At 39.4% G+C, this 72,089-nt stretch overlaps 5 protein-coding genes across 6 annotated transcripts in view; 4 read left to right on the plus strand and 1 right to left on the minus strand.

Moving 5' to 3' along the window:
- Positions 1 to 2,319: 2,319 nt before the first annotated feature.
- On the plus strand, positions 2,320 to 21,917 carry LOC108038848 (zinc finger protein 628). Its single transcript, XM_017115710.2, has 5 exons — positions 2,320 to 3,250; positions 13,043 to 13,847; positions 14,417 to 14,806; positions 15,611 to 15,792; positions 20,918 to 21,917. Exons 1-5 carry the CDS (start codon positions 2,917 to 2,919, stop codon positions 21,280 to 21,282), a joined length of 2,076 nt encoding a protein of 691 aa, XP_016971199.1. The 5' UTR covers positions 2,320 to 2,916; the 3' UTR covers positions 21,283 to 21,917.
- A 5,185-nt stretch (positions 21,918 to 27,102) lies between these two features.
- Positions 27,103 to 28,837, plus strand: LOC123037809. Its single transcript, XM_044460325.1, has 6 exons — positions 27,103 to 27,132; positions 27,608 to 27,685; positions 27,748 to 27,878; positions 27,937 to 28,035; positions 28,238 to 28,290; positions 28,543 to 28,837. The coding sequence occupies exons 2-6, from the start codon at positions 27,619 to 27,621 to the stop codon at positions 28,835 to 28,837; spliced, it is 645 nt and encodes a 214-aa protein (XP_044316260.1). The 5' UTR covers positions 27,103 to 27,132; positions 27,608 to 27,618.
- Positions 28,838 to 50,511: 21,674 nt separating this feature from the next.
- Positions 50,512 to 52,075, plus strand: LOC108050382. Its single transcript, XM_017132055.1, has one exon. The coding sequence runs from the start codon at positions 50,607 to 50,609 to the stop codon at positions 51,840 to 51,842; it is 1,236 nt and encodes a 411-aa protein (XP_016987544.1). The 5' UTR covers positions 50,512 to 50,606; the 3' UTR covers positions 51,843 to 52,075.
- Positions 52,076 to 52,566: 491 nt separating this feature from the next.
- LOC108050364 (HEAT repeat-containing protein 1 homolog) lies at positions 52,567 to 59,591 on the plus strand. Its single transcript, XM_017132033.1, has 4 exons — positions 52,567 to 53,856; positions 54,268 to 54,527; positions 54,590 to 58,288; positions 58,365 to 59,591. The coding sequence occupies exons 1-4, from the start codon at positions 52,688 to 52,690 to the stop codon at positions 59,510 to 59,512; spliced, it is 6,276 nt and encodes a 2,091-aa protein (XP_016987522.1). The 5' UTR covers positions 52,567 to 52,687; the 3' UTR covers positions 59,513 to 59,591.
- Positions 59,592 to 60,116: 525 nt separating this feature from the next.
- Positions 60,117 to 72,089, minus strand: part of LOC108050379 (sodium/hydrogen exchanger 9B2) — a 13,028-nt gene continuing 1,055 nt past the window's right edge. The window contains exons 1-6 of one of the 2 annotated variants that reach the window (XM_017132051.1): positions 64,902 to 65,034; positions 64,502 to 64,822; positions 64,193 to 64,301; positions 62,210 to 62,464; positions 61,736 to 61,908; positions 60,117 to 61,509 (exon numbers count right to left, since the gene is read on the minus strand). In XM_017132051.1, the coding sequence (XP_016987540.1) occupies positions 60,229 to 61,509; positions 61,736 to 61,908; positions 62,210 to 62,464; positions 64,193 to 64,301; positions 64,502 to 64,822; positions 64,902 to 64,910 (2,148 nt within the window). In that variant the 5' untranslated portion in view covers positions 64,911 to 65,034 and the 3' untranslated portion in view covers positions 60,117 to 60,228. Of the gene's footprint in view, positions 61,510 to 61,735; positions 61,909 to 62,209; positions 62,465 to 64,192; positions 64,302 to 64,501; positions 64,823 to 64,901; positions 65,035 to 72,089 lie in introns of those variants that run through there. The other variant, XM_017132052.1, reaches the window with a different exon arrangement.

Raw genomic sequence — 72,089 nt, forward strand, 5'->3', positions numbered from 1 at the left:
ATGCTATCATAATTTTAAAAGCATTCACAATGTGTCGTTTTGTTGTCTTTGTTATAAATAACAGATCGGATCTTCGCTCACTAAAGCCCATCGATTCCCAATCGGAAGGCAATATAAGATTTAAGATAAAATGGGATGCTCTTTTATTAATAATATATAAATACAGATCCAATATTTGCATACCCTTGAAGAAGGTATTATAAGTTCAATCAATAGTTTGCAACGCAGTGAAGGGCACATTTCTGACCCTACAAAGAACATATATTTTTCCGTCTGTCTTTAAAGGTATTTCGATGAAACTAAGCAACAAGTCTTTATTTTGTTGTAGGTAGTAAACAAGTCGGAATGGGCCAGATCGGCCTACTATAACATATAGCTCCCATAGGAAGAATCGGAAAAAAAGGGAAATAAAATTATACCTTCCTTGTGTCTTAATATATACACATATACTTTAAGATATAGAAATTTTTAACGATTTCAGAATTACGGTTTTACTCTTCACGACTTATCATATAGTCGCTTCCATAGGAGCGATAGGAAAATGTACATAGCTTAGTTGTTTTTAAGCATAAAAATCCAAAAAAAGGATATTAAATTTTTGTAACAGCTGCAAGGGTATACATATATATGTACTTTAGTTTGCCGAAGTTTGCTTCGTTTCTTGTTTTTTATTAAGGCTTAAAGGACAAAAAGATTGATTATAGCACTGATATGCTCTACATGTAACTGGTATAAAATTAAGTATATCATACATGTTATTATTATTATACATGTTATAGCTGAAGCTAAAAAATATCATTATATCACAAAATAGATCTCTTATGTAAGATCAAAAGATTTTTTTAAGCATTTCCACTTCCTTTGAGATAAAGTAATTATTTACTATATCAGAATTACGCTTTTAGTTTTCTCAAAATCGGACAAAAATATCATATAGCTGCCATAGAAACGATGGCAAAATACAGCGCAAAATCGACATAGCTTCATTGTTGTTAGTAATATAGGCATAGAAATAGAAATGTATAAGATTTCAGCTTGCCGAAGCTAGATACAAGACTTAAGGGTTTTTCTATAAATTGAACCATGCTTAGCAATTAAAAGAAATTTGTTTCGCGAAATGTTTATGATCATGTTCATGGAAACGGTTTTCAATGGTCTTCAATATTAAAATGCTTTTTTACAGCATTACAATTCATATTTGTACAGAAATCTGCCAAACCTTAGCAATTGCAGTGCCCTCAGAAAGAAGATTTTGGATTTTTCTATTCCTTTTTTCCCATTACTGTGCATTTTACAAACTTTTTCTTAGCAATTAAAAACAACAAAACTATTTTTAATATTTTGAGTTATTAAGTTCCATTTTGCTATTTGTTCTTTAAATGTTTCTTAACATGTGAAACTGTTCGCAAGGCATGGAAATAATCACTTTTTTTTAGGGAGTAGATAAGAAACCCTAGTTATGTATATTAAAAAACAGTGAAAATATTGTGAAAGTCTAATATAGAACTAAGGAGAATTATTTACATCTTCATCTATTTTTACTGCCGCAACTATATATAAATACAAGCAATAGGAAGGAAAATCCTTTTGTCTCCGCGAATTCGTTCAAAGACTGCTATCTGTAACCGACTCTTGCCCCAGGAAATCACTTAGCCGCCGTTCGCCGAAGCAGAAACCATTTGAAGTTAATGGCGCAAATACCAATCGCGAACGCCAAGTCAAAGCTGCCAAAGGGAAAAGGCAATTGGGGATAGTCAAGTGTGAAGCATGCCGCATTAGTGCTGGCGATGTGGTGCCAGGAACCACTTGAATTAAATGGCGGGGCACTTCAAACGCCAAAGACAACAGCGATTACCGATGGCGGTCCGAGCTGGGCCAGAAAACCAAAAGGAAAGGAAAGAAGAGGGAAATCCGAAGAGCCCGCCCCCAAAGCAGAGCAGGTAAACCAAAGGCCAGCAAACACGCGCCCCGCACACGCACCACCCCCTGCCCGCACCCCCACCCACATCCAACACCCTACACCACCCACTCCACCATTGTTCGCTGGCCGCATTGATTTGAACGAATCAAAGCGGTATGCGCACTAAAATACCAACAACAAGCTACCGAGAATCCAGATTAACCATGGCCAGCTGGAAGGGGGCGTGGCCAAGAGCGGGATGGCCACAGCGCAAATGGTGGTGGCTGTTCCAATTCCACTCGGTCGCCGCCGTTCCAATTGGAACCAGCTGTCGTCCCGCTCGCACTCGCTGCGGTCGCGGCCGCGGTGGTGAGAGCGCTTCCGCTGAGTTTTCCACTCAGTGCCGCTCCGCTCGTCAGTCGCCCTCAGACGCTCGCCGACAGCGGTAAAATCGGAGCAGTCCGAACGGGGAAAAATACAGAAAATACAGGAAAAACAACGAGAGCCGTTCTCTCGCTGACGTCGCTGCCTGCGTCGGCGTCGCTGCCAAATCTAGGCGAAAATCGCAACACTTGGCATATAGCCACACTCCGGATCCGGCCAAAAGTCAAGTGCAGGAGGCAGAGCACGGCACGGAACGGCAGCAGCGGAGGCAGAGTTTTCCAAGCTCGGCGGCAGAGATTCACTCTCGGCCGGGCGCCGGCGTCAGCGTTCCACGGGATCCGTGATTAGGTTTTACGGTTTCAGTCCGCTCGATGACGCCGAAGCCAGCAGTTATGCGAACAGCAGCAGCAAAAGCAGCAGCCAAAGCAGCAGCAGCATTAAAGCCCTAAATCTGTGACACTTCCTTCCGGTAACCACGTTGCGTATACGCCACCGTAACCGCATTCGCATGCCGTCGCGTAAAAACCAAACAGTTTCAGTGCCAAAGCAAAAGAACAAGAGCCAGCCGAGCAAAACTTAAGTTAACCAAAATCAAAAAAACGCGAAAAAACCAAATCAGTGCATAATCCAAAATGGACGTGGCCAAAATACAAGCCACTTCCGGCCAGCATCTGCTGCATCCGGCTGCACCGCCCGCCCACCAACACCACCTGCCCCTCGACTACAGTTTGGGCAACTTTAAGCCAGCGATTGCGGCGGACTTTCCCGGGTCCTTCCTCACCAGCCAACAGTCCTCCTCGGCCTCGAATTCCGCCTCCTCGTCCGCCTCCGCCTCGCTGCAGGTGAGGGATCTCAGTGCCCTGACGGCCATGGCCACGATACCCTCGATACCCTCCACATCGCCGCACGAGTTCGCGCCCATGTCCGCCTTCAAAGCCGTGCTGCCCAAGAAGCGAAACTCCGACGGTAGGTCGAACATACTCCCATATTAGTCGTATTCGTTAACCAAAAGCTCGAAATGTTGTCACCAATTGGGTATTTTATTCCCACCAGAAAAACCATTTACAATTAATTAATATTTTTATCGGATTCGAATCAACACTTAAACTGAAATAGAAGTTAAAAATAGCTAGCACAAGAGACATATTAATTCATGTTTTTAGTGATTTTATTCGGCTTAAAAATCTTATAAGTAAATGATATTTTAAGTCACACGTTGTTTCTTCATGTATAAATATCCAGCTCAGATCAAAATATAAATGGAAATAACAATTTAAGTAACTCAGCATAGGAGGTATATTAATAAGAGAGTGGATTGTGCCTCACGTTTTCTTTTAACATATATAGATATTTCTTAATTATTTATTTTGATTCAACTTTTTGTTTTAAATTTCAAATGTCCTTTAATTCATTATTAACTTTGTTTTGTAATATATTTATATTTTATATATTACATATTTATATTTTATATATTTTTTTAAATGGAAAAATATATTTTTGATAAACAATTTTTGGTAAATAACTTTTGCAATTTCTTTTAATTAGGCAGCCTATATATGCTTTGTTTTAATTTTCTCAAAACACTACTAATTAAGAAAAAAATACCTTTGAAAGAAAAGACGGGAGCTCATTTTATTTAATCAATTAAAGAAAACAAGTATTTGTTGCCTAAACGATAGGTTTATTCAAAGTAATCATTGACTTAGTAAATTTCAATTATCAGAGCTTCAAATTAAAAACAAACATATTTTTTTTTATATACCAAAATTGTGCCAAAAAAAAATTATTTAAAAATGTACCTTTACAAAAATCAATTAAAATTATTTATTAAATATATTTCCAAAACGTGGTATAATCTCCACAAATGATTGAATTTAAAACTATTAAAACGATATAACAAATTTCTTAAGCAAGTTCACTCATTTTTATATTTTTAAATCAATTGTCACCAATTTCGTTGAAGCTCACTTCTTCAACCAATGATATTTCAGAACATTCCTCAAAAGCAACGTTTGTAAAATTAAATTTGTATGCAGCCTGCGAACAGATTGGCATAACCCCTTACACCCCACTACATTTCATATTCCCGGGTTAATTAAAAAAAGAAAACAAAAAGAGAATGAAATCAACAACACAGAAACCGTGAAACACGAATCCGCAACGAGCAGCGACAAATCCCCCAAAGGCAGGTCAGGAGGCAATGTAGGAATTTTTAAAAATTTATTTGAATAATGTGTGATTTTAAAATATCACCACGGCCATGTCCAAGTGGGAGCCCAAAAGGATGCACGGTGTCAGTTTAATTGGAAAAAAGCCCAAGTTCGGTTCGGTGGAAGCGTGGAAAACAAAAATTGTTCAGGGGCAGCAGGAGCAGATATTCATTATTCCGTTTGTGTGTGTGTGCGCGGCGCTTAATGGGCAAATCTTCTGTGCGGACATGGGGCGGAAAAATGGATATCGGGGATTGAAAAATCCATAGCTGGACCACAGATACACAGATACTCAGATACGGATACGGGTGCGAACGGCAAACAAGCGGACAAACTTGTAGATACGTACGTACACAGTCCACTTCAGTCCAGTCCAGATACACACACATGAATGGATGGCCGTGGGTTTGTGTATCTTGTATCTGTGTGCAGACGCCGTTGTCATCGCCATCGCTGTTGAATTTCAAATATGAGCATTGAATGAATGAATGAGTGTTTACATGAGAGCCTGTGGAAGTAGTGCTGCCACATAATAGACCTTTATAGGGATTTAAGATAATAATTTTTAAAATATACGCCTATAAATGTATGCCTATTTATTAAAAATATAGACAAAAGTGGTTCCTTTATATTTTATTTTAAAAATTCTAAAACTCTTTAAATTCGTACTTCTACAACTGATAACTTAAGCTGATTCTTAAGGTTTTTCTATGTAACAAATTTTTAAAAGCGAGTGTTTAAAATTATGTATCTAAAATTACATTAAAATTGCACTTTACTTTCATTATTATCTAATATTTTTGGCTTGTACTATAACTTTAAAGTTTTTTTAAAATCTCAGTCTATTTTAAATTTGTCTGTCTTTGCACTATTAATAAACACAAACTTTTTCAGAAAAAAGCTAGGCTCACAACACAGCCCGTCCCATGTGTGAGTGTACCTCTCTCTCAGTCTCTCTCTTTCATCCCACATTTCCCCACTCACTCACACTCAGGGAGCACGGCAGCGACAAGCGGATTTCATTTACCGGCATTACATGTATCCAACGGATATGTTTTTAGCTCTCCATCGCTGCCAACACAGACATGGATATGCGGAAAAAGCACTCACACACACACACGCAGATACATTCGCACACTGAATTTTCAATTCTGTTTGCCGCGACAAGCGCCCCTCCCCCTCCCCCTCTGCCCTTCCCTTTTCCTTTCTCGGGAGAAAATGAATTTCGCTTTGTTTGTTGGAATATTTTCTCGGTTTTTGGTGGGACAATATATTGGTCGATGTGGCCGCAGTTCGCAGGGCGCTTTGGTGACTGATTGGCCCCTCCTGCTGACAGGACAGGCACTTTCTTTAAATCTGTAGTGCATTACAGTTTAATACCATAACTTTAAGGGGAAATTTAATTGTATCGTAAGTAAAGGCTTCATAATTTGTGTTATCATATAATGCAATGCCAATGTGGGAAAGCGTTCACTCTCATTTTCGCCCAATTAAATTGTCTGTTAAGTAAAAAGTTTTTGCTTATTAAGTCACAACCTTGCCCCGAAAGATCAGTCTAAAGTATCGTCTCGACTTCCCATCAACCCACCCACCCATGAGTGGATGATCTTAGTTTTTGTCATACGCCACCGCCGTATGACTCAATTAATGATGCCTACTCCCGTTTCTCGTTCTAATTTGTGGACGGCGAAAAGAGAACTTTGACACCGCCACTTGTGAGTCACGAATTAAGTTAAATTATGAAAATTTCTCAGACCAGACTAAAAGCCGACTAATAGTCTAGAAAGGTTTCGTAGGTTAAATAGCAGCCAGTACTCAAATTACTTACAGAGGGACCCCAGAGCGGCATTGATTCATTTTCACTTACTGAAAGACGTGTGCCCCCGCAGAGACATACTTTTCCAGTGATATCAGCTCAAAATCAGAGCGCTTGCCAGCGCACCACATATAAATTTCAATTTCTGATTTATGTCCAGAGCCTATCGCGTTGTAGAGGCTTTCGTTGTATATGATTCTTCGAGGACGTCGATATAAATTTAATAACAAATTTGTTAAGTCGTTTTCAATCACACCTAACAATTGAACAATTAAAAAAGCAATCGACATATCACATCGAATAAATAATCCGCTGACAATCGTTAGAAGGTTCAGTCAAGAGTTTGGCTTATCTTAAAGATTTATACAAAATCTTGTGTTTGTCAACCAAAAACTGATTGTTTTAATAAATTTGAAAACTATGTTAGTGGAACAGTTTTCGGAATACAAAAGTGGGTAACTGTGGAAACATTTCCTACAAACATTGCAAGTAAGGAAGGAAATTAACAGAGTTATCAAATATATATCACATTGTCTTATCTATTTTGTTTCTTAGTAAAATACTTATTCAAGTTATTTTCAGTGCGTTCACAATTCGACGCCATACCCCTCTCACGATCGCAAAGTACATTATTGATCAATAACAAATTGTCGCAAGGAAAATCAGAGCAATATTTATGAAATGTTTACGACACACGTCGTAATCATTGGCAACTCATCGCCTGTCATATATTTTTCAACTTCTCACAAGTAGACGAAAATTGGGCATTGTAAATCTATAAAGATATCCAAGCCAGCCGAGCCAGCCAGTTAGCCAGTCAGCCAAATAAAGGAAAGCCAAATCCTCACCCTGTGTATCTGCAAGATACAAAACAGACAGCCAGAGGGTGAGAGATAGTTAGCTACGCACACACACCGCACACGCGTTATGATTTACGATCCGAGGTAAATACATAACGACATCTAAACATGTCAATATCCTCTGTGGCCAGTTGTAAAATCGAAAGAGTAAAAGTATCATAAAATAAGCGAGCGACCGATAAGTAAACAAAGACCAACCAGCCACAGACCGCAGACATAGTTCGTGCAACATTAAGAAAGTACGGGGCAGTTCCCTTCCACAATTCGATCCCTTTTTCGCTCTTATTTATGCCCTCGATTGCAGTCCAGTTCGGTTTATCATCGGCCGAATGTTTGACAAAGAAAAATCAATTTCCAGGGCAAAGGAGTAGAACCCTACCTCGTGTTGCATTTGTCACGTCCGTTGTTTGAATATTGAAATTAGAAATGCCCCGATCGATTCCCGCAGCTGATAGTATGAAGAGCTGCGATTTTCGATATCGAATTTGTACCGCCATAAAAGCTACCAGAGTAGATATCAGCTTATAACAATAATAAACCGCCTCGCAGTCTGCATAAATGATATCAGCTCGCTAAATTTGTGCTACGGACAATGGGAGTCGAATGAACCTCTGAAACTGAAAATCAAAACGAATCGATTCGGTCAATTTGACGCACAACATTTTTATAGGTACAAGGTACAAGAGTTTAAAAACCCTACACCGAAAAAAAAGACTTTGAATCAACATTGCTATGTTAGATACAAGGTGCGTATTAACTTAATAATTTAATCTCGACAGCTTACAAAATTAGTTACAAACCATAGAGTCTATTATTATTTGGTATTGAATTGATCCGATAACTTTTATACCCTCTAAAGTTTAATTTAATTCCTTGTGTCATACTAAAGAAGTTTGATCATCTATTACTTTTTATTGGGAAAGTGAAAGCCGTCGGCTGACGGGACCACCAATTAAATGAAATATATCAGCGAAAGAAAAAGGTACAAAATTGAAGTCTAAAGTTTAGATAGCCTTCTGATTTATTGCCCAGCGATAAGCAGCTGGGAAAAGGGTGCAATACACGGAGAAGGGGTATGCGATCGGTTGGGGCACAGTCATTGCAGGGCCGTTGGAATTCTGCGGGGAATGCGAGGGTGGGGTGCAGACCTGATTGATTTGCAGTGTAAAAATAAATAATGTAATTGCAATTGGCGACATTTGCGAGACGCTTCAAAGACCCGCTGCCGACGGGTTGGGACCAACTGCTGATAGCTGATACCCGATAGCCATGTATTTGGCCAACTGCCGAGTGTTTGGATACGCAATCCCCATTTAATGCCACTCAACGAGTTGAGCTTATGCGGGCTAAAGAGCTCTGCTCTCTCTCCAACTGATATGCTATCGGTGAAGTAGGAAATCCAAATCCAAATCCGAATCGAAATCCAATCCAATCGCAATCCGAATCGAAATCCAAACCGAAGTTAAAATTCAAATCTCAACGAATCCGTAAATCATGCACACACATTCGCAGGCATGCCAACAGACCAAATCATGGCCTAATCTATCTAACCGTTCACAGTTTATGGCCCTCTTCTGGCCATATCGCCCGGGCACTTTATTATTTATACTGTGCTGTTTTTATTTTTTGCCATTTCCACTTTCATATTTGCCGAAAGCGGAATTTGTTTTTATAATATTACGACCAGTCGGCCCCCGACTACTGTTGCCCAGTACCTCGCCGCTTTAATCGAGTCGATACCTGCAAAATAAAAATACTTTGCACCTCCCCTCTCCACCGTCGGTTGACGGACTTACGATTAACTGATTTTGCACCCACAAGAGGAGTTATAAATTACGGGGAAAATGTGAATATGTTAAGAGGCTAAATGAACACGGCCCATGAGTTGGCGTCGGCAAGTGTAAGCATACACTTAGAATAAAGCTCGACATGAAACAGGATGTGTTGATGATATTTACAAATAATTATTGTTTGTAAAAAATATATTTTTTTTTATTTGTATTAATTTTTTAGATTTTCCTAAGGAAGTTAAATGATTTAAATGCCCGATTTTATTTTAATTAAAACTGATATTCCATAGTATTTATCTATTACCAAATCCCAAAGAATAACCAAAAAAAATTAACAAAAAACAAAGTTATACTATTTTTCTATTGTTCCTATGGGATATAGTAAACCGATCCGGCTCGTTCCGACTTAAGTACTATATATACTTCACTGCGTTGCAAACTTTTGACTGAAAATATAATACCCTCTGCAAGGGTGTAAAAAAACCAACTTTTTGCACCCAACGCAATTATAAATATTTGTAGAATGTTTACAAAACAATTTTTCAAATAATACCTCGCCAAAATTCACAAACTCCCGAGTAATTATTAATGAAATTCCGAAAATTAACACCTCCTTTAAGAGAACCAGCAGCCCCGGCAAAACCGTTAACCCAAACCAAATTGTAATGGCTGCAAATCGCCCCAAAACAATGATAATCCTGGCAAAAGCCCGACAATGGGTTCACGTGGGCGGGGGGATACAAAACAGGGCGCAGGATAACAATGATTTCAATTACCATGCAGTGTCGAATAATTATTTTACCTTCTTCCTTTTTATGTGAACAAGTGCGTGGAGTGCGTGAATATTGCTCCCGGGCGGATAAAAACAGATGAACGTCGAACCCGGAGGGCTGGGTGCGGGTGTGGATTGGGGTGTGGGGTGTGGATGGGGGTGTGGGTGCTTGGGGTGGACGAGGGCTATGTCTAATGTGCACAAATTTATGACTTTACTGCCGACCGTCGAGGGGTCGTTGATGCTACTTTGCCAGCCTCCAGCAGCCCAAGGACTCGCCCCCTGGAGCGACATCGGGCACATGCTTAGGCTCATTATTATCGTTTAAACAAGTCGCTCTACGTGCGCCACCAAGAGGCACTTGTCCTGTTCCTCGTCCTTTTCCTGGTCCTTGGGGTTGCTTTTTGAATGCGAACGTTAAACGTTTCCAATTTTATTTCTTATATATTGTGTGGGCCTGAACTGCCGCTGCCTCCTTTATCCCGGTGGTTGCGCGATTGTCTCGTCCTCCATTCGATTCGAATTTGTTTTTGGCTGGTTCGACGGGGAAATGCTCTCGGGACGACTGCGTACATAATTAGAAAGGAAGGGTTGGGTTTGGTTGGGCAGGGCCACATTTGCAATAATGTCAATGATTAAATTTTAGATTTCTAGAGGAAGCGTAGGATGAAGTTGGCCTGGCATAAGGCGGCTTTTATGAGGATAACCCTATATTCAAATTATATGCAGCCATTAACAAGAGGAACAGATTAAAATTTACCATAGTGAAAAAAGCGTATTAAAAACGTATTTTGTTTTAGTTTTCTTTGTTAAGTTTTAAGTTTTTTTGAAAATCAAACTTGACATAATAAACATTTACAGTTTGGAATTTGTTCTCTTAATTTAGTAATTTTATACATCGTTTTAAACTTAATTTATTCGATTCTGTATTTAAAAAAAATTATTTTCAACATTTAATTAAAAAATTATAAATGAACGGAAAAGAAATTTTATTAGATATTGAGCTATCCTTTTGTTTTATTTAAATTATGACTTAGCTGGTAGAAGTTGAAGATGCCTTCTGCATTTTAAAAAGTTAAGATAAACCGAAACATTGTCAGGGTTAAGTGTTAAATAGATTTTGAAAATTCTTTTGTCATGAGCAGATTTACGAGTAGGATAAAAATAAAAATGAATAAAAACAATCAAACGAAAGCCAAAGATCTGGGCTAGGGCCAATTCCCGTACTTAAAAGCACTCAGAAGCAAAAACCAAAATCCAAAGACCTAAGTTCGAGCAAAAATAACAACAGCAACGATTGCAACAACAGCAGAAGGGCAGTAAAAACACTTGACACTCTGGCAGGAAAGAGCTGGCGGGCAGCCACCCCCGTTTGTATCTGTGTATCTGATGGATACGCATTTCCCTGCCTGCGCCTAGTGCGTGGGCTTTGTTTATATTTGCTTGGCTTTGCGTTTTGCCGCCTGACTGACGGCGAATCAAGGTCCCGCCCCTGTCTTCACCGCCTGCATCTATCTGCCTGCCTCCTCGGCAGTTACTTTTATCTGCGTGGCGAATTAGAATGTTGTCAAATTGTTATTCTTTTGTTGCGATGCGGATTCATTCATTCATTCGATTCGCCTCAGGCCGTCGCGGTTTTCACTTGCCGTACCCCTTTCCCTGCAACCCCTGCGTTCTGCGTTCTGCGCCTGCGTCAATTTGCACACGCGGAATGTCGCCGGAGTTCCCCCGATTCCGATTCTGAATCCGAATCCGAGTCCGCTGTGTGTTTTCTGTTTTGTCATGCTCCATTTAGCCGAGTGTGGACCGAACAGATGTTCTATTTAAACGCACATTATTATTATTTCATTTCGACAGGCGATAGACTCCGAGGATGTGTATTTTGCGTGGTGCACCAGGCGAAAGTTTCGATTTCAATTTTCTGGTGGTTAAAGCTAAGGATTACGGAATCGGGAGAACTCTGAGAGGGGTTTTATGTGGGTATGAACCCTATTTATTGGACCCTTTTAATATCACTCACTAGGAAAAATCGGTGATGGCATATTCATAAAGCCTTTATTTAAAATGAGCAAAATGTTAATCAGAAAAACGATTGATTTTTTTTAAAGAAATTATATATATTTTTTTAAAAAAGCATAGTATATATGATCACTATGTTAGGCTTGATTTGTTAATCGAATAACATTATTTTGTTCTAAAATTCTCAAATTTCTTATTCGAGGATTTAAGATCAATAACAGTTTGATGGTAATAACCAAGCCCCTTTTTTTTACGTAAAAATTAGGCAAAAATGATAAATAATAAATATAAACACAAAAGAAAAAAATCTGTATTTGCCTAGGATCGCCTTTGAAAATTCAAATAATAGTTTTAAAATTTGAAAATAATGTGATACGGTAAAACAATATTGAAAACCTTCAAATCGCACTTTAAGATTGCCAATTTTGTAGGGTGGGTGCTTCTGTCCAGGGGCGTGCCGTCGACAACCCTGAGCGCCGGCGCCGTATCCGCACACGGATTAGTATCTGTGTCCGTGGCCATCATCGCTGGCCAAAGATTTCGGGGTGACGACGCCGAATGATGACGCGTTGATGTCAAATGCGGAACGCGGTTCATGAGAGGGGAAGGATTCGTTGATTAGGGTGAATTAATGGTCATGTAAGGTGGATTATGCGATTGAATACGAAAATAATTACATTTGAAATTCGATATGCTGCCAACTGGCACACATACGAGGTCATTCCTGTGTGTGAGGCTGTACAGGTGGATTCCCATTCCCTTTTTTTTTGTGAGTGATTGATGATATGCCCAACGCTTTGCTCAGATTTTGTTAAACGATCTTGCAAATAAAGGGAAGATTTTGCTCTACAAAATTTAAGTTATTTACAAAACCCTTGTTATTGTTTTAAATAAAAGGGTAACGATTTATAGTTTTTTGTTCGTCTGTTTTTATTTTAAAGCTGTTTGGCTTTCATTTTTTACATAGTCGAATTCGATTTATTCGATTAAAAAAAAAGTTTGGATAAGATAAGGCTTACAGCAAAACTGTATATGTCTTCAATTTTAGAACGGAAAATTGACCCTACATTTGTGTCATTTAAATACGAATTAGTATATATTTCACAATCTTATTAAATCAAACTTGACACATTGAAGTCGATTTAGTTGCATATTTGTGTAATCATTTATAGCTGCACCAGAGCTAATAAAGAAAACACCATTTAAATTATCCTTTCATTCTATTTATTACCTTCAGTTGCAATGTATTTTATTTGTCAACTAAAACCACTGCTTCATTTTCATTTTGCAGATGCCTCGCTAGCGTTTAGCATAAGCAGACTGGTAAAGACTGAACAACTGACGGCGATGGCGGCGGCGGCCGTTGCCCTGAAACCGCCGACTCCACTGGAGGACAACAACAACTCAATCTCGATGCTGAGCAAAAACCAGCAGATGCACCACCAGCAGCACCACCATCAGCAGCATCCTCCCCAGCGCTCCAAGCCGGCCTTCATCAGCGCCAGCGAGAAACTGCGCCGCCAGTCGCGATCCCGATCCAGGTCGAGATCCCGCAGTCCCTGCTCCTCGCAAATCGACATGGAGGATGCGGAGTCGCACCTCTCGCACCGCTCCCTGCACTCTCGCTCGCGATCCCGGTCCCGATCCCGCTCCCATTCCCGCTCCCGGTCGCACTCGAGCAGCTCGTCCGTGGAACTGGAGGTGGACTCCCCGCCCGGCAGTCCGCGGATCAGCTCGCCCAGTGGCACCTCCGCATCCGCCTCCGAGCTTTTGATCACCGCCAATGGCGGTGGTCGTAGCATAGGGTCCAAGAAGTCGGACCTCTTCTCCGTTTCCGCGCTGCTCCGTCGGGATGAGCCCCCGCAGAGACGCACCCCCCGCAGCCCGCCACTCGGCCACCTGACGCCCAGTGGACTGGCCATGCCCTTCAATCCTCTGGAGGCGATGCGCCAGGGCTATCAGCCCAACTACGACGCGGCCATGTTCCAGCGACCGCTCTTCTCGCCCGCCCTCCCCTTCTTCGCCGCCGTCGCCTTCCACCAAGGTCAGCAGCAGCAACAGCAACAGCAACAACAGCAGTCCGGCCTGGGAGCAAGGTTAGTTGGTTTTTAAGGACCTCTATGGGTGATAGGCATACCATTAAAGGGAAATCATTATGTTAACAGAAAAATCCAAATTTAAATATACCTTGGTAGTCACATTTTCAGTGATGCGAAATTGCTTTCGAAAATATGTAACTCCGTTCATATGGGTTCCATAATTCAGCCATCGAGACTTAAATCTTAATTATTAACAGCAAATTTTTAATAATTTTGAATAGTATGCACAAGTTTTTTATTCAGATCTACAATAAGTAAATAATTCACTTTAGGATATAACAATGAATGTACAATAAAGGGAACCCATTTGACCCAGGGATTATTGAAAATTGTTTTTAAATTATCATATCACAGCAATTAATTAGGCCTTAACTTATTAAAAGTTTAATACATAAGCCCGCTAAAGTAATGTTTTGAATCTTATAATTTGGGAGTTAACTCTTTTTGAAGCACACTTTTATTACCACACTAGCCCTATTTTCCCCTTAAGCCCTTTGTAAGACCTAGGGACTTGCAGCTCTGGACCCATCTTAATTAACTCGCCTCAATTAAATGTGTTTCCACAGCTACCATCCGGATTCGCAGGAAAATCTCTTCCGTCTGCGGAGTCTGATGGTGCCACTCCAATCCGCCGGCCAGAACAACTCCTCGGCGGGAGTCGGCGTGGGCGTTGGCGTGGGAGTGGGAGTGGGAGTGGGCGTGGGCGTACCACCCAGCAGCGGCCATTTGGGACTTCCCCACTCGCCGCATCTGCACCACTTCCACCACATGGCCGCCAAGTGGCCGGGACTGCACCAATTCAGCGACCTGTACTCGTGCATGAAGTGCGAGAAGATGTTCTCCACGCCCCACGGCCTCGAGGTCCACTCCCGTCGGACGCACCACGGCAAGAAGCCCTACGCCTGCGAGCTGTGCAACAAGACCTTCGGCCACGAGGTCAGCCTCAGCCAGCACAGGTATGTGTAGAACGCCACCGCAGGCGAAGTGGGGGATCTGGGTGGGCGGTTGCACGCCTGCACTCAGAACTTATTTGGAAGTTTCGAGGAAATAGGCAATCAAGCGATTTTTGAAATTATCAATAGCCTCCTCTAGGGCTATACATCTATAATTATTTAATTTATTTAGTAAATTATGTTCTACGCATTCATTTGTTTTTTGCCTGTCCAAATTAGTATGAAATTTTTAAGGTTCATATCAGAAGACTTTTTTATGCGTTTTAGGTTCTGCACATTGGAAAGTTTACCTTTGATTACAAAATTGTTATCTAACTACCATTATGGGTCATTTAAGGGATTTGATGGGGAACTTTGAGATCATTGCGCAATGCCTTAAACTTAAAATAATTTATTTTGTTTTTCACAATGTATGTATGACAAAAACGCTTAAGAACTATATATTTTACAAAGATAATTCTAAGTAATAAGGACTCGAAAAAAAAAAATTCGCTTAGATACATTTTCATTTATTTTAAATTTTGTATTTTTGGGTTTAAAGGATAAAGTTGTTTTGAGTCTTAACTTTGTAAATATTTTTTTTGAGTGTAATGAGTGGTCTTCCTGGCTGGGACAAAAGCGGACACTTTGCATTACTTAATTTAGCCAAAATGGCTGGATTTCAGCCTGACCAAATGTTTGCCTTTGTGGCTGTAGTTAAAACACGTCCACTTCCGCCTTTGGGGACATACCGGACCTTAATTACGGCGAACGCTTGTTGCTGGGACCCCACTAATCCCCTCCTCATCTCCACCCTCCCTATTCCAGGGCGGTGCACAACGTGGAGAAGGTGTTCGAGTGCAAGCAGTGCGGAAAGCGCTTCAAGCGCTCCAGCACTCTGTCCACCCACCTGCTCATCCACAGCGACACGCGGCCTTATCCCTGCAACTACTGCGGCAAGCGGTTCCACCAGAAGAGCGACATGAAGAAGCACACCTACATCCACACAGGTAAGCAGCAGTTAGCTTGTGCATGTACAAGGGGTCATCCTTTCCTTTACTTATTTTTTTGTTGTCTACTACTGAAGTGAAAAGTGATAAGAAAAGCCAACAAAATATGAAAATATGGATTGTGTACTTTGTATTTCATCTTAAAGGGTAACATGAATCACAGCCTTTCTGGGGCAGCCAAGCCGAATTCTAACCCAAAGCAAGCAGAACTTTAAAGAATTTCGCCATCACACAAACGCAATTTATGGGATCATTGGTGTGAGGTGTGGGTTCTGGGAGGGGGCTCAAGGGGGGCAGGAAGCGTCGCCATTAAATCGCTGAGCGAACCACCCCGAAAGCCGCAGTCGCCAGTGCAATTACAGTTGCCATCAGCAGAACCAGATATGGCCAAATCTCGGGTGGGTCGGCGAAAGGGGGGTTCGAAAAAAATGGAGCAGACGACAGCTGAAAGAGCACCCAGCTTGCTCTCTGAAAATCGCAAGGGAGAAAAACAGACTGAGAGCGAGAGAGAACGGATAATGATAAGAATCAGAAAGAATCTATATACTGGAAGGCCCGCAGGCAGCTCTCAGATACTACTCCCCAGCACACACACATTGGCAGGCGGGGTGCGAGAGAGTGAGAGCAGCCACGAGAGATAGAGAGAGAGAGGCGGGCTGAGAAATCACAGCCGACCAATGAAAAATTTAGTCAAGAGATTTTGATTTTCTGTTTTATACGCGCGCACTCACACGAATATCAAATACGAGGCACACACATTGACACCGTGCAGTGGTATAGGTGCACTGCATACACACCCCCGGAAAGCCGAAAACGAAACGGAACTGAAACGCCATTGCGAAACAGGGCGAAAGAAACGGCGAAAGGGGAGAAGGTCGTTGGGTGGGGCCAGTCCATTTGCATCGATTTCAAGTTCTTGACGGCTACGTGAAAATTTCGAATCTCAAATGCGATTTGTTCTAGTTTAAAACCTCACACAAACTGTACCGAAGCGTTCTTGCCTTTGCAGTACAGTAAAAGCTCTTATGAAATAACTTGCGTAAGATTTTAGCAATTGCACAGTTAACATAGTTTAAATTTGGGTTCATTTAGTTTCAAAACACCAAAAATTATTTTAATATAATAAGAATTCGGGCTTACGAATTTTGTTTATATATATCTTAATCAGTATAGGACTAGAATTGTTAGTGTACAAATGTTAATAAAGTGAAGTTTTTCGTAATCTTCTCCTTACATTATTTATGTTGAAACACATTTGTGAAGGACATTTAAAAATATATGCAAATATAGTGTGTTAGTACATAATTACATCGAATGTGTTTAATTAACTTCACTTTTATTATAATAAAACGAATATTTCTACTTCAACAAGTTCTTGATTAAATAAAAGTTGTTTAGAAATCAAGTGAAGTTAAAAATCTAAGCTGAACCAGCCAAATTATATTCTAAATACATCAAAAAAAACAGCTGCTTTACTTTAAAACTTAACTTCGCAAAATAAATCAATATATTGAAGAAACATGACTTTAAATTCGATTCCTTTGCTGCATCTGAGTTCATTCCTTTATACGCACATTGGATCATTAAGCTTAAAACGCAAAATTCTTTTCCGGCTAAAAATCAGTTTACAAATGGCAAGGATAATAACCTCTAATAAGCAGACTTTCCCCGCTGATGCGTCTGGTGAAATCAGTGAAAGAGAAATCAGCACCCCTACAAACACACACAGACAAGGGGAGCGGGAAAGAGAAATATTCCAGACATTTTTATCGTTTGCCGTCTTCGATTTAGGACGTGTGCCTCCCTCCGTGGCCCCAAAAAACATCTTCTACTCCCTATTGCAAGGGCACATGTGGCTATGTTAGCCCCAACATTTCCAGATTTCCCATTCAAGTTTCTTCGTTTTTTTCTTGCGTTCTGCCTGGTTTCTTTTGCTTTCCTTACGACTTATCCTTAATTTTCTTCCTTGCGCCGAGACGTGTTTCCATCCCAGACAGCAGATTTTTCCTCCTTTCATCTGATGTGATTTTTCGGAACAATTTCTTCGGTTTTTTCCATTCGGGTTTTTTCTGCATTTCCGTATTTACTTTATGGCCAAATGTTTTATATGCTTTGTCCGTGCTTTGTTTTTTTGTTTCGCTTTTATTTCCTTGCCTCAGATTTTCGTTTTCGTCAATTTATGCGCTATAAAAAGAGGAAACAAAATTTTTTGTCGAACTTCTTTATTTATTCATGACTTTTGTTTTTCATTCCAAAGTTAAATATTGGTGAGTCTGAGGTACAAAGGTTTTTTGGGTTAAAAGAAATCAATAATTTTAACTGAAAGAATTATAAAAAAGCTTCTTTAAAATTTGGTTAATACCTACACTCAAAAACTTGAAGCTAAATAATAAAATTAATTTTAATCACAACAATTAAACTATATTATATAATTTGTATACCAAAATATATAATTGAAAGCCAATTGTATTTGTTGTACAGTGCACTTATGACATTTATATATGCCTTAGACAGAGAAAACCCTTTGTAACCTTCTCTTGGTCCTCTGTTAGTTTTATCAAATCATTTCCCAAATCAAACCCAAGCATATTCCTCTCTGTTTCGCCGTCGCTCCACAGGGCGTATGCGTGATTTAATTCCCACCGCTTAGCGCAAATGGCCCAGCCACCAAATATGTTGCAAACGTGTTAAATTAGGCAAGAAATTCAAAGTGCAAAGATGGAAGGAAACTAAAGCTTAAAATATTAGAACACTAAAAGAAAGCCATTCAGAAGGCAGCCAAGATTTAAAAGTATTTCCACAATGTGCTGCAATAAAAATCCTTGCAAAAAGCAAGCAAGGAAACCTGGCCATGATACATATCTTTCGTATACGAGGCTGTAGTCCGAGTCCACCTACCCCACTTTTCATTCCAAATTGCCGACGGCCGACGGGATTTTTCTATTTCCTTATTTTTACTTATTTTTTTTTTGGTCTCGTTAGTGTTCGTGGGTCGTTTTGGCCGTGATAAATAATAAAAGCTGCTCTATAATCTCTGCGACTACGTGACGTTATTTGTGCCGATAGTGCACGAACGTGCCCCGAGCCGTGGACCCAAGAGAAGAAACCCTCCAGATTCTGCATCCAGGCATGCTCGGTGAGGCCATCTGAGAGCCTGCTCTGGCCTGACTGCTCAATTTTACTGTTGCTCGACCTTCCACTTTACCAGTTTGCCAGCCACCCACTCAGCCACCCAACCACCCAGTCCTCCTGCTCAAGGAAAAGGAATCTTCGTGCCCCGGGAGCTGAAAGTTGAATCAGAGCACATCCCTACGGTCGAATGTTTCACAATCACGTCGCTGCAATTCCATTATATACAACGAAGCTGTCTTCCGTTTCGTTTCGTTTCGCTGGATTCACATTCACGCCGTCCCTTTCACTCCTCCTCTATATACCCGTGCCTCTGCTTATTTTATATACACTTTCCCAATTCTCGGTAGGGAGCTGCAGAGTCAGGTCCTCTCAAGTTAGCATGTTGTCGTCGTTATTTTGTTGCCGTCGCCCCAAGCTCTAACTATATATGTAAGTGTTTCGGGTGGAGTGTACGTGTGGAGTACATAAAGTGTAACCCAACAAGTCTATGCCACTATCTCCAAACAATAGAGGACTACAGATAAGAGGCAACTATTCGCGTGCTTATGTATGTGTTTGCTGCCACTATAAGCACCAGAAAAATGTAGCAAGGGGAAATAAATATAATTAAAGTTTTTGTAAAACTGGGGAAAAGTAAAAGATATAGACAGTAGTTCTTTTATTTAAAATATAATTGATAATTGTTGTATTATTTGATATATTAATTATTAATTGATAATAACAATATCGGTTTTCCAAAATTCTAGTTACAAATTAGTTTATTAAATAAGGCAAATGCCCTTTTAAAGTAGTCAAATTAATTTTTTAATTCAAAATCCAATACAAAACTTAATTTATTAAGGACATCTTTCCGCCATTAAACTTAATCCAACTAGTGACTTACTACTGTCTAATGTAAGCTTTCAAAGTTTAATTGCATTTTCTTTCATTTCCATCGACAATTCCTGAGATTTCATTATATCATCCGAAATTTTCATGACATTGCTGGCTCCAGAAAAATCGTTTATTTCGAACGCAGCGTACCAAATCTCTAATGAAAAATTCAACAGCATGAAAATGAGCAATAAATGGGGTATAAAGCGCAGAACTGGGGGAAGCCCTGAAACAAGAACAGAAAAAAACCCCACAAAATGACTTTAAAAATGTTATCAGAGCAAAGCAAGATTCCGACTTTAAGTGCGAGGACAACCACAGAACATCACACTGATGAACCAAAAAGTTTAAATTTAAAAACTCCACTTCTCCCCTCCTCCGATGGTAAGTCGAATAAGGGCGGTGAATGGAGCTCTGCCTGCGGTCTGCGGAGATGACTTACATGGAGTCTTGGGGTCGAGGTTGGATGGGTGAGAATGCTTCTGTCTGGCGACGGTACTATTTTTTTGGGGGTTGACGCTCGAGATGCGATGTGTGCACCAAGGGGAGGAATAGGTTGGGCTCATGAAAGCAGAAAGCTGCTAAAATGGCGCACACTGGTTGCAAATCCTGATAGACAGCAGTAAACTTAAGTTCAGTTCAGGGGACAACCTAAAGACGTAAGAAAAGAGGATTAGAAACTAATGCATAATTCGGATCATACCTTGTTTCTTTAAAAATGAACGAACAAGAATATATTAATAGAATTACAAAATGGTTATTACTATCATTGTTTTATTATCAACATTATTTTAACTCCAAAATATTACATGTTTGTTATTCTTATTTTGCATACAATTAAAAATTATCCTTGGCATACATTATGTAATCTAAGTTAATAATAAATATAGTACTTAAAATTTGTTTTTTTTTTAGCAAAACTAGGTGTGGAAATTGTAAATTACTTTGAGGCCGTTATACCAGATATTTCAGGAAGTAGATAGTATTTGAAATGTATCCTAATTGGAGTTCAGGGCGTTAAATGCGGTTAAATGTTATAAGCTTCTTTCTTTAAAATCTAAATAACTCATTCCATGCACCTAAATTGTAACTAACTTACTGTTTCCATCTATTGTTGCAGGTGAGAAACCGCACAAGTGCCAGGTGTGCGGCAAGGCCTTCAGCCAGAGCTCCAACTTGATAACGCACTCCCGCAAGCACACCGGCTACAAGCCCTTCTCCTGCAAGCTGTGCCACAAGGCCTTCCAGCGGAAGGTGGACCTGCGGCGCCACAAGGAGACGCAGCACACGGACCTGCGCGTCCACCTGGGCAAGGTGGACTTCATGTCGGCGGCGGCGGCGGCGGTGGCCTCTGCGGAACTGACTGCCCCAGTGGCGACCGGAGTCTCTGGCGGGAATCAGGGAGCCAGTGCGGTCAACTCGGCATCGAATGGGGGTCCTCAGATGGGCACACTCAACTGCCAGAAGGTCTCGCTGCTGGCATAACATCAGAACCTAGCCGAAATCCAAATCAACCGCAACCATTGTGCAATAGATGAAAGTGAGAAGCTTCGCCAAGCATTTCCCATTGCTTGAAACCGAACTCCAAAGAGAAAAGATTAAAACAATTTAAATAATTTTAAGCCAGCCAGATAAAAAAAAACGATTCCAATGTTGCCAAAAATAAAAATAGCAAAGAAGAATTAAAATCAATTAAAGCAAGCACTATAGTCAGTCTCAAGTTCTCATTAAAATGTAATCATATTGCCATCTTAAAAACATACCAAAGCTATTCCAGAAAAAGGAGGAGTTTCCACGTTTCCCTTTGTATTGCTGTGGCATGAAAGCCAGTAAAAAATCAAAATCAAATTAAGAAATTCCAACAATATGAATTGTGCGTGTCGTACTTTGTAAAATGTGACAAATTAAATCCAAATGCAAGGAATACAACAAAATATAAAACAAAACAAAGCGTGAAAACAAAAAAAAAATGTTCCAAGTTTTCGCTTCTAGATAGTTGTGAAATTTTAACTAAATCGCTGTATTATGCAAACTATTTTGATATTATATCATTCCAATGAATTTAGTCTAATTAATAAATTTTTTAACTTATTTATACATATTATGTGTATGTATGTAAAAACCGCTAAACAAATATATAAATTTTCATTTTAATGTTTAACAATGTAATGTATGTATAATTAAAATAACAATTATAAAGACAAAAACTAAAATACATTCTAAGTATTTTTATGTTTCCAAAATAAATTGAATTTATTAAGCAAATATGAAATGTGAAATATTTCTTGGGGTTAAAATGCATAGTTAATTACACTATATAATCTTAATTTTGGTTATCAAGCAATTAATATAATTTGAAAGCCAATGAGGTGTCAATTTTAAGTTGGACCACCTTTTTTTGAAACTCAGGTCGAACAGTAAAGGAAATGGCATAAAGGAAAACCAGTCAATACACATGCAGAAATATTAAAAAATCATAACTTCATCCCTGAGAATTATAAACAGGAATATTCAAACACATACATATGATTAAATCATGAGTGGGTGAAGCCCACTTGAATTTGTTTCTATTCCCCAACGTGTCCAGCCGCAAATATAAAATATCACGTACGAGACAAGGGTAAACCATCGAGCCACCTTCCCAACTTTTCAAGCCATTTTCCATCTTCATCTTGGAGCTGTGTCGCTATCAAATTTGACAATAAAAATATATAAATTTCAACGGTGAGCTCTCCTCCCTCTAGAAATGGACTATTCCCAAGTCTGCAATTTGCACAGCGTCAAATTGTCTACTTTGCAAATGGAGTTGAGCTGTAGCCAAACCAATTTCATCAATAAGAAATATTTCTGTCTACCTCACATAAAGAAGTACGTTATTTTTTCGCTACTCCGTTTTTTTGTTTGCATATGACAATTTCTATTGAGATAAATAAAAAGGTCGGGTACGTGCTGTTTGTGGTAGCTACGAAAAGTAACATGAAATGGTTTGGAAAATATGAAAAACAAGAAGCTATGTCGATTTTGCGCTGCATTTTGCCATCGTTTCTATGTCAGCTATATGATATTGCTGTCCGATTTTGACAAAACTAAAAGCGTAATTCTGACATAGTAAATAATTAATGAAATATTTTGATAACTAGAAAAACAGCAAAATAAAAATTATTTTTTCTTTCTTTTCTTTTTTTTAAATTTTTTTATTTTTCTATGGGAGCTATATAATATAGATTTCCGATTTTATTTGAATAAAACCACATTCCATAATATTTAAATATTACCGAATCCCAAAGGAAAACAAAGAAAAATTAAAAACAAAAACGTTTTCATTTTTAAAATTTTTTTTACTGATTGTTCTTATGAGAGCAATGTATATGATATAGTAATCCGATCCGGCTCTTTCCGACATATATGCTACCAGCAATAGAAAGACAACTTTTGGGAAAGTTTCAAGCAGATAGCTTTAAAACTGAAGGGTTAGTTTGCGTAAAGATGGACTGACAGACGGACGGACGGACAGATCTAGCCAGGTAGATCGACTCTCCTGATGATGCTGATCAAGAATATATATACTTTATAGGGTCGAAAATGTCTCCTTCTCTGCGTTGCAAACTTTTGACTGAAATTATTAAAAAGAGATGGAGATAATAGAATTTATGTTAGCCGTATTTGTACACCATATCGCTAAAAAGCTAAATGTTTTATTAAAAATTGTCGGTTTATCGCTTGTTATTAAAAAAAAATGTGGGTGCCATAGAATTAGTTGGCTAATTTTTTTAATATTCTCTATCGACGGTCATACGAACTAACAGACAGAAATTTTGCTTGTAAATGATCCTGATCAAGAATTTATATAGGGTTTATTTGGGGTTGGAAATGCCCTTACCTCTACGTGTTAAAACATTTTCGACGAATACAGGAATATAAAAATTCCCACGAATGGTCAAATAAATTAGTAAATATGTTTGATGGTGTAACTTTGCACCCTTGAAGTGTTGTTAACACTATCGATCTTCAAATAAAAATGTATATAAAATTGACGGAGAGAATATTCCGAACTGAGAAGTCGTATGTTAATTTATGCAATGATCGATAACATCCTGCGATTTAATCAACAAACGCTCATGCCGCCCGCAACAAAAGCAAAGCCCCAAGATCAAACGACCCAGGGCGAGTTGTCGACCGAGGCGTTGGTGATCATAAAACATTGATCAATCAATCTTAAACGATCTGCAAAAGTCACAAAATCAGCAGCTTCCGTCCAGAGGCAATAGTTGAGGAAAGTGGAATCGAAGCGAACGCAATGGTATAAAATAGTACGGAGCTGATCTTTACGTTATTGATTGAGCGAGGGTTTTTATGATTGCATAAAACAAAAAGCAAAAGTTATGGAGTCACAATGCGGGTTCTTTGAACGAATTAAACGCAATTAGCTGAAGGTACTTTCAACCCACAATGAGCGGGAAATCGGTTCCGTCAGGATCAGCTCTTTTCGAAAGGGCTGGCTTTTGAAGACATTCCATACAAACATATGCGTGCCAATGAGTTACTCAAGGCGATCTCAATGCGAATTTATTGCCACCATCATTATTGCTCTGAGACACGAAAAACATTTGGGGCGATGACTAAAGACTTTTCAACAGTTTTGCACCCTTTTCGTGTATCTCCGAATCCGATTATGCTGGCCTTTGTTTCGTTGCGGATGAACACATGAACGTCGGATAAGACAATGGATCTTAATTGCCCTTTATTTCTGGGGAAAGTATTATAAAATTACTCAAAATTGGTTACCCAAGGTGGGAAAATTTTTTTTTATTTTCTTAAGGTATCAAAAAAATAAAATGGTGGGCAACCCTTCTGAGTCAATTAATAATCGTTGAAAAAAATACTTAAGTTTACAACTAATTCTTACGCAGAAGACGATTTGTAACTGCAATAATTATCTGGTCTTGAAATATTGTGCTTTATATGAATCCCAATAATTTAATTTTTTAATATTAAATTTTTTTTTAAGAATCTACAAGAAAATTTGAATGGGACTAATTTGATTTAAGTAAGTAAACTGTGAACAGTAATAAGTGCAAGATCTTCAAGATCTTTACCATATTACCAGGTTTTGACTACAGTGTCACTTGTTGAATAAAATCAAAATGTATTAAATGCCTCCACTTAAGGCCCCAACCTCATTGAATTGACCTCTCATCGAAGTGCCCCTGACAATCCATTTCATCTGCCCCCGAACGCCTCAGCTGGTCATCTGGGTGGCGGAACACCCCCTCCCCCAACTGGACACTTAATGGGAATTGCATTTTTATTACACAAACAGACGACGAAATGTTTATTAATGGCCCAAACACACAGGGCCATCGGAACCATCGCATTGACAATCGACATTCGACATTCGACTGGCAAATGCCAAATGCAGTTAAATTGATTCCGCCTCCGATTGCCGTAACTGCATCGCTAACTAAGTGTAACACTATAACTGCAAATGTTGTTACAAGGCACAACAGTGAGCACCTGCTGACAATTTCAAGTGCAGGCGGGCAAAAGAACAACAACACGCACAACTGGAGTGATTTTCCGGGGGCAGTTCAATGCTCAATCCTCAGCCCTAATCCTCCCCGTTGATTCCGCTCCAGCGGCAGGCGAGGAAACCGCAATTGTAATTCACGGATGCGCAACATCGGGCAGCTTCCCAAACTAATCACTCGCTCAGCGGGATCGGGTGGTGGCTGATTGCCCTGGTGGAGGCTTCTGCACTGGGAGAAAAATAAAGTATTCGGTATTATAGGAAATAGTATAAAACTTTTTTGACTTTTTGAATAATTGAAGCATTTATGAGTATAGTATCATTATGAGTATATACTCACAGCAAAACTAACCCTAAATTTTAGAAATTTGGCATAAAACTTTATTTATACTAAATCCAAGAAAAGATTTCTATTTTCAAGGAATTTTTTTCTCAAAACAAGAAAACTTTTCTTGAATCAAGAAAGTGTTTCTCAAATGTAGAAATTGTCGCCATAAACTAAACTCGCCCTAAATCCAAGAAAGAATTTCTATATTTTAGTAAAAATGGTACTTGTTTTAGAAACTTTTTTCTTAAAATGAGGAATTCCGCCCTAAAAAATAATTTACCCTAAAAAATAGAAACATTTTGGAGTGTTTTTATTTTGTTGAAAATTATCTTTAGGAAAACTTCAAAAGTGCAAGTTCAACGAGCAACTGGAATACAATATGATTATTATTCAATATTGTAACCTGGGTCATAGGTGGTAAATTTTCGCAGTGTACTGCGCTGCATGCGGCGCTTGTCGCCAATTGAATATCTCAATTGTTGCAAGCCTCCGTCCGCTCCTTCCCGCTGTGTGATTATTCAGCGAAGGGAGGCGTCTTGCCTTGACAAAAACAAAGCCAAACAAAACGCCCCGACCCGAAGCGAAATCCCACCGGGCTAATTCAAGTGTAACCCCGTTGATATCCCTCACGCCCTCCCTTCTTCCCTCTCGCACCCTCGACCTTCAGAAGAAGCGCACCGGCTGAAAATTGAGCATTTTTGGTGTCATAAGTCGGCATTAGGGCGGTTCGGCTTCGAATGGATAAACGGCAACAAAGCGCAGGAGTTACTCATGCGGAGGTTGTAAAATTTGTTTTAAAACCCACAACAACCTACGCATTGCATTGTCAATGAAAAGGATAGGGTTTCAACTTAATCGAGCACAATGGAATGAACTATGATGTGTTTACTTTACTTAGTCATAAAACAATTTAAAGACGAAAGCCAAAATAAATATTCAAAATTGCCCAAAATCACATTTTAGACAACTTACACCCAAAAAAAAAACCGAAAGTGTAATTTTAATAAACGTGTATTAAAAAGAAACTATCGACAGTATTAAAGTATACGTATTAATTCAATACCTAAGAATATAACGCCTATACTTTTTAGTGTCAATTCTATACCGAAGAGTCTACAATTCTAATATGTGGTGTAATTTTTATACCACATACAAATAAGTTTTCAGTTTAAAATTAATACTCCTGGCTTCAAGAAAAAACTACAGGCAGTATACAGGAAGTCAGTATTAATTTATTACCAAATAATATGAAACCTATACTCAGTAGTAGTAATTCAACACCACATATTATAAGGCCAATACTCTGTAGTTTAAAATTTAAACCGGAGTTTCGATTTTTGTCTTTGGTGTGAGACCAGGTCGAATGCGACAGTTCGATCTCAAAACGGGTTACCACATCTTAGTGGTTTTTGTCGCGTTAGTGCCTAATTGCCGTCATCGGGTTCCTGCATTCTGGTGAAATTCGTGAAGAGAAAAAGACGTAAGTAAAGTGAAATTATTAAAAAATAAAGGCAACCATATTTTATCCTTATTGGTTCATTGTGCGGAAATATGTAAGAGTAATCGAGTGGCCAGATTGATCTCGTATAATAATCATAGTCGGAATTAAAGTATCGTACATTTACTTTAAAATGCTCTATTTTCCGTTTTCATCCCCCAGTTTCCATGGTAACAAGTGATTTGCGCAGTCGCATTTCCATATTTACATACATAAATATATGTGTATGTACATATTTACATATTCGCATGCGCAAATCACTTGTTACCATGGAAACTGGGGGATGAAAACGGAAAAGTGCGCAGTTGTTTTGTTTTTTTGTTGTGCTTTGCGATAGATACATACATACATACATATGTATGTACATTTGTACGAGTGGCCCAAAACTTGTAAACATATTGTCTTGTTTTTTAAATTTCAATGTAATGCAATAACAAACAAATTTAGTTTATTTCAGCTTTTCAAATAATGGACGCACTACAAAAATTTGTAACTGAAAATGATTTGGACCTAGTTTGCCTTATAAATTTGATTGGTAAGTTACTTTAAATATACTAGTAAATATTAATTTATTTTAATTATAAAATGAATTTATAGACTGTGGCTATACCTATGAAAAACTGCAATATATAGAAAATGATGATCTAAATTTTATTTTTCCAAATCGGGAAGACACCGCTTTGCGTTCCGAATTTAGGGCAAAGCTTTTTGAGTGGAAAGCCAAAAATGTGAGCATCATTTTAAAAATGTTTAATGTTAAAGATTACATTTTTAATTACGTTTCAGAAAAAACACCTGCCGACTTTGGCTCAGCCCATATCCTTGCCAGAAAACAACTTAGGGCATCAGGAAATAAATTTGCAAAGTGGTTCACGTGTTTGTAAGGTAACTATATCGAGTGCTTCGCAAAGGACACAATTTTGTAACTTGGCCCTTACCGAGTGGCTTTGATAAGCCCAAAAATTAATACAAAAATAATATTATGTTTTCATTATGTGTATTAATTTATGAATTTTTAAGAGCACAATTTTATTATTTTATTTTTTTTTAAATAATATTTTTATTTATTAATTCATTATTAATCAAGAGTGCAATGGATATACTCCTGTCGTCAAATACCGGAAAAAAAATTATGGAACAGTACAGTTTAATCAATGTTTTATCGCAGCAAAATAGGCGAAAAATAGTTCATTTAATTTCTGACCATTTTTATAACCCTCTTAACAATACATATGCAACTGTTAAGTTGGCTGAAATAGAAAGGCTCGCCAACGAAATAGTCGATATATTTCCGTCAGAAAAAAAAGAAATATACTATATTGGACGCAGAGAGACTAGGAGGAGTAGCCCTGGTGGAATCCTATTTAATAGGCTTCACAACCATTTCAAAAGAAAGACGGCAGCCACAGAAATCATTTGCCCAGAACCAGCTCATAATACAATCTTCATAGCAAGCAGTGATATGTTAGATTGCGTCCAAAAATTAAAGTTTTACGTTGGCAGCGAGGAGGATTCCATGGAGCTGTGGGCCGCTACCTATGAATTACGAAAAAACATCATCTGTAGTTCAGATAATAGTTTGGATGCAATTGTTAAGGAGTTTCCTTTGTTTAAGCAGGCCATGGGACATAAATTTGTAAGCACGATGCCCAGTTTTGGGGTTTTAACTGTTTGTGATGTTTCGTAATGTTATTATATGTTTAAACCCATTTATATTCTTCTTTATTTATTAACGTTTTACTTTTACTTTTAGTTGGAACACGATTTTAATATTCTGTACCCCAACCGAAAATACTGTTTAACAACAAAGTGGGAGGAAACAGTCCCGAAGCTTATATCGTACTACTCTATTAACGTCAAGGACAAATTTTACAAAAATCTCTTTACCTCATTAAGTCTTTCTGTTTCTCCAAGTAAGTAGTTTTTATAATATTTTTCTGTTTGAAATTTAATAACTTAATGTTTGTATTGTAGGCTCAAAAGACTGCATAATATTTATGCTTTTGCACGCTGTTGTAAAGCCCTCTTACCGATATACGGTAACACAAGGCAGCGAGAAGTTTTGTCGTAAGGCAACAATTCAAGACAGCGTGAGCAGCACTATTTTGCATGTTGAAGCCATAAATGACATAAATGACAAAATAAACTGGAAGAGGTTAACAGGAAATACGTGGAGAAAAATACGCCTATTCAACCATTTATAATTGTTGTGGGTATAGATATCCAAAACTTGACAGAGTTTTATGTAAGCTTTGGGGAAAGCCTGTACAAATTTAGTTCGTTTATAGTAGCTTTAGATATTTGTTTTAAAGTCTATCAGGTATTCGGCCTTAACTACCCAAAGGAGTCCAACAAGATATGGACTTTCTTACAGGATTTTGTTTTTAATATAAAAACTCCATTCGATGTTAAATATTCTTGTGTGTCTAGTTTAATTGAAGCTCTAAACTTGTAAATAACTTTTTTTTTTATTATTTAAAATAAATAAATATTTTTAAGGGACCCCCCACTACCATTTATAAAAAATCGACTGTTAGTTATGTAAGAATTAAATAATTCTAATTTTAATTATAAAAATATTAGTATAATATATAATATTAAAAACATATAATAAAATAATAAGTAAAAAAAAAATTCAGCGCATTTTTACTGGGAGAAATATGTATACTACAAGGAAACCAAATAGTATAATTTTTATACTGCAACTCTTAGAAATTAGTATAACTATTATACGAAGTAGTACGAAATGTATACTACATGCCGTATACTATGTATACTACTTGGTATTTTTGTTATACTAAATAGTATAAAAAATAAACCAGGAGATTCTGTATGAGTATACCGAGTGAGTTTAAATTTTATACTCGGCAGTATAAAATTGATAACATCGAAAGTTGTATTTTAATACTATCGAAGTTTTTATTTAATACTCATCTTATAGAGAAATTTTTTATACTGAATAGTGTAGAATTCATGTAACAATAGTTTCGTTTCTATGACTATTTTTTTTTGGGTGTAGTTAATTAATGTCTGATAGAAGTAACGAACTTATTTTAAAAGCCCTTTTCGAAGTATGGATCTTTTAAATTCAACATTATCTAAGATGTATCAGACGACTTTGATCTTAAAATAACTTTACGGAATTTAAAATAACATGTTTTCTTTTTAAAATTTCTGTGCACCTTATATTTTATACTCGCAATAAATTGCGTTGGAGGAGGCAAATATATCTATTGCATCTTAAAATCAACAAAAAACGCCTTAATTTACAGCCAGCGTTTTTGGATTATAACTTTAAATACCCCCAAGTTGTCAAGTGGCCTGGAATACATCACAGCCCACTTTCGAGGCTTTAATTAAAAAAGCTAGAAAAGAAAAGTGAATTAATTTAGTATTCCTGATTTATTTGTCTCATGATTTGCCCTGAGCAAGGAGCTTCTGCCACGGGAAGGAGCACGATGAGTTATTGCCGCAAATCACGTAGCAGGTATAAACTCCCAGACAAACTATGAATGAGCAAGCGAGGGCAGAAAGTCGAGGACAACTGCGAACCTGTTTATTAGTCCTCTAATGCACAATAATACTTAGTGCCGAGGGTAGGAAATTATTCGGATCCTCGGGGAATACTTACCGAGTTGGCTGCCAAATGCGACCTTTGAGCCCCTGACTCCCGGCCCGACTGCATCTTCCGCCGGGTGGATGTGGATGTGGATGTGACTGTAGATGTGGATATTGAATTACGGAACACGTCTCGACTTTCCGGCCGGGATAGGTCCAACTGCCCAACTCCACGCCGAAGTTAATTTGTGCTCTGCTGCCGGAATTGCTGCTGACGTTTTTACATAAAGCGAAGCATAAATCACATTTAGCCAATGCAGAGAGTACAGACAAGACCATGCCAGATGAATCTGGATCTGAATCCGAATACGAATCCCAATCACTATTCCCCCAACACGGCACTTTATTTGGCAGGGATTGTGGCAAAAGTGTTGCAGCCAACACATTGAAATTCGAAGCCCTCAATGTGAATGCGATTATGTGATGAACCTCTAACTATTAGCACAAATGGCAACAATTTGGATATACTGGGAAGTCTACGACAAAAGAAGCGTAGTATTACAAATGACATTTGACCGCAAATCTGCCAGTTGCAGCCTTAAAAAATGTTTACTCCAATTTTAAAAACCAAAAGAAGCTTTGATTGATTATTAGAAAAAAATGTTTTACTTTCATTTGTATGTGTCTTACGAAAACAAAGATAACTTTTTTAAAAAACTGTATTACACAGGAAAGTTGTTAGAATTGAACGTTCGTTCTTCAAATTAAACATTTTTTTTTACCGAATAAAATAAAAACTTACTAAAAAAAACCTTTTTTATTATCAAAAAGTGATTTTTAATTATTTGTAATAGGCTTACATTTTTATTTATTACAATTTTAGTAGTAATAATAAAAGCTTAAATAACAAAAAAGCAAATAGATAAAAAAAGTCTTAACAATAAACATAGTTTTTAGTTAAATTTAACTTATTAAACTTGACTTATTTTCAAATATAGAGCTTGGTAATAACTAGTTTGTTAAGTGGTTTTTATAAACAAATATTAAGTTATCTTCTCTTTATTTTTCGACTTTGATTTTTTTTTTAAAAAGACCTCAACTTTGAAGCAATAATTTTATGTTACAGAAAGAGATAACTTAACAGTTAAAATTTCAAATATGAAATTATGAGTGCGACACTTGTTTAAATTCGACTGTATATAATACATAAAAAATCAGTTATACAAAAACCCCGAACAGCCCTGATAATTTCCCACACTTTAGGATGACATTGCACTTGCCGTACAGATGTTATCCTCTGGCAAATATTGTTGTAGGACTCGTAGATCCAAATCCCGAGGCTGGAAATCTCGTTAGTTTCGACGGGTTGAACAAGTGCCTTCCATTAACGGCGTTATGCCGACCAGAAATCAAACAGAGTCATAAAAATTTGACACTCGCAGGGCTTCCCACAATCCGCACGCGTCAAGTGGACTGAGTCCTGGCCGAGGTCCTTTTTCAGTTTTGTGCAATCTGGAATCCGATATTGGTGGGCTTCGCAGGGCAACCTGGTGGTGGTGTGCAATGGCTGGTGGCCCTCACAGTGACAAGTGGTAATTTCCCTGTAGAGGGTTGGGCCAAATGGGGTAGATTGGGAGGATTGAGTTGGCCCTAATCAAAGTGCGTGCGCAGGCACGTGGCGTAAAAATGGAGTAGCAATCGAAAGAAATTCCCATGAAATGATTTCCAAGAATCTTTTTTTCTAACTATTATTGTGATTAGTTATTTTTTTTGAACAAGTGCATAACGAAGGGGATCTCGAACGCTAAATACCGATGAGATTTGAGACACACGCATTGGGAGTTACCTTCGAGGGAGAAAGTGTTTTATCAATAAAATGCAAGGCACTTATATCATTTTATATTATAAATCTTTTTGCTTTTAAAATGAACATTCAAACCATTTTCATTATCAACTTCTATCTGACTTTATCCAACAGATACAATTTAAACTCAAATTGGCAAAAAACATGGCCACCCCAAGAACTAATTGAATTTTCCGTCATAATTTGACAAATTTAATTAAAACTATTCTCACTTAAAATTTACGAACGGACATTTGTGGCGAAAGCACTTTGAATGCGCCTGCTGAAGTTCGAGTATAAACTTTTTACATAATTGCTTTAAATTAGTTGTTAGTTTCCATTTTCCCGTCATCTCCATTTCCCGCTTTCCCGCTCCTTCTCCTGTTCATCATTAGGCGACCACAAGCCAAACAAACGGAAAGTGCTCTCAAAAGGCTGCAGCAACCAGACGAAAAGTTGTCAACCGAAAACAAACCATTAAGTGGGTCCAAAACACTTTTTGGTTTCTCCTCAAATTAGCAACGGGGTGTGGGCCATTTAGAGTTCTCCTTTGGGCACATCCTGTTCCATTGTCATATTGTCAAGTGTTTATGTTGCTCAGCCTGTGAAGCGGCCATAAAGAAGAGTGCCATGGAGTGAGGGATTGAGCCGACAACCCCTATAGAAAGCCGAAAATTAATGAGCTTTAAAACAGAGACTAATAAGGTAAAGAATGAAATAAGGATTGGATTTTTAAATTATATTTAAATTTTCAAATACTAAGGACTTAAAAACCAGACTAATCTACAGGAACTGTTTGAACACATACTGTGTTTATGCGGTAGCCATTCCATAAAGTCTTTTCATGAAAAAAGTATCTGTGTTATCATTTCGTAAAATAGGGAAGAAGTGTGTACATAAACTTAAACATGAAAGTCGTTATAAAATTAGAGTAGTTTCTATACTAGAGTTTCCAGCATAGCTCGACACGTATGTGGCAATGCTTAGCTCAAAGATTCGATTCCTCGTTAATAGGCCAATTAAAATTATGTCTATACTCAATAACAACATAAATGAAAATCCATTTGCACCACGCAGCACATCTGACAGCTTTTCTTTAATAATTTCATTAATACTGTTTTATCGCATAAATAGGGGCTACTTTAATTACACGTATTCCAAAATTAAACAGAAAACCAATATTTTCACCTTCGTCTTAATATTTTTGCTTATAAATGAGCTTCAAATTAAAAGTTGCATCTAATTAATTGTCAAAATTCGAGTTCAATATACCAATAGAAAGTTTAAATATCTGTGGGTTAAATATAAATATAAACTTATAAATACATTTTTATACTTATTAGTCAAATATTACTTTCTCGGATTTTCCTAAAGCAGAGATATATGTTTATAAGACCAGTCTTATCAGTCTTAAATGTTGTACCCATTTTGTTTTGGAAGTCACTAACCAGGAAATAAAATCCAGGTTTTAAATCTTTAAAAAAGTATTAATTATGCAAAAATTAAAACTTATATAATTTTTTCAAAAACTCGCTCTCAATTCAAATTGGGTGGATGATATGCATAAAAATTAAAAGTCGGGATGCCACCATAGCTGTTTATTTCGGATATTATTAAGGGCTTTATCTAATTCAAATTATTAATAAATCTTAAACTTTATTTTTTGTATACTGCAAACTCCTTAGAATATAATAAAAATTAACAAATTTTTATTCTAAGTGTGGTTTAATTTTGATACCCAAATAGAGGCATATGACGGTGTTTTTCCGTGCAGACGTTTGATTATACCCAAAAACATACTTTTTATACCCTTGCAGAGGGTATTATAATTTTGGTCAAAAGTGTGCAACGCAGTGAAGGAGAAATCTCCGACCCTATAAAGTATATATATTCTTGATCAGGATCACCTCCTGAGTTGATATAGCCATGTCCGTCTGTCCGTCTGTCCGTCTGTCCGTCTGTCCGTCTGTCCGTCTGTCCGTCTGTCCGTCTGTCTGTCCGTCTGTCTGTTTCTACGCGAACTAGTCTCTCAGTTTTAAAGATATCGAATTGAAACTTTGCACACACCCTTCTTTCCTTTGCACGCAGTATATAAGTCGGAACGGCCGGGATCGGCCGACTATATCCTATAGCTGCCATATAACTGATTGATCGGAAATGCAATAACTTTGGTGTTTGTAAAGTTAGGAAGTTGGGATTTTCTATGGGTTTTATATTTGGCCAATCAATCTGACCTACCAAATTTCATAAGGATCGGCCGACTATATCATATAGCCGCCATATAACTGATTGATCGGAAATGCCATAACTTTGGTGTTTGTAAAGTTAGAAAGTTGTGATTTTCTATGGGTTTTATTTTTGGCCAATCAATCCGACCTACCAAATTTCATACGGATCGGCCGACTATATCTTATAGCTGCCATATAACTGAACGATTGGAAATGTCATAACTTTGGTGTTTTTAAAGTTAGGAAGTTGGGACTTTTTATGAGTATTAAGAATGCATCATATGAATAATTTTGGAGAATATATTTTACAGAATATTCTGCAAGGGTATATCAACTTCGGCTCCGCCCGAAGTTAGCTTTCCTTTCTTGTTTGATTCAAATTTCGTTTAAAAAATTATAGAAATAATATTATTTTTCATATTCGTATTCTACAACATATGAAACTGGCTTTAAGTAAAAAATGTTTATATGAAAAAAATGTAAATCTTCCTAACTTGCTTCGTTCTTATAGCATGAACATATCTTACAGCCAGTCTACTAACTTTAAAATTCATCAATAAGAAAACCAAGGCTGAGTACTAGGAAAACTTTGTCAGTTTCTTTAAAATCCGCTATTCTTTAAAAAAAGCTATTCTTGAATAATATATGTGTAATGAATTCGGAGGCGTCATGGCTCGTAAGAAACCGCGATCCATAGATAATTGGGTTATTATACCCTTGCAGAGGGTATTATAATTTTGGTCAAAAGTGTGCAACGCAGTGAAGGAGACATCTCCGACCCTAGAAAGTATATATATTCTTGATCAGGATCACCTCCTGAGTTGATATAGCCATGTCCGTCTGTCCGTCTGTCCGTCTGTCTGTCCGTCTGTCTGTCCGTCTGTCCGTCTGTCTGTTTCTACGCAAACTAGTCTCTCAGTTTTAAAGCTATCGAATTGAAACTTTGCACACACCCTTCTTTCCTTTGCACGCAGTATATAAGTCGGAACGGCCGGGATCGGCCGACTATATCCTATAGCTGCCATATAACTGATTGACCCCTCCTGCATCATATAGGAAGTCATATGCAAAGTGTCCTTAGTGGCTGTTTGGCATAGAAATATAGGCATACTTTGCACATTGTCCACATATTTTCAGTATTGTATAAAATAGATTTTGTTTTGGATATGTAACTTTTATTCGACTACAAATTAAATGTAGTTAAATGGGTCTTTGTCTTAACAATGAAGAATAACATATGATCTCTAAAGTCCACTATACAATTTAACATTTTTAACCATTTCCCAACTACTGCTATCTGTAATGCCAAATCAAATGTTAAGCAATTGTCCTCCATTAATGGCAAGGATATCCAAAACGCAACATTTTCGCCCACGAATTCACTGGAATCCCTCTAATACCATTAATGGCTTTTCCATAGCGGATAATTACGGGGGTTGTCTACAATTAGAGTTCTGGAGTTTCCCGTTGGCTTATTCACGCCTTTAAATTTGCATTTACCCACTCCTACTCCACCTCCCCTTCCTCTAACCATCGGTTACCACAGGCGCAGACGTATGGCCCGATTCCCACCCACCGGAAACATTTTGCAGGCAGCCATGTAAATCATGATGCCAGCCAGTTGACGGCAAACAGCATTTGCCGCCCATGTGGGCCAAGTCGAAGAGTTGCTCGCTTAGGAAGATTCGTCAGATTCGCATAATTAATTGCAAAGCTTTCGAATGGGAGCTTCCTCTGAGCTCGCAACCTCCGCCTGTGGAATTTTGATTGTGTGTCCAAAGGGGGCAGGAGGTGGCTCTGCCTCGTCGTTGTAGCGATTTGTGAACGTAATCGGGCTTGGGCCGAAAAGGGTTGGAGGGTGGATTACCCATTACCCATTACCCATCACCCATCACCCCTTCACCCCTTTCCTCTGGCCAACACAACACCTTTGCGCACAATTCCCTGGCATCTGCCTGGGCACACACAAAATTAATTGCTTTTGTCATTATACGGAATCTTGACGACGCCTCGTTTCTAATTTAATGTAGTTCATGGAACGCCGTTTGCTCCCTCATCTGCTCACCTGACAGTCGCCAGGTTGTCGTCCCTGTTGTTGATTTGTGATTTATGAAGATTAATTTATTGCTAAATAGTTGTACAAAACTTATTTAACATTGATTTGAACTGGATTACTTCAAAAGTTCTGGGAACGAGTTTTAAACTTGGTCGAGGTGAGGCATAATTGGCCCCGGGAAAAGCAATTTAGGCTAGATTCTATTAAACCTATTTAACTTGCTTGCAGGAAAACCCTATGGTTATTTGTTTAACATAGGATACATTTCTTATCGCCTAGTCAAGTAAAATAGTTTCGTAGAAGTCCATTATAAGGTGCATTTCTGGGACAAGTAATCACTAGTATACTAGACATAAACTTTAATAGGTTTATTTCTTCTTATCTTTAAAAAGTGACTATTTTCGCTGCAACGAATTGAGAAACTTTGTTTCATACTCATGATAACTTTCTTACAATTATTATTTCTTCTTATCTTTAAAAAAGCTTATTATATACCCAACAAATTTTAATAGCTTCTACTTATAAAAATTGAGAAACAAAAGACATTTGTTTCATATTCATGATAACTTTCATACAATTAAAAATGGTAATGTCTTTTTAACTACAAAGTACAAACCTTATGGTGTCTGGACAGTCTTATTTACATAAACCATAAAGTCAACTGCGAAATCCAGTTAACTAGACCCAAGAAACAAACAGAGATCCCAAAGATGGCTTAAGAACCTACTGCCAATCTAATTGACATCAGCTGCAATCCAATTGAGGTCTTCGGTAATCGATGGAAGATTGTTTCCTTGGAGCATTTGAGAGACTTGCAAATAAATGCATTTGTTTAAGTTGGTGCCCAACTTCTCCAAATACCAAATACCTGTCTGGGGCCTTGTCAACGAATATGCAAATTTGTTTGGCCACCCGAAGAGCTGCCTAAGTAGTCCCAGTAAATTGGAAGCCAAACATTAAGAATAATGCCCAGATGCAGAGGCAGACAGGGTGTTAAGTGCATCAATATCAAGGGACCATGTGCATGACACATCTTACATGGATGGCAGTTGCATTGCCTATCAACTTCGATTTTCGAATAGATTGTTGTCAGAACACAGATTTCTAATTGTAAGCACAAACATAAAATGCAGCTGGGAAGTGTGGGGAACGAATGAAAATATGATTCTCGGACAAATTGAAATCCCATTTGGGGAGAGGAACCACAATTTACTAATAAATTATCAAGCCCTTTAAACTCTAAGGAAGGGTAAGCTTCCAAAAAAGTTTACCAAACTCACTTATCTGTAAAACTTTTAATTGAAAACCAACACTCAGCCTCTTACGTTCTTTGGAGCTGTCATTTTAATTTATGTTGCACAATTAAGTGAAAGGATTCAGCATAATACAGAGCCCTTAACTTTACACCTCTGGCTCAACAATTTCAGATTGGCCTACGTAACATTCCAAGAAAAACTTGGAAAACGGTCTAATTGTCTTGTTTTATGTGCCTTCTCCCCTTGGAAGGATTTTCTTTTTTCTTGTAAAAATGTAAATATAAAAAGGAAATATAATTTTTAACAAATTCCTTTTAAGTGTAAGAGACATTTAGCAATAACTTAATGAACATTCCCGCAGAATATCATCCAGCACTACCCTCTTTAATCTCACGAAATTCTAGTAAATCCATAAACCTTAAGTACGATTGAGTACCTTTGTTAATTATTATATTAAAACTACCATTCTTGCAAGTATCGAGGGAGCCAATCCAAATATTCGGTAAATAAAAACCGAATTCCCGCATTGTTTTTTTGTGACGTGTGTCGTTAAGTGTTTTCATTAGTAAATTTATGTAGTATTTACTATTTCAATAATAAAACAGCGGCATTTCATCTTAATTAAGTGGCTAGAGGCAGAACTCAAGTAGCCCAAGTCACGGCGGTGGAGGCATACACGTGATCAGCTCAGACAAAAAACAATGGGAATGCGAATCGAAAATTGGTAGGATAGTGTGACAATCGCTCGGATGTCACAGGAAAGTCAATGAGGGAAGCGCAGGCACCCAACCACCACCATTATTGTCGGAAGTAACCGACTAGAAAAAACAACGACAATACAAATATTGTACTGATGACTTAATTGATTGAATGGATAAAAAAGAGGAGAGAAGCTAGGAGTGTAAGTGCCACCACCATGATATTATATCTATGGGAATATTGGTCTAGGAGGGGGGGTGTGACCCTAAGGAGGTGTTAAGGTGAGATCCTTTGGGGCGTTTATCGGTCGGGCAAGCAAACAATCATTCGATGGGAAACCCATCGCTGGGACAATGATGTAACCATCCTCGATTAAGTACTATGATATCGGGTTACAGGGATATGCTGGTCGAAGGACTTTCACAATTAAGTTAAAGTGTTCTGGTAATAGGTATTCCATATATGTTATATTTTATAGATGATAAATACTATTTAATTCTCAACAAAGTTTTTTCTAATGTTCTAATGGACTATCGACGTCTTTAAAATCAATCTTAAATACTTTTTAGAGAACTAAATAGCATTTTGTATTCAGAATATATTTATGAACAAAATTGTATTTCTTGTTTTAATATTTATATTAAAGAAAGTTTTTTTTTCTTTAACTACGAAAAGTCTATGCGTATAAAGGGGGTATGTAGGTGGACATTAGTTGATAAACCAGAGTATAGCTGTTAAAACTAATATTTAGCATATTAATATAATATATAAAACTAAATATTATTATTATAAAGGTCTAAAAATTTCAAATGTAATGATACATTTATTTATAGATCTAAAGATTTATTTTAGGCTTACTATACATAGAAAATGATTAGTACTTATTGATTTGTTTCAAAGAGAATATCGCTAACAATTAGATGAAAACTCTTAGGCTGAAGATTTATAGCAAACACCTGTTTAGCTATATGAAAAACTACAATTTTTCGGAAATTAAAATCGCTTGCTTAAATATTATTATTAGTGAGAATTCCACAACCATTTCTTGGTTACACCAACCAAATTTTCGGTGAAATTGCTCTAAACACAAACACCAGAAAAATTACCTCTACTCAAAATTAATTTTACTGAATGTTCGGGTGCACTTGCCTTCCAGGTAGTATGCAAAACAACAAGGGGCTATGTTTACTAGATGGGTAAGATTATGTTCCAAATGGTTTAATATCGTATTCCCTTAAAAATTCGTAGCTATGTTTATTGCCTTCAATTTAACCTCAAGAACTAGCCTTGCCATTTGATATCCTAATGAAGCGAAGTAGTAATGTCAATCATACTTTCACGCAAGACATTAACTAAAATTATATTAAAACTAAACAGTATTTTTAACGAAGAAATTATCAGGTTAGCATGTGAATTAAAGGTACAAGTAATAGAATCGTTTAATGTTTTGCCTCAATAATATAAAAATGTTACATACTGAAGGAGAGAAGGATTTCACACAGCAGTTATCGAAATAAAAAGGGCTAAGTTCCTAACAGCGTTTAATGGACCCTATTACAAAAAATGTACAGCTTATTACTAAGGCAAACTCTTGAAGATACCCGAAAATTGATTTTGGTATATGCTCAGGTGATACGTAAATATTTAGTTCAACACTACCATTTTATAAAAATAACAATTTAAGCAAAATAAAAAAGCTAAACTTTTATATAATATTAGGAAGAACGAAAACCTCATAGCTCTACATGCTTACCACCACTAAACCCGCAATTCTTAGTGGGTGCTTATCCAATTAATATTGAATTTCATCCTAAATGCAAACAGTGTTTATGGAGTCGCATTCCAAGTTCGGCCCGAGTTTTACCAGCCACCACTTCATGGTCCGCAGCTTTTGTAGCCACCATAATCAGCGGCGACAACCGAGGGCTATACATCATTGATCCGAGCAACATATGGCCAAATAGTGGCGAGTATGGGGCAGCAACTCGAGGGGAGGGATCGCATGCCGCGGGGAGGGGAGGGGTGGGCAAACAATAATGTGTGATATTTTGATCAGCCGAATGTGTAAAAGTCACGGAACAAATCGAGGCTCGTTATTAGAGAACAATTAGATTTCCCGCGCTTTTCCACAGTGTTCAAGCAGGTGGTGGCGGGGAAGGGGTGCAATGAACTATGTGAGGCACGTTCCGGCTAATATACGAAATGAAAAGTCAAGTTAGAAATCATTTATCTTGTTTTCCATCTGCTAGCGGGAAAAGATGCAAAAAAAAAAGGGAAAAACTGGCATTGGGAAAAAATGAGAAAGGCACGAGCAGAAATGATGCCGCCAAATGAAATTGGCAAAAGGGCCGCGATGTTTCGAGCATGTTGTGAATGCGAAATGAGCCGTGTGACAGTGACACCCTGAAAGTGGTTGCCCACACACAAACACCTTGCTGTCAACCCTTTTGGCTTGTCTCTTCGTCATATTATTCAAATTGAAACCTTTTTCCGTGTACTTTCCGCATTTTTTCCGCCGAAACTGAAATAGCCGCCCCATGATTAATTCAGACGATTGGGAGTGGGACACTGGGTTTCTCTGTTTGGGACCCTTAAGCGGCTGACCCTTCGCCTTTCACCCTTCTCCACCCTGGACACTTGCCTCGCCAATTGCCACTTTGACAAATTGTAGTTGCGAAGGTGACAAGGATATGAAATTAAACAAAATTCAACAAAAGAAATAAATTAAAGAAAACAGAAAAATAAATTAAGAAAGAACAATGACTTCCGAAAAAAAAGGCGGTCGAGAAAAAATTATTTAAAAATAAAGTACGTGGGCAATGCAATCTGCTAATTGAAAAGTAAATTTAAACCGATTTAAAATTTGCACATCTGAGTTCCGCCATTTGTCATGTGCAATGCACGTGTCGCACTCAAAAGGAAGTTGGATGGATGGTTTTATTTTGATCAAAAATCGCAATTGGCAAATCGATCAAATTTTGCAAATTGCCTTTGGATATTACAATGTATCAAGTTACTCAAATAGACCAAGGCTACAATTTTTTAATATCTTAATAGACTATTTCTGATTGATTGATTCTGCCAAATTTCTAATTTAAATTTGCCAAAATGCACTTATTGTTACCTATGCTAAATGAAAGCTTGTTTAATCAAACTATTTTTATGTATTGAAAACATAGGAATGTCCTTTAGCTAACCATAACAGAGCTTCTTCGCATTTAGAAATATAAAATATAGGTTATTTCCCTGCAATTCTAAGCAATTGGAACAAGAATAGCATTAAATTGTGAAATTTTATCTACCAGACTTAACTGCTCCGACTGTTGGCACGCCCACGACGCGAAATGCGAATACATTAAAATGATAAATGAGTGCGATTATTTCCTTATTACCATCAAATTAATACTGCTCCTCTGGTTCTCAACTTTGGCTTGGTAATCAGTTTGGCTTTTGTTTTCTTTTCGCCGCACCCAGGTAGAAGGGCAAAGAGTACCAACAACCAAACGATTTATTGACTAAAAATGAATTACCACGCAGTGGACCATCATAAAAACGAACAAACAGTTACCAAATTAAGTTGAGTTACGGACGTTTTGATACCTTGGACTAAAATGTGTATGTATAACTACATATATTATAAAAAATACCGTTGCATATTCAAAAACTGCAATAGATGGCAGATGGAGCTTTTAAAAATATGTTTTAAGAACCTATTATATCATATAAATATTTATAAAAACTACACAACAATATTTTAGAATCAGTTCAAATTAATCCGTTCGTGTGCAGATATTCTTGAAGTGTTATTTGCAGGAGATTTTTGGTTTTTATCTCATAAAAAAATACAAATTTTAATAAGATAGAATAGCAAGGAAAAAATGTATAATAATACAACGTGTATGCATATATAATATTATAAGGAATACCGTTGCTTACTCAAAAATAGCAATATATGGCAGATTATTATATCATATATAAATTTATAAAAACTACACAACAATATTTTTAGAATCTTTTAAAATGAATCCGTTTTTGTATTTATGCAGTGTTCTTGTAGTGTTTTTTGCAGATTTTTGGTTTTTAGCTCATAAAAAATCCGAGTTTTGATAAAAATGCATAATAATACCTAAAAAGAGCACAGCCCCATCAATATACCCCTATTACGCATAGGTAGGAAATACAAAAATATGAAAAACGTTCTGCCGAAATCAAACACAATCAAGCGAATTGGGTTCCGTTCTAGTCCCAGTTCGGGTTACCTTGCTTGCACAGCCATTTGAGGTTGTCCGTTGGTTGGTTAAAAATAATCAGACCGTCTCGTGTTGTCGCAAGGACACCCAGTTGCGTCCCACCGCGGTAAACATCGTTTGTCAAATGCTCCGACTGCCAAGGACCGGGCCTGTCCAGCTCCACCTCCACTTAAACCTCCACTTCCACATCCTGCTCCAGCTCCAGTTCCAGTTGCACTTCATCCAAAGTGGGGTGGACCTCTCCTTCAGACAAGGACTTACGTGAGTCGCGGCCGTGCGATAAAATAACCGGTTACAAAATATTTGTTGACATTCCGCGGTAAATTACCATAATTAGTTGATTCGAGCGACCGACCCATGTTTGATCGGCTGTCATGGGGCGTAGGACTGGACTGAGGGGGAGTGGGAGGGGGGGGGTGTGCGTGCAGGGACATAATGCCAAACAGAGCACTGCCCACTGCTAAAAGGATAATAATTAGAGCATATGTACGGATTGAGTGCAAATATTGACTCGGGCTGCGTTTCCCTGCTGCCCTCCATTTGTCCTTATTTCGGCTCGTTCTGGTGCGTAAACTCAAATTAATCAGCCCGATATCAATATCCGTGCAAACATTGTTCCACATAAAACATATGTACGCATATAAGCGATACATATGTCAAAACCTTTTTGACAGGGATTTGCTTCAAGGTTTCCCTCAGACGCAAGTATTGTGTACTGTGGTCAACAGTTTTGGGTCAAGAAAAGGTTACTTGGGATATGAAGTGAAGCAAAGCAAATAGGTTCACTATCAATTTACGTGGTGACAATCTTTACAAGAATTCAAAGGCAACACAATGAATGACCAATTTTTTTTTTACCACAAAGAATAGATCATCGCTTCCTAACGCTAAAATTGTCTATAATTAGGGAGATTTATGGGGGTAATGTTACAAAAAAACGACTGACTATATTGAATATATGTTAAGAAATAACAAAGCTTTCATTACGTTACTTTTTTCCCCGATTGTTCTTAAAAGACCTATATAATATGGTAAGTGGATACGGCCTGTTCCGAATAAATATCTTTTTAATACGAACCTATCATGTATCTACAATAATATAAAATATTTTAACACTAAATTTTGTTCGAATTATTTAGAAAACAAGTTTAAAAAAAGCTTACTCTTTTAACCTTGTTAAGACCTCTCAAAAACGTATTAATTTTTGCGAAAATTTGTTCAAAAAATACAAAAATATTTGTAATAAAAATTAAATGCGTGGGTCCCTGACGTGACCTGATTTTTAAGAACATTTAAAACCATATTTTTTTGTATATCCTTTCGTTATATAAAATAAAAGTGTAACTTTAAGCACTCCCTAAGAATATGGACACTTATCCTCTTAAGCATGATATATATTCAAGCCCATGAGCAATAACATCTTCAAAATGTCACAGTAAAATTCAAATCCCATAGTTCGACAATGACTAAGACATTAGTTGCCAGCGCTCCCATCCTAATGCAGACCGAAAACCCACGACACCGGGGGCTGAACCAATGGACCACAAATTAATCCCAAAGCCACAGCGTCAATTAATATGCTAACAAACCCACGCCCACGATGGATAGGGAAACGGAGAGCGGAAAAGAGATTAGGACTGCCAAATGACTTTAAATTAAGCCGATGTGCGTCTGTCGATTTAATTAAAATCAAAACAAAATCTTTGCCCTCCGCCACGCCCCTTTACGCCTCCCCTTGTGCCAGCAAATAGACAAATAATAAAACCATAAATAATGCAAAACAATAAATGAGCAAATATTCATAAATTATTAACGCAGGAGCTGCTGGCTGACAAAAGACGGCACAAGCACCCAAAATATTTTGCCAAAGCATTTAAAAGGACAATGAGGCACGAACCAGATGACAGAATCCGGGGAAGAATAGCAAATCCCCGCAGCAAATAATTGAGCCTCATAAAGGAAATATCATTCATTGATTTTCCCCCGGCAACCACAACAAAAAACCCTCGACCCCTCACTCCCCCAGCAAGTGGATGAAGTCGTCGGCGTTTGGACACGGGAATGGGGTGGCAAACGGTGGATAGGTGGTGGGTCATGGGGCTCCTGTCGGCAGACAATATGGGCAGCTGACGAAACTATCCACGGGGTGGCGAAGGAAGACCTTCACATGAATCCCAAATCTATGCCCCGTCATGATTTGCACAAAAACCTTGAGCCGGCAAATTTGTCAGTGGCGAAAAGGACACTGGGAGTACGAAGGAAAAAGGACAAGGCAAAGTTAAGGACGAGTCGGGGAAAACAAATGATAAGTCATTGAGGGATTTCTGTTTATTTGATGACACTGATAATGGCCAAGGACAGATTATCTCGACTGCCTTTTTCTGATTGGGCCAAGGCCGGCAATTGTATTTCTATTAAGTGTATGCAATCACGCATTAAATTACTTAGAAATAAAAGTAAGTTCATTTAAATTTGAAAAGTGCTTTTTGATATTTATGACACAGATATTATCAACAATGAGTAATAGTTGTTTACCACTTTCTTGTTGGTAATAAAATTATAAAGAGTATTACACTTTCAGTCAAATGTTTGCAACGCAGAGAAGAAGACTTCACCGTCTATATAAAGTATATATATTCTTGATCAGCATCACCAGAAGAGTCAATCTAGCCAGTTGCATCTGTCCGTTTCTTTCTACCGAACTAGTCTCTTAGTTTTAAAGCTACTTGGATGACATTTTTCAAATCGATGGCATAGAAATCAAAATTAGTCGTTTTTTATTATAATAACTGCAAGAGTATATAAACTTCGGCTTGACGAAGTTTGCTTCCTTTCATGTTTGGTTAAGGGGGGGTGGGGTGTGGTTATTAATTATTTTATAAGCGTATCAAAGTACAACATTTAAACAATGTTTTCACAAATTTTCATCGAAAAAATAAATAAATGAGCCGTTCGCAGCCAAGCTACGTAGGCGCCTCCTGCGGTGAACAGCATAACTCGTTTCTGGATCATCAGAAAAAATTGTTCATTAGTTAAGATGTTTCTAAAGGTTGCGTTTTTTTTTTTTAATTTTTGTATTTTGAAAAGCTATTATCGGACGGAGCCGAAGTTGATATACCCTTGCAGAATATTCTGTAAATTATATTCTCCAAAACTATTCATATATTGCATTTTTAATAGTCTTAAAAAATCCCAACTTCCTAACTTTAAAAACACCAAAGTTATGGCATTTCCAATCGTTCAGTTATATGGCAGCTGTAGGATATAGTCAGCCTATCCTTATGAAATTTGGTAGGTCGAATTGATTGGCCAAAAATAAAACCCATAGAAATCCCAACTTCCTAACTTTACAAACACCAAAGTTATGGCATTTCCGATCAATCAGTTGTATGGCAGCTATAGGATATAGTCGGCCGATCCCGGCCGTTCCGACTTATATACTGCGTGCAAAGAAAAGAAGGGTGTGTGCAAAGTTTCAATTCGATATCTTTAAAACTGAGAGACTAGTTTGCGTAGAAACAGACAGACGGACAGACGGACATGGCTATATCAACTCAGGAGGTGATCCTGATCAAGAATATATATACTTTATAGGGTCGAAGATGTCTCCTTCACTGCGTTGCACACTTTTGACCAAAATTATAATACCCTCTGCAAGGGTATAAAAAGGCAAAAAAATGTAAATACCATACCCCCCTCAAAATCTTTTTGTCGTCGTCAATATGTGGACTTGACATTGGGCTCAAGTCGACCCATTCTTGGGTTCAAAAGAATTATCCTTCTACTGTTTGTATTTTTTTGAAATCGATCCTGATCAAAATAATATAACAGTTTGTAAATATATTTATTTGATCTCTTGTTTTAATAAAAAAAGTGTCTAAAAATCTATAGAAATTTCTTAAGCTAATTTTCTAAAACGTAATTTAATTATTTTAAATTAATTTTATTGCTAATAATAATGGAAAATAGAAACTCCTTTTTCTACAAAAATAGTTTTGGCCGTCTCAGATTTAGCGGAGATACGCGCGTTGACGATTGTAGCGAGTAAATCCACCATTTTATTTGATTTTTAGAGGTGGAAAATATCGAGATCTCCGATGTTAACATCGATGATTTCCCATTGGAAATTGAGAATTAAATAGAGATGGAGAAACATCGAAGTTTTAGATGTTTTTGGCGGGTAACATAATTGTCTTTTGTTCTTACAACATTGAGTTGTACTTAAGATTAAATAAAGTAAAATAAATGTGTGGTTATTGAGTTCATGCTTAGGTAAATCTGTAATGCTTGTAGAGTTAATATATATATATATTATATATTTTTCGGCAGAGCAGCAAACTTTTTTTTACAGTGCTAGAACTGGAGTGAAATAGTTAACAGTGCGCAAGAATAGAGCTGGGAAAATATCGAAGGTCAGCATATTCGATATTTTCGATTGTTTCGTTAAAGTCGAAATGAAAAAAGTTGATTGGTTTTGTATTTCTATTTGGAATATTAAAACACGGCATATAACGACAAAAATCAAGTATTGTAATCAATAATGTTTGGTATTCAGCTTTCCTATGGCTATATCACAGAAATGAAAAATAAACGTAGCTACATCATAGCACTAACCATACAACATATAGACTGGTCATTTCATACAACGAATTTGGTCACAAAATTTTTCACTCGGGGAGCCCCAGTGCTGGAATCGGCAGGCCCCGACACTTCGTGTGCCTTCGGGTTTTTTCGCTCTCGTTCTAATTCTTATTTTGATGTATGCGTGTTCATGCATTCTCATACAGGGGTGCATGTGTGCGATCATTTCATTTCGATGCAGCAAGAATATTTTGTCTTTTGCTACTTTTCAGACTTGGTACCCTAACAATATGGGCGTATTCACTATTGGGTTAATGATAAAAATGAGAATATTATATGTTATAGTATATTTTTAATATTTCAGCATATATTTCATCTTGGTTTACAAATTCAAATCAGTGGTAGCAAAAAAATATTTTGCATATATGTATGTATTCCAATTAATAGAAATCAATCTACTGAGATAGGAACAGGGAACATCGCAGTCGGTGTCTGCGCTTAGTGGTTCAGAAAACTTCAAACCAAATCAGCTTTGGTTGTTGTTCTACGAGCGTATGGTGCCTGCATAGCCTACCGACGATTGAATTTTAGGGGTGGGTACAGAAACAAGAACGTTTTTTAGGACACTTGTTTTGAATGTTATGTTTAATGATAATTAATTTTATAATTTTTTTTTTATATTAAAAATCATTAAAAGTTTACTTCTTGATTTAAAATAGTAATATAAATTTAAGAAAATCACTTCAAATTTTTTTTGTCTTTACTTTTTAGTGGATAAACAATTTGTTATTTTCCAAGATTAAAACTATAAAATTATTATATGTACATATGTATATTTATCGGTAACTAATTCAAGCGGCGACTTTCAAGAATAAGCAAACATAAAAATATATATAACTAGATCATTAAATAAAAACATTAAACAAAATTACACTGCGAATCAAAAAAAAAATCAACCAAAACTCATTAAACATATCATTCAAAACAAGTGTCCTAAAAAACGTTCTTGTTTCTGTACCCACCCCTAAAATTCAATCGTCGGTAGGCTATGCAGGCACCATACGCTCGTAGAACAACAACCAAAGCTGATTTGGTTTGAAGTTTTCTGAACCACTAAGCGCAGACACCGACTGCGATGTGCCCTGTTCCTATCTCAGTAGATTGATTTCTATTAATTGGAATACATACATATATGCAAAATATTTTTTTGCTACCACTGATTTGAATTTGTAAACCAAGATGAAATATATGCTGAAATATTAAAAATATACTATAACATATAATATTCTCATTTTTATCATTAACCCAATAGTGAATACGCCCATATTGTTAGGGTACCAAGTCTGAAAAGTAGCAAAAGACAAAATATTCTTGCTGCATCGAAATGAAATGATCGCACACATGCACCCCTGTATGAGAATGCATGAACACGCATACATACAAAGCCCAATTCAAGCGCAGGCCAACCTTCTTCAAAATTCGCGTCTCTGCGACTGAACGACCGAATTCGAGCGCGAGCGTCAAAATAAGAATTAGAACGAGAGCGAAAAAACCCGAAGGCACACGAAGTGTCGGGGCCTGCCGATTCCAGCACTGGGGCTCCCCGAGTGAAAAATTTTGTGACCAAATTCGTTGTATGAAATGACCAGTCTATATGTTGTATGGTTAGTGATCATAGTTAACCACTTTTGAAAAGTTGTTGAGAAGTTTCTGTTGAAACAGGAAAGATGTAAAGGACAAATACTCGGAAATGTAAATTTAAGAATGTAACATAACAACAATCTTTGCTTTTAGACAGTGTTGCCAGATGAAAATTTTGCTTTCTCCCTAAAAAATCTCAAACAGGCGATATTTCCCCCTAAAAAATCCAGTTTTCCCCCTAAATTAAAAAAATCAGTTAATTTCGAACTTATACAATAAAACAAGAAAACGATATCGAATTTTAAGAGATCACCTCGAGAACTTCATTTGAGAAATTGGTCTTGTACACTTCCTCGCTATTGAATAGCTTATACATTTGAGGGGATGGTTCAAAGCTATTGCAATTGTTTGGTAAGGTTAATCTTATTCGAAGAAGGATGCTGCTTTCGGTGCAAAAACACATATTTTTTCAAGGCATTTTGTGTTCTTAGGAAATCGTGCTTGCAATTCGTCCGTGAGTTTAATCAAGCAGTCCCTGCATCGTTTTTTTATTATGTATATCAAGTGGTTCCCAGAAACCGCCAGCATCAGCTGGTAACACTTGTACTCGTGACCATTATTTTTTGATATTTTTGCCATATTTAGGTTGTTTTTATGCGTGGCAATATTTTACGAAATCACATATTCTTGTGTTTTTTTCAAAACATTTGGGTAATACAATTTCCAAAAAAAAACCCCAAAACTTTCCCCCTAAAAATTGCTCCCCCCTAAAATTCCCCCTAGTACGTCAAAAAACCCCTAAATCTAGGGGGAAAACCCCTGATCTGGGAACACTGCTTTTAGAGATGCTCTCCGGCAAGCATTTGGCCGCTTTGCAATTTTTGGACCTTTGAAAGTGACTCCACATTTTTGACTTGCCAATGCGTTGATTTTTTTCCGGGGCTGTGACTTCTACATCTATGCTTAAATCTGTGCCTGAACGAAATTTGAATGAGTATTTACACATAATCATGCTGTACTTAAGAGACTTTCATCTTCATTTTAATCCGCCAACACCAATAATTTTACAAATAAGAACTCTTTTTTTCTAATTTCAAAAAGTATTAATAACGTTTACCACTATCGATTACTATCGAAACGAAAACCTCGATAGTGTTACAAAACCCAAATATTCGACACTCGATAGGGATGGTAAAACATCGATGACACCTGATGAACATCGGGCTTAGCGATATTCCAAAAACATCGATGTGCGCAACAATGTATTTCCACCCCTGGCACAAAAACAAGCAACCGATGCCAAAATAAAAGCATAACAATTTAAGAACCGAAAATCGCCAGAAAATGAGCGCGTACTACCGGCGAGCGGCGCTGCGCAAGAAAAGCCCCAGTCGGGTATCCTCCGAGGCGGAGATGAACGAGTCCGGATACACATCCTTTCGGGCGCCGCACAATTCCACTGCGGAGACGCCATTTTTGTTGGAAGACACTGAAAGCGAGAACTGTCGCAATGCGTCGAACACCTCAATGTTGATTCGGGGGCTCTCCACGCCCAGTGGCCATCACGAGCCGGACCTGCACTGGGGCAAGCCATATCCGAGGTCCCAGCCGCAGAGCCAGGGATCCGTGAAGGAGGATCCCTTTTCCCTGACGCCTCGCCTGGAGGAGGCGTACAGCCTGCCAAAGCGCCGCAAGAAGCACTTTCAGCCACCGCACAGTAGCCCCAAGAAGTCCAAGAAGCTGCTCTTTCCGCAGCTGGATCAACCGCCGGCCAAGAACCGCTTCTACGGCGGCGTGGAGCAGCTGGACATCGTGGCCAAGCTGGCACAGAAGCAACCGGCCCTGGAGTGCATACTGCGCCACGTTGACGCTCACACGCTGGACGTGATGACCCAAGTATCGCTGGCCTGGAAGCAGGCCGTCTGCCGGAGCCAGCGTGACTTGGAGCGCCTCCAAAACCACCGGCTCAAGCTGAGCCTAACCAAAGAGAATCCCTACGTGCCTAAGCGGCGCAGCCATGTGCCCAAGGCAAACCAAACAGTGCCATTGCAGACTTCTAACCACAGCAACCAAGATAACAGTCCCGCCTCGCTAATGGACTCTGGGAACTCGAGCGTCCACCTGATGGAGGTGGATGCCGGAAGGGTTCTGCGCGAGCAAACGCAGCGCGTCAAGTGCCCACGATGCGGCCGTGGCAGTCGCGTCTTCATCAGCGAGATGGCCAAGAGTGGCGACATTCCTCTGTCCCAAACGCTTCCTATTGGACGCCACAACAGCACATTCCTCAGCGCCACTGGGCCGCCCTTAAAGCGCTTCTTGTCCCTGGACCTCGACGATATCAGAACCCCACCGCAAGCAGCCGCATACAACTTTGCCGAATGCACCAGTGTCATCTGCCAGTTCCGGTTCTGCATCAACTGCCTGTGCAAGTCGCATCCCGGCGAGCGGTGCCTGGTCACCGAACTGGACACGCCCTCCAAACTGATGATGCCCCGGGAGCGACTCACGCCGCCACAACGTGCCCAGAACCGCGATCCCAAGATCAGAAGGAAGAACTCGCTCAAGCGGCTTTGCTTTTAGTTTTAGCATAGACCTTTATGTATTAGTAGTATTCGATTTGTTCAAATCTCATTAATTCCGTATTATGTTCACTGCATTAAGTTCCATTTTGTCATCATCATACATTCTCATATTTGTTTTTAAATCGTACACTGTAAGGTTTTTTGGAAATCTATACCTCTGCGAGATTAAGTATTTTTAAACATATGCGAAATATTCACATTTTTACAATTAGAGCTTTAAAAATTCAAGAATTGTACTGTTTTTCTATCTTTCTTTGGGGTGAATGGTGCTATCCGTTTATAAATTTAAATTTAACTATTTTAAAACTTAAAGATCAGGTGATTAACGAAAAGTTTCATTCAAAAACGCTTTGAATATATTAGGCTATTGTTTTGTTTTTTTTTTTTATTTTCTTACAAAACACTAGAAATTAAAATGTTTTGTAGCCATGACCGTCTTGTTCTATACCTTTTTGCTTAGTGTAAAGGATATACTTTTTTTCTCCTCTTTATATGCGTACAATTAAGTTTAAAAACGCTGCTGTCGAACGTCTATATCGTATAGCAGCCATAGGGACGATCGGGAAAAGTTTGTTCAATTTGTTCAAAATCAAAATCTACATAGTGTAGAAACGAAACTGCTGTAAAGTAAATATCCTATTTTACGGGGTTCTTGACTTTTGCAGTTTTTACTAATTCCCCATATGAGTTATGCATATGTTAAAGGTATTTTTAGTATATTTATAAAAGACACTTGGTCACACTGATACAAACACGTGTGGAGTGCGGTCGCCGCACATTATTATTAATCTTCGCTTAAATATTGAATTTAATTAAAACAAAGAAAAGAAGCACAATACCAGGATGAGCACAGCGTTGGCCCAACAGCTGCAGAAATTGGCGGCTCCGCAGTCGTCCATAACGATAGCGGATGCCCGAAGTCGCGCATCCGTGCTCTTCGATCCCAAGGAGGCGGCCACCAAGGACCGGCGCACCATCTATGAGATCGGGCTAGCGGGATTGCAGGAGCTGACCGAATTCAACCCGGACTTCAAGGAGTTCCAGCTGACGCTGTTCGACGAGGCCACACTGACGCTGGAGCGATCCGTGGAGCTGCCGGAGGTCAACAAGCTGCTCGACACGGCGATTGGCAAGTTCCTGCGCCTGTTGTCTCCGTATCTCCTGCTGCGTCCTGCCCACATGGCCTTCGAGTGGCTGCTGCGCCGGTTCCAGGTGCACGAGTACAACCGCAGCGAGGTGATGGCTCTGATCCTGCCCTACCACGAGACCATGATCTTTGTCCAGATCCTACAGACCATGAGGCTACGGTCGGCAGACGCGGACTGGTTCTGGCTGAGGCCACTCCAGCGTCCTGGCGTCTCTCTAGCTAAGACGGCCATCATCAATAGGGCCGCCAGCAACCCCGCCTTTCTGGGCTTTATATGCCAAAACACTCAAAAGGCGGTCAAGGAACTGGGACCGCGAGCTCACCAACTGCAGGCCCAGATCAACTTCTACGCCACCGTCGTTGTGGGCGCCCTGCAAACGGCAAAACCCCTGCAAGATTGGCACATCACCACCATCCTGGAGTCGCTGCTCCGGGGTCTGGTATCGGATACCATCGATTTCATGGCCGCCGCCTATGTGATCGTCGCCCAGCTGGTTTCCCGCACTAAGCTGAAGAGCAAGGTGTGCAACGCCTTACTGGAACGCGTGGCCAACTGTCCGTTCGAGAGGCTTCACAGCGAGTCCCTGCTGTTGCTCGTCTGCATCTATGGCAAGCAGCAGGCCGCTCTGCCGCAATTCAAGCCCGATACAGTCCTTAATCTAGTCGGAAAAAAATGGCTTACCTCGGAGCTGGCTTCCCTGGCCAAGGGCAACATCGCCATCCAGTCCATCTGCATGCCGCTCATGACGGGCGCCGTGGTCGCCATTCGGGAGGAGGACGCAGCCTCCAACTCCTGCAAACTTTTCTTGGACAACCTGATCTCGGATGTGCCACTGGCAACGCCGACTGCCCAGCAAATGATCAAGTGAGTATTTACCTTCAAGTGAACACAAATCTTAGGAAAAATTAACTTAGCTTATCGATTATTAATTACTTAAATACTTTTCGTTTTTATTTACTTTGCTTACAAGTGAAATAAAAGTTATGCTGGTCAGAAATACATACATACTTTGAAGTGTTCTTTACTGCGTTACAAAAAAAAGAAAAAATCCGAAAGTGATTTTTAATATTTAAAAATGCTTAAAGAATAATTTATTTATTAAATAGATTTTAGTTTCTTTTTGGCTAAAATGCTCACAAATAATGATTATTCATGTGTGCATTATACAACTTTGATTGATTAAGTAGATCAACAACTAAAATAATTGATTGGTTTAATGTTAATGTTGAGAATTCTTTAACGATTTTACTAATTTTAATATTTTACACCTTTTAGTTGCTTTCTAGATACTTTTGTGGAGACGGCGAGCGCACCTGAGCCAATGGATACTACCGCAGACTACGATGACGATACCATCGTAATTGATTCGGACGATGAGACAGAGATTGAAAAGACCAGTTTTCAAACCTGGTATTCAGCTTATCTCGAAAAGCTGGAGAGACGTTATCCTGAAGCCTTTGACCTAAGCGTTAAAGAGGCCTTGAGGGCCAAATCCTCCACAAGCAATCGCCAAAAGGCCTTAAAATTGGCTCTAGGTAATTAAATCAGATAATTAAAATTTCCTCAAGGGTTATTTTTTCATTTATACTTCTATTAGGCTTCCGTCTTAATACCACTGATGAAAGGGCGAAGCACGCCTATGAAAGGCTCTACCACTACAGCTCTGACTGGCGTCTGGGTGCTGTCCAACAGCTGCTCCAAAACCTTAAGGTGACAAAGAAGAGAGAGCGCAGCGTAAAGCTCCTGCAGGAGTGTCTGCCCGATAGGATCAATGATGACAGTGGTGCTGTGGTGGCGGCCGTGCTCTCACTGCCCACCGAGGAGCTGGCCGAGATGTTGGGCCCTCTTCCACTGGCCAAAACCCTATGCCGTCTGCTAAATCGCGCTCAATCCAAAAAGGAGCTCGAGTGGATGCCTGTGGTTCCGCTGGCCGTTCGTCACTTAACTTCAGCCCCAGTAAACGGCCACTATGACAAAAATCTGGTGCTCTTGGCGCTGATGCCGCTGCTCTTCCCCTGCGAAGCCCTGGCGAAGCACGAGCATGAGGCACTGTTGATTCTTCTCAGTAGTGATTTTGCTAATAAGGTTCCGTTCTTGGCAGAACTTAAAGTGAGCGATGATTTTAACAACTTTAAGGCCAACGAGCATCGTCAACACTTCCTGGACGTAATAGCGAGCAGCAGTGAGGAGCTGATTAGTCAGGAGAGGGCGCTGCTGCAAAGCGTCCAGGATCATGGAGGTGAAGCCTATATACAGGAAGCCTCCCAATTAACACATCTATTATTGCTGTTGACGGCCTACGCCAAAAGAGAATTGCAACCTCATGAGAGCCTGCACATGCTGGAAAGAATCGTACTATACAGTCGGGGCATCCAGTTCCGTTTGGTTAGGGGCAAACCCAATACCACAACTTCTGTCCCTCTCCAACTGTATGTAGATTTCCTTCTTACTTTGGTTAAAAATACCAAATGGACATCTCTGGCTGCGACGCCTTGGAATCAATTAACGGATGAACTTCGTCTCTGTCTGCGTCTGCTGGAGATAATATGCGCTCAATTCTTCACGGATCGGACTGATCTGCCAGAGCGTCAAGAGTGGACTCGAGCTCTGCAGCAAAGTCTTCAACTAATTCTACCCGAGGCCCAGGACAGACTGGATCTGCTGACCAACTTCTACGTCTTCGAGCGGATGCCGGAATTGTGGCCACGGGACTCGGATTATGCTGTGTTCCGCTTGCAAGGCTTCCTGTTGCTAGAGGCGGTACTATCCAACCCAAAATCGCAACTGAACTGCAGCCTGGTTCACGTGCTGCGCGTGGCCAACGCCTGTACATCGCCACTACAAACACTGCGAGTGCAGGCAATTAACACACTGCAGTTGATCAGCAGTCGCAAATTGGTGTCCCATGTTGAGCAATTGGTGCGATCGCTCCTGCAACGCAAGAGCGAGTTGAGCATGGATCACGAACAGTACGCCCTGATACTATACACCATTCTCGAACCAGAGCACGCCACGGCCAAGGAGAAAATGGTACTCTCCAAGTTAAGAAGGTCGGTCTTAGCTTTGGCCTGCGATCCCAAGCAACCGCCCATTTGTACCGCAGCTCTGCTGTCCGCCCTGAAACACGTCAACGATGAGCACTTCCTTGCGGAATTATTACCCCTTGGTCTTGACTCCCTGACAAAAATCACTGCGGGCGAAGGCAACCAGCATTTGAAACAGCTTCCATGGCCACATAGCGCAATCTACAAGTCGGTGATGGAAAAATTCGAGGGACGTGTAGGACTTAATGTGTTGCTACGAAAGGATCTGGCATGGAAGCTGTTCGAGGAGAGTTTCGCCAACCACGACATCTACGTTCAACTGGAACAGAAGCTCCAGCCATTGCCCTGCATCCTGCTGAATAGTCTCACCCCAGAAACCTACGATCAAATGCAGGCCAAGCACAAGGTGGCACTGATCAAGCTGATTGTTGAGGCGGCCACTAATTCGGACAACGATAGCATTTTCCTGGCCAGCCATCGATTGTTGAAGCGCTGCCGTTTGGAGTGCCAGCCACTTGTGTCGATGCTGGCGGAGATGGTCAGCACCGAGGTGCAGCAGCAGAGACCGCCGACTGCCTCCAAGCGACGTTCAGTAGCGGCCCCCCGACTGGATCTAACAACCCCATCCTGGAAGCATGGAATGACTCTTCTCGAGCTGGTGGAACACAAGAAGCAGCTTGTAGGAGCGGAGCTGCTGATTCCACAGCTTTTCGATCTTCTGGAGGTCTGCCTAAAGGAGGAGCACAGTGGCGTCGAGTATCCCAAGCAGCTGATCCTCGCGAACTTGCTTCACTGCTGCCAAACGGCCCAGGCTGCCGGCGTGCAGATAGTCAAGGCTCTTCCCCAATCTTTCTTTCGCGTCGAACTGGTGGTGCAGTGCCTGAGAAACACGCGCAATCCGCAGACCCAGCAGCACGCCTTGCTCCTCCTAACCCACTGTGCCGCCCTGTATCCGCAACAGGTTTTGCTTAAGATTGTGGAGATCTTCACGTTTGTGGGTTCCTCGGTGGCGCGACACGACGATGCCTTCAGTCTGCACATTATTCACAATGTTGTGGAGTCGATTATACCCATTCTGTTGCTAAAGACTGGACATAGAGAGCTGGTTATCCCTGTGCTCAAGGTGTTTGCTGATATTTGCACGGACGTGCCGGTGCATCGGAGATTGCCTCTTTACGCTACCCTGTTCCGCGTACTAGAGCCCAAAGAGCATCTTTGGCAATTCCTGTGCATTGTATTCGAGTCGCAAATGCTTCGGGAGGAGGCCCCTAAAAAAGTATCCTCAGACAAGTCGCGGCTCGACTTTGCTCGCGAACTAACGCTGATGTTCGAGGATTCGACGGTGGCCTTGCAAACGAGCATACGTCTGTTGGAATTCTTGGCCACGCTGCCGACGAGTCAGATCGACCAATTGGGGAGCACCACGGAAAACCAGCTATTTAATGTGCGGGCCCGAACGTTCAAGCAACTCCGCCACTACAAGTACCTGATTATGGACTTCCTGTCGGGAATCAGTAGCTGCAACGAATGGCAGGCAAAAATGAAGCGATCCGATCCCACTGAACTGCTGCCGTATTATCAGGACTTTATCCTAAAGGCGCTCGCGTACGTGGGCGTAGTCAATGGAGCGTTGGAAGCAGCCACCGAAACACCATCTGTAGAGAAGTTCTGGGGGGTGCTGGCTATCCACGTCCACGATGTTTTAGACAATGCCATTGGCCTGTTGGCGCCAGAAGATTTCCTCAGCGTGATCACCGAGCTGCTGCAGCACGATCATGTGTATGTGCGCATCAAGGTGCTAGAACTGTTGGTAACCAAGTTAAGCTCCACGAGCGATTACTTCCAGCATACTGCCGCCGAACACTTTGGAGTGCTTTTTGCGCCGTTTCAGGAGATTATTGACGGGATCCTGGAGAGCGGTCCCAGCAGTGGACAGCAGGCGAAGCTACAACAGACCGCTTTGCACGCCCTGCAGCTCTTGGCCCTACGCCACGGTCGCGAATATGTCGACGAGTGCCGCTCCTTGCTGGCTGCTCTTACCAAGATCACAAAGCGGCGAGCTAACGTGCCCAAGGCAGTGGTGGGCAATGTTGTGTTGACTCTCGTCGAGATCTGCGCCAGTCTCAAGGCCCACGCCCTAGCGCAATTGCCCAAATTCGCGCCCCAGCTTACGGAACTACTGAAGGAACAGGTTTACCAGATGGCCACGCTCAAGCAGGGACCGGACTACGTCTGCTCCACTCTGATAACTGGTAAGTCAGCCAACCCTCAGAGATTTTCTTTTACTGTTGGTTAGAAGGTTAATCTTAACTTATTCTTCTCTTTTAGCTTGGCACACGCTTTTCAAGGCATTGCCACTTTTCCTAGGACCCTATTTGGTGGACATCATCGCAGGCCTAGCGCGCCTCTCGGTGCAACTGGATAATCCGTTGCTGTTGCAGGATAAGCGCGCCCAGGATCTTAAGCAACGTCTTGTAGACGTTTGGGCTGCGGTGGCCCAGGGCGTGCACGTACGCATCCTTGTGCCCAGTTGTGCAAAGGCCTTTTCATGCCTTCTAGAGCAGCAAGCTTACGACGAGTTGGGACAACTGATGCAGCAGCTCCTGTTGCAGAGCATCCAACACAATACCGGTGCTGAATTGCAATCGGTGCAAGACTCTCTCAGCGAGCTGTTTCTCCAAGCGCTGGACTTCCGTCTGCAGGTGCGTGAACGCGGCTTGGAAAGGCAACTGGTTTCAGATGTTGAGACGGCTATTGCCGAGACCTTCGTGACCTGGATTCTAAAGCTGTCCGAGACAAGCTTTAGACCCATGTATGCTCGGGTGCACAAGTGGGCGTTGGAGAACAGCTCCAGGGAAACAAGGCTTACCTACTTCCTACTGACCAACCGGATCGCCGCGGCTCTTAAGTCGCTCTTCGTACTGTTTGCCAGCGAATTTGTCGAAGACTCCTCACGATTGCTGGCAGAGCACAATTCTCTGCATCCGGAGTTCGAAGCCGGAGTACCGGAAGATGATGTGGAGTTGTTGACGGCTATACTGAACACTCTGCATCACGTGTTCTTGTACTGCAACGAGGACTTCATCAACGAGCACAGATTCAACGCGATGATGCCGCCGCTGGTCAATCAGTTGGAGAACGAGACTGTACTTGGAAGTGAACCACTGCAGCAGGTGCTCAGCAATAGCATCGCCCAGCTGGCGGTGGCCACCAACGATGTGATGTGGAAGCAGCTTAACAACCAAGTGCTTCTAAAGACGCGCACATCAAATCCGGACGTGCGGATACTGGCCTTCAACAGCTGCGTAGCCATTGCTCGTAAACTAGGCGAAAGTTACGCACCCCTTTTGCCGGAGACTGTTCCCTTCATCGCCGAACTTCTGGAGGACGAACACCAGCGCGTGGAGAAAAACACACGCAGTGCGGTGCAGGAGCTGGAGACCATTCTGGGCGAGCCGGTTCAAAAGTATCTTTAAATATGCAAAAGCGATCTTTTGTGTAACTAAAATGTTCATAAAATATTCAAATAAATTTGATTTATTCAAATTCAAAAAATTTTACTACCAAATTGTAACTTGTTTTTACTTTTTACCAAATTGTTAGGCTTCTCAACCAATCAGCCTCTACAGATTTTTAAAGGTATTATAAAGTTAAGAATATTTCAGAATATCAGAATATTTTAAGTTTTTTGAAATCTGCAAAGGTATAATCCAACTTTTTGTTCATGTATCTCAGGTAACATTTTTTATATACTTTACACAGGATTGTAGGGGTAGCTAACTTTTCATTCAATCATAAATTTTTTTTAGTTTACATGCCTCCCTGCTGTAATAAAAATTAGAGTTGGAACTCATCAGCTATAGAATGACATAAAACTAGCATATTTTGCAACAAGTTCTTATAAAAAGAAAATGGAATAAAAGCATTAAATTGGAAATCAGATATGGCTTGAAACTTTATGGTTTGCCGCACAAATGGGATTGTGGCGCCTTCTACCTATATTCCGAAACAGTAATTTAACCTAATGTTAAAACTGTACTTGATGCATTATTCGAATAGCATAGATAATAGGAAAACACATAGTTCTTTAACTTATTTATTTCGGAATGCAATGTCCGCTTAGACTAGTGTACAATAAGAAAACAATCATCATTACTCTTGACCCAACCAGAAGTCAGCGATGTGGACTGGACTATGTGTTGTAGGTGTAGGAAATGGTGGGGATGTGGGCGTTGTTGAGCGTGTTGTCGTGCGTCTCCTTGTCCTCGGGGATTTCGGGATCCTCGCGCTCCTCCTCCTCGTCGATGATGCTGATGTCGCGGATGGACGGCCGGTGACTGCGTCGCCAGCCGCTGAGATCCTGCGGCTGCTTGGTCTTGGTCAGCAGCTTGGTTCCCGTCACCGAGATCATGATTGCTCCGAGCGGAGCGGTCAGAACAATACTGAACACGCAGATCGTCTGCACAATGTTCGCCCAGTTCCGTTCCTCGTCCGTGGAGTTCTCGTCCAGATGCTTCAGTGCCACGGGTCCGAGGGCCGCCTGCACAGTGGCCTTGGCCATCCACGACAGTCCGACGAAGAACTTCTCCTTGGTGTTCAATCGATCCCCGAACGCAATGCCCGCCGTGGTGAAAATACGCAGGATGGCGCCCGTGAAGATGCAGGCCGCTCCAATGGACACCGTGTGTCCATCCAGCTCGCGTATCTTTATGGTGGCACCGGTCAGCCCGAACAGAATCGGCTCGAAGATCATCCAGAAGATCTCGAAGGCAGTGGACACCGGGTTGTCCTCCACATCCCAGCCGTCCTTGCACCAGAACAGGTTCGAAACGAAGGCCGAGAAAACCACGGCCAGCGGTCCTGCGCCCTCGAAGCCCAGCTCTTCACTGCCATAAATGGCCATGAGGCCGCCGGTGAAGAGTAGCAGCGTCCGCAGCGGCACCACATAGGCGTCTCCCTTCTCCGGAAAGATGCGGGCCAGCGATCCCCAGACTACGCCGAAGCCCAGGCCTCCCAAGATGCAAACCGGAGCCTGGGCGATCTGGTAGGCCAGTCCCTTGTCGGAGAACATCACTGTGCTGATGATGCCGAATATGGCCACCGACAGGGCATCGTCCACTCCGGCCACGGCCACCACCAATGTGGGAATACCCTTGGCCACGCCGTAGCCCTTGGTTCGCAGACGGAACAGGCACGGCACCACCACAGCTGGAGACACTGCGGCAATGATGGAGCCCAGCAGGAACGCCCAGATCCATGGCAGGTCGAGGAGGAAGTGCGACATCACGGCCATCACAACCGCTTCCACGCACCATGGGATTATGCCCAGCTTCAGGATCGTCTTGTACACCTTCTTGAAGGCCTCCGGCTCCATTTCGAGTCCAGCTCGAGTCAGGATTATGGTCAACGCAAATTTGCGCAGGTGGGCCGTCACTTTGGAGAAGTCGCCATCAATGTTTGCCCAGCCCACATTCTGGTAAAATACAAATTAATCAAATTTATATAAATAAATAATCTACTATGACTAGTAGATATGTAAATGTATACATATGTATAAGTTTGTGAAACTTGTAAGAACACCAAATCTTTTTAATGCAATACAAAAAACAAACCCAATTGAAAGGATTATTAGTTGGCTGAATTATCATTTTAACTAATGAAATATACAACACATAACATCAATTATTTGTAATTCTCACCTGGAAGAGAATGCCCACCAGGAGCATGCCGATTAGTCGCGGCAAGGTGGTCAGCGATATCAGGTAGCCACCAAAGTTGGCGGCCACAGTGAGAACGACCAGGCCGAACAGCTGTCCTCCAGGGGCAGCCGAGTCGCCAATGATCACAAAAGCCGTGATCCAGATCAGGACACCTGTAATTCAGGAAAGGGTATTACAATTTTAGCATAAACTATGAAGGTGTTAATATGCCCCGACACTCGTTGAGTAAAAGGGTGTATGAAATTCAGTAAAGGATATTACAATTATAGCATAAACTAGCATAAAGGGTATATTCAGTTCGTTAAAAAGTATGTGAAAGGTAGAAGAAAGAAAGGTATTCAGGATATCTAGCCAAGCTCAAGTAAATTTACTCTATTTGTAACACTGTAATTTAAAGCGGGGTATTTGACTTAATCTTCTAGAAATTTAGAATCTGAATCTAGAATTACTTACCAATCAGAATAATGGAAACTAGTCGGGAGACCGTTCTAAATGTGGGGCACAGCGGGTAGGGGAATATCTTTTGCCAGAAGGGCGGCTCCCAGGACGACGATGGCTCCTCGCCGCGGCACTTGAGGCAGAATGTGTACATCCAGGACTCCTCCACGTAGTTGGCCCCGCCACTGCTGTCGCCCCCGGAGGTGTGTCCCATTTGGTGACCATTATACTTTGAATTGAGCACGTCCAGCGCATTCTGTCTGTAGTTTTCTGTAAAACATGTGGGTTTCAATGCTTTAGTGAATGAAATAAACTATTAACTTGGGTACGCAAGCACTTGGTTCTACGTTCCCCAGAACCCAAGAAAATTATCTCGTCAGCCATCATGGATCTCTAATTAGGTGATAAGTATGGGCATATCGAAGGGGAATTCGTACGTCAAAGGCAAGACCTACGCAATAATATTGGGCATTGGTATAGCCCACTTCCCCAGGTTCGCTAATTGATAATGTCGACTGGAAAATGAAATAGACGCAGAACCAAAGCCCTTGATCAAACAGTGAGTTGAACTTGAGACATTTGCATTTTTCAACTGGTTAATTCACACCGCAATATCAACGAGCCCGTGACAAAGGGGCTGGCTTAATAGGAAACTTTCTATAACCCACAATATGTTGAAATCTCAGTGACTCAATAATGGAAAATATCAATCAATATCAAAGAACACTTCATCTTCTCTAATTTTTTAATCTCACCAGCTCAAAATTCTTACCGATTTATGTGACAATTGACCCTGCAAAGATTTGTCGTCAGTCCGTTCATCCGTCCGTTTATCCGTTCGTTCATCCGTCCGTTCATCCGTCCGTTCATCCGCCCGTTCATCCCTCCGTTCCTAGGCAAACTAGACCCTCAGTTTTAAAGCTATATGCTTAAAACTTTCCCAAAAGTTGTCTTTCTATTGCAAGTAGTATATATGTCGGAACGAGCTGGATCGGACGACTATAAGAACAATCGAAAAACAATTAAAACAAGAAAGGAAGTAAACTTCGGCAAGCAGAAGTTTATATACTCTTGCACTTATTACAAACGACTACATTTCGATTATTACTAAAAACAATGAAGCAATAATAATAATAATATTTAAATACTATTAATTACGGTTTTAATTAAATTGAAATCGGACAACACATATATCATCATCTATATCTATAGCTCCCATAGAAAATCAAAAAATTAAAATATATAAAAAATAAAAAAAAATTTGTATTTAGCTGTTTTTCTATTTATCATAATAATATAAAATAATATATAATATTTCTTTCAGATATAGTAATAATTTACTATATCAGTTAGTTTTGTCAAAATTGGACAACAATATCATATAGCTGCCAAAGAAACGATGTCAAAATGCAGCGCAAAATCGACATAGCTTCTTTATTTTTAGTAATATAGGCATAGAAATCAAATGTAGTAGATTTGTAACAACTGCAAGGGTATATAAACTTCGGCTTGCCAAAGGTTGCTTTCTTTCTTGTTTTTTTTAAGTTCCACTCAAAATAAGTTTATTTCAACTTCGAAAAAGATTATAATCCTTATTCTTATTCATTAATCGATTCCATTGAAAATTTAAAAAGTGTTTCCTACTTTATAATTAAAATATAACCGTACTGTCTTGAAAAATTAATTCTTGCACGTTTTTAAAGAATTTCATTTTTTATTGCGGCGCTTGTGATGGAGTTAAAAAAAAACGTGTTTGTTGCGGAACTACACAAGTGCACGCGTGAGAAATGAGGCGTTGCAGGTACAATTTACGCCGCAGACTAAATAATTAATACATTTCTGGCATAGCGACATATAAGTTAACTCCTGAATTGTTGTCTACTATTTGTCTACGTTCTATTGTTTTAGTTCCATGAAATTAACAGTCCAATCGCAGCATTAGAAAACAGTTTTCTGGGCTATTTCGAGATAAAAGCAATTCATTATTGTTACTCTTACCATAGCTGTGAGTAGAGGCGCGATCACTGTCGTTGTCGTGTGGCGCCGTGTCCTTCAGGATGCTCTTCCTGCGAGCTGGTCCTATATCCGTGTGAGAGTGTGTGGAAGTCTGCGATGGGATTACGGAGCAGGGTTAGTTTGGGTAAATGCCAGACTGTTATCGCTAACACAAGTGCAAAGCGTGTGCCCATATATATTTTCATTAGGAGATTATATACTCGGTACACTGAAAATCCGATTTTACGATGCCCTCATCAACCGATATGATCGCAATTGACAGCGACTAATGAATCGCTACCTTCCACTCACCTGTGAAATTTTACGCCTCGGGTTTTGCTCGTAGGCGGGATTGTCGTATCCAGCACCGAGACCTCCTGACCCGCCGATCGCCGGCGGATCGGAAATAATGCTGACCCGCCGCTTCGGCTGGCTCTCGATGACGATGGTGCTCTTGTGGTTGCCGGCGCCATTCCCACTCCCATTCGAGTTGGGCATGGGCACGTCGCTGGGCACTGGGATCGGGGTGGGAGCGATCAAGGTCGTCGGGGTGGTGATGGTCGCTGGAGCGCCGACAACGGAGGAATCCTCGCGAGCTCCTGGCTCACCATTGGCCGTCATCGTCTTATGGCTCTGCCGAAACGTAGTTTATGATCAGTTATCTTCGGTCGATGGATGGTTTTATGGGCGTATTAATGGCAGTAAGGCTTACACTAAACATCGGACAGCGAGGCGAATCGAAAGTATAAAAATATTAATAAGCGATACGCCAGTTTTTACAACTATCTCGTTCGACGGTTAGCGATGAAATAAATTCATTACCACGCGGTGGCTTTTCGTCAGCTGCAGGTGCACATACACACACACTCATACACAGAGCCACCTGCTGAGGTACACTGGGCGAAATGGCGAGGCGTTAATTAAAAAGTCAAACAGTTATTTATCAAGTCAATCGCTGTATATACATTTATATAGTGACATAAAAGGTGGTTGTGGCAGTTAATCATTTGTTGTCGACAACCAAAATTATATTTAGTATCAAATATTCGTATACTTTGGTTTGATCATAAACAAAATATGCTTTAAATATGATGTGTATTTTTAAACTATTCTTAAATTAACCTTTCGTTATAAGCATATACTAAACAAAAACGTATTGATTCTAAAGTAATGTTAACTATTCAATTCATATAGGTGCAGTACTACGTCAGAAAAAGCTTTAATCTATTTTTTGTTGACTTCTTGTTTATTCTTCTTGTACATTTTTGATTTCATTTAGTTCTTAATTTTATTTATATTTTTCCCAGTGCCTATGAGAATTTGTGAAAACGTAAAAGGCGGCGTAAATATTAAATAAATATTGTAAAAACTTCTAAAAACCACAATTAAAATTAACAGCTATTAGCTTTAATTATATCACCGAACCGAACGAGACACATGATATGCGCTCTGTGATATGGATATGTACACATGACTCTTAATATGAATATGTAAAAACCTGGTCGGTTCTCGCTTTGATGACCAAGAAGTTTTTTAGCCATTTGTTTGGCGTTCAATTATGACGCGTTTTATCTAAATAAATTCACGTGAGCTCGGTTTTATTTCTGTCCCTCTTTTCCCTTTTTGTTTTTTACAGGCGCGTTGAGACGTCTCGAAATAATGAGGCTGAATGGATTATTCTATACATTTGGTGATTATTTGTTTTTTGGGACTTTCCATTGTTTTTGCTATTTTTTCGTTTCTGCGGCGAGGAGAATAAAATGTGACATTAAGTCATGCGGTTCGTTAGCTGAAATCAAACAAAGCCACATGCGAGATGTTGATTTAAAATTGTTTTTTCCCCCCGAAGTTGTTCAAAAGTTGCGTTATACCATTTGCTAATTTATGGTTCACACAAAAGCTTGCAGCAAATAGCAGGTGACAAGTCTGTCTGAATTTGATTTCAACCGATTTGAGGTTTAGGGACCAACGGAGATAATAACACATTTAAATAGTACAAGGATCTACGATGTTGGAGTACACTGATCTTATTCATAACAATTACTCAGTCATTAATCAATTTGCAACATGTTGACTTTATTCACGCTCTGATTAGAGCACTAAATATAGACTTAAATGGGAAGAAATGGGGAAGGCAGCAGAGCAGTCGATATCAGGAAGGTTGGCGACAGAAAAAGTCTATTTGCAATCACAACTGCATAATTGGCCAGCCACGCTCAATGTTTTCAATTTTCACCTCTAATTAGCGCCGTTTCAACAAAAGTCTGCTATTGATATGAGTAATTTGCTGTGAAAAAATTGTTTTAGACAATATTTATGCTTGGACAGTCACCCCAGGAGCGAATAAAATATAATATAAATATTAATCTGGACCGATGCCTGAAAACCCGAGTGACTCCGTATTTGTATTTTTTTGGGGCTCGTGGCTCTAATTGACGCGTGTCTGGTCTCATACAGACCCGAGTTGACAAACTTTTCGACACATCATCTTCATCATCGGCGTATCATAGTCACGTGCTATCATGCGAACAAAGCGTCTTAATTAGCATTCGTGTGTCATCTGTTTCGGCTTTAAGCCCTACCAGCTAATATATCTGCCTATATACCCGTGTGTGTGCGCCAATGAACTAGCGTATATGTAAATACGGCCATCTACAGGTCATCTATAGGTTGAATTGCTCTGGGGAATCCTCAGCTTGGCAATTGATTAATTAATTAAGATATGCATTGTATTTTATTACCCTAATTTGATATATTACCCTCATTATCTTTATATTACATGTTATATGGGCACAAATGTACATATTCTATATATGTACAAGTTTAGGTTTTTCCTTCAAATAAGCTATCCTTTTTTTAATCACATAGCTAATATTACATTTACTTAAACTTTCTTTCAGTTTCACTATTTAAAATGGATTCATATGTATTCAGTTCTAAAATTATAAATTATTTCGGGCACATCGTTTTTGTTTGTATACCCTTGCAGAGGGTATTATAATTTCAGTCACAAATTGCAACGCAGTGAAGGACAAATATCCGACCCTGTGAAGTATATAATATCTTAATCATCATCACTAAGCGAGTCGATCTATCTCTATATTTTCGCCCGTCTGTCTGTTTCTAGGCAATCTAGTCCGTATGGTTTAAAGTTATTTCAGAAATATGGTGTTACAAAAATTAGACGATGGGTCCTATCGGGAAAGAAAATAAAATTATTACTTCGTTCTTTCTTAACATATATACATATATATGAATATACTCCGAAATTTAGTCATTTCTAACGATTAATTATTGTAATTACGGTTACAATTTCGTAAAAATCGGTCGATTATATTAATTTTATATAGCTGACTAGGAATCTTGCTTCATTGTTTTTAAGCATCGAAATCAAAATAAAACAAGAAAGGAAAGCAAACTTCGGGCGGAGCCGAAGTTGATATACCCTTGCAGAATATTCTGTAAATTATATTCTCCAAAATTATTTATATGATGCATTCTTAATACTCATAAAAAACCCCAACTTCCTAACTTTAAAAACACCAAAGTTATGTCATTTCCAATCGTTCAGTTATATGGCAGCTATAGGATATAGTCGGTCGATCCTTATGAAATTTGGCAGGCCGGATTGATTGGCCAAAAATAAAACCCATAGATAATCCCAACTTCCTAACTTTACAAACACCAAAGTTATGGCATTTCCGATCAATCAGTTATATGGCAGCTATAGGATATAGTCGTCCGATCCTTATGAAATTTGGTAAGTCAGACTGATTGCCAAAAATAAAACCCATAGAACTTCCTAACTTGCTAACTTGAAAAACACCAAAGTTATGGCATTTCCGATCGTTCAGTTATATGGCAGCTATATGATATAGTGGCCCGATCCGGCTCGTTCCGACTTATATACTACCTGCAATAGAAAGACAACTTTTGGGAAATTTTCAAGCAGATAGCTTTAAAACTGAGAGACTAGTTTGCGTAGAAACGGACGGACGGACAGACGGACATGGCTTGATCGACTCTCCTGGTGATGCTGATCAAGAATATATATACTTTATAGGGTCGGAAATGTCTCCTTCACTGCGTTGCAAACTTTTGACTGAAATTATAATACCCTCTGCAAGGGTATAAAAATATTTAATTATGGTAACAGCTGCAAGGGTATATAAACTTCAGTTTGCCGAAGTTTGCTTCCCTTTTTTTTATGAATTTATTTATTTATAGAGACATTTTGTGTAGGGTAGATAAAGAACCATAATATATTATAAGTATAATAAAATAAAGTGAATGCTAAATAGAAATAATTTGTACAATGGGAAACAAAATGTTGTTATAGAACGGTATTTTAAAATAGTTAGCTTAAGAAAATAATATTTAAAACAAAAAAATTTTATAAATTTTAACTATGATTTAACGCTTATTTAACAAAGAAATGAAAAGCTTTTTCAGTTATACTAAAATACTTTTTGTGAATAGCAGTCGAGATAATACAGTTTTTTCTCAATCAATTATTACTAAGTTCTTATTTATATATTACATCACACAAACTGTCATCTATAATTCTATATAATGTTATTAATTTTTTACGGTATACTTTAAAAATACCTGAAAACACGATTTTTTGAGTTTAAGTTCGACATTCTACTAAGCCCTTGTTAATCAGTTTTGCTTTCAGTTTTGTTTTCGTCAGATTTGCCGCTTTTTGACCTTGTCGGAGGTTGCCCCTTTCCCTTAACCGAAACCCTCCTGCACCCACACCAAAAAGCATTTTGCATTGCCAACGAATGAACAACGTCGAGGAATGATTCTACGTGACATGTTTGCCTGATCGGATTGGCCAAAGCATAAGCAAATTCGATGTAGTTAGTTAGTTGGCTCAGTTGGCTGGAGCGGTCAGTTGGAGGGCCGGCGAGCTGGTCAGCAGTGCCAAGCCGTTTTTGCCGAAAAGGTTTTCCTCGAACGACCCGAGCCCAATTGCACAATAGTCACAGCCAAATGGGGGCCAAAAGCATTTACATTTTACACCGATTTTGAAATTACGTAGGTGCTCGATGGGCGAGCTTGGTTGAAGAAGGTTGGAGGTGGCTTACTTTCAGCTACCGGTTACGCGATTCACTTTCAAACCTGCCCAGACAACAAACGTATTTCTGTTCTTCATTTCGGCTTTGTAATTGGCCCTGTGTTGTTCTATTGCTTTTGTATTAATCTAATCGATTGCTAGGAATGAGCATTGTCTACAAAACTGCTCAACAATAGATTATCAGAACAGATAATAAGTTTCGCATTCTTACACAATTAATCCCCTAAGCACTTCAGTGAAGGAAGCGTGTAAATTTTGAGAACAATTCACTTGAATTACGAGGAATTTAAATGGAGGGAAAATGTAGTATGTTATTTCCACGGCTTGTTATCACGCAGAGTCACATGTGGCCGATAGGCAGATATGATGATATTGGACACTTGGCTAATCTCCTTGGCCTTTTCCCGGTTACGATAAGCCAGCTATAGGGCACTGTTAATTACCTACGGCTATGACGATTTATAAATTAATCAATGTGGGTAAATATAATTAATGCATTTAACAATTAATGTTATTATAACACAGATAAGGGAAACACAGGGACAGGGAGCTCAATTAGCTATTTTTCTATTTTAAATATATACATATACCCGAAAATAGAAAGAAATCCTCCGCAGTAAGAAATATGTAAATTAAAGAAATGTAAAATCTAATTTAGTCGTATTCGCTTTTTAAATCGAGTACCGGAATTTTCAAATTAATATATCTTTTTAACAAGAAATTTTTTATTATTATTATAGGAATATTTGTAAAAACACTGATATCCATTACTTTCCTGATGGAAGCAATCATCGTAGTTCAAAGCACTCTTAATTGGGTATCAATAAAAGAGAGTTTATTACCACGAATTGGTATAACTGTAAAACTTCAGAATGACGTCAAGTAGAGTCGTTCTTCAACTCTCAGTTTGCCGTTCAATTGATCAATTAAACTGTTTTTTGTAAAGACAGGCACTATATACGATCTCACTCCTAAAGAAAGTTAAAGAGAATTCTTTAAATAACGCACGATAGAAGTTATCAAGTGCTAGATGGCATCAGTGGAATCTTTTATTGCGGCTGGATTTCGTTGGAGCCATTCGGGGCCAAGCTTTCATAAAGTTATCTTAGGTTGTATATTTGCATTAATTTATAGCAAATATAAAAGTATTTTCAATGATTGATGGATGCATGTAGAAAATCCGTATAATATAATATGTTCGCGGCTTATCTGACAAACGCGGCCGATAGGAAAGGGCGCTATACACAAAAAGATTTAGCCATAAAGATCGAATCGAGTAAGAAGGAAAATAAAAATCAACCAAACTCTTGAGTGAGCCGATCATAAAAATCGAATGGCTATCGTTCGGTGGGTCGATAAGGGAAGGTGATGGGGTGGAGACCCCTTATCGTTCCGCCGGATGAGTTAATTGGCTTGTATTGCCCTACTACCCCAACTACCGTGCGGCGAAGTGTGAATTGTGATTGATTCCGAATGCTAAATAAGCGGACGGGATTGGGTCCCCTTTAAATTGGTTTCACGATTGCGATCGGATCGCGAATATGTGTGATTACTCCACTTACGAGTGTTTCATTAACAGACCCACTCCACTCGAATATCAATCAGCCATGAATGTTATTTCTATATGATCGTTTTCGGTTTCGATTTCGGTTTCGTTTTCGTTTCCCCTGCCTTGTTTTGGGATTTCGGCTCAGGTTGTTTTCTGTCGGTTTATCTCCCTCAATTGCGGGAATTGTTTATTAAAACATTATCAATATCTGTAATCCGCATTCGGATCCACTTCACTCTGTACTACACTCGTTTTGTCTGGCTTGGGCTATTGTCATTAGTCGCGTTGACAACTGCTAATTGTGGTAAGTGTTTATTGGCCCAATTTTCGAGGCATTAGATAAGATTTGCTCTAGGTTTCTCTTTTAATTATGCATGTATTTCCGTTACATTTAGTAAGACCTGTTTATCACAGGGCTCTGTGAGAGACCTCCTCTGGTTATCTTAGCCGCACAAATTGTGAACTTAAATGATGAGTATTTTGGAGATGTCTTGAACGGTTCTTACTTAAACAAAGTACTTAATGGTACCATAAAAGTGATTTATTGGAGCGCGGCTCGTTTGGTGTGGAAGTTTATGAAAATGCACAGAAAATAGTACTTATATAGCGATCCGATATTTTCATTTTTCAATTAAATTAGAATGATTTTAAGAAAACCTAAGAACCTATCGGAAATAGATTTGAATAATTTGGCTTTTTAAGTTTAAAACAAGAGAGAACGCTATAGTCGGGTGCCCCGACTATCAGATACCCGTTACTCAGGTAAAGGGAGTGCGAGGGAGATGGAGATAGAAACTTTGATCACGCATAACTTTTTAACGAATGGTCCGATTTGAAAAATGTCTTCTACATTTCGATAGGTATTGATAAACACAATAAAACTGCATTTTTACTTTTCCGAAATATTTAAAGTTTTAAAATCGTATATAAGCGATTGTGGGCGTTAAAGGGGGCGTGGCACCTTTTTGAAACAAACTTGCGCTGCGTAGGAACTCCTAGAATCTGCATGCAAAATGCCAATCTTCTAGCTTTTATAGTTTCCGAGATCTCAGCGTTCATACGGACAGACAGACAGACAGACGGACAGACAGACGGACAGACGGACAGACGGACAGACGGACAGACGGACATGGCTATATCGACTCGGCTAGTGACCCTGATCAAGAATATATATACTTTATAGGGTCGGAAACGCTTCCTTCTAGCTGTTACATACTTTTGCACGAATACAATATACCCTTTTACTCTACGAGTAACGGGTATAATTA

Source organism: Drosophila rhopaloa, unplaced genomic scaffold (genome assembly GCF_018152115.1).
Source record: "Drosophila rhopaloa isolate 14029-0021.01 unplaced genomic scaffold, ASM1815211v1 contig_2, whole genome shotgun sequence".
NCBI lineage: Eukaryota > Metazoa > Arthropoda > Insecta > Diptera > Drosophilidae > Drosophila > Drosophila rhopaloa.

Bases quoted from the DNA above. Each gene is read 5' to 3' on its own strand.
- LOC123037809 (XM_044460325.1), top strand. From the start codon at position 27,619: ATGGACGCACTACAAAAATTTGTAACTGAAAATGATTTGGACCTAGTT. The intron at 28,036-28,237 runs GTAACTATATCG...TTATTAATCAAG, and splicing joins GTGGTTCACGTGTTTGTAAG to AGTGCAATGGATATACTCCT. The intron at 28,291-28,542 runs GTACAGTTTAAT...CCATTTCAAAAG, and splicing joins GGAAAAAAAATTATGGAACA to AAAGACGGCAGCCACAGAAA.
- LOC108050364 (XM_017132033.1), top strand. From the start codon at position 52,688: ATGAGCACAGCGTTGGCCCAACAGCTGCAGAAATTGGCGGCTCCGCAG. The intron at 54,528-54,589 runs GTAATTAAATCA...TACTTCTATTAG, and splicing joins GGCCTTAAAATTGGCTCTAG to GCTTCCGTCTTAATACCACT. The intron at 58,289-58,364 runs GTAAGTCAGCCA...CTTCTCTTTTAG, and splicing joins CTGCTCCACTCTGATAACTG to CTTGGCACACGCTTTTCAAG.
- LOC108038848 (XM_017115710.2), top strand. From the start codon at position 2,917: ATGGACGTGGCCAAAATACAAGCCACTTCCGGCCAGCATCTGCTGCAT. The intron at 3,251-13,042 runs GTAGGTCGAACA...TTCATTTTGCAG, and splicing joins CAAGAAGCGAAACTCCGACG to ATGCCTCGCTAGCGTTTAGC. The intron at 14,807-15,610 runs GTATGTGTAGAA...TCCCTATTCCAG, and splicing joins GTCAGCCTCAGCCAGCACAG to GGCGGTGCACAACGTGGAGA.
- LOC108050382 (XM_017132055.1), top strand. From the start codon at position 50,607: ATGAGCGCGTACTACCGGCGAGCGGCGCTGCGCAAGAAAAGCCCCAGT.